Genomic DNA, 72,089 nt, shown 5'->3' with positions numbered 1-72,089 from the left:
GATCGTCCGCTTATAGTAATCTCTCAAAACTCTGGCATCTCTCTCTCCACATCCACCACTGCTGGCTGCTCACCTCCAACTGCCCAACACTACAACAGCAAATATTCCAAAAATGCAAACCAGCCACAGACTGCACACAGCACAGTCAGTGATTTTCATACAGAGCGCCACGTGGCGTTACCAACATAAAAACCTGAACAGCCTACTTACAGCGATACCTACAGCGGCAACGATGCGTTTCCGGAGACACGTTCGTAGAACCTTCTTTTCTCCATTTGCAGTCAGTAATCCGACTCCTCGATTTGTCGGATTTATTAATATTCACCCTGTAGAGTGACTTTTTTTGCTTAGTCGTCAGTTAATCGAGGCACTACACTCGTAACGCTAACGCTATTACAAGTCGTATGTTTTTCATATTTGTACATGTAATATTTTGGGAAATGTAGAGCTTTGGTAGGGAATGAGTCATTTGTAGTATCCTCGTACAACCGCACTCAGCTGCCGAGCGGCAGTGGACCGCTGCGAGTCCACCGCCGCCGCCCTGATGGGCGACGCTATGGAGGAATAATAAAGAAAAAAATTAGCATGCAAGGAGCCCCGCGCCGCTACGTTCCCTCCGGCACGTCGAGAATCCCGCGGCGGGAATTCGCCCTCGCCGGTGCCGGCGCGCGAGGGCCGTAAAAGCGGCGACCAATCTACGGAGGAAAACACACACACGCGCGCGAGCACGCACACACACTCAGCGCGCGGCGTTATGGCCCCCGGCGACGGCGGCGGCGATACGGCCCGTAAAAGCCGGCAGCGCGCCGGAATGCGGCGCCGGCCAATGGCAGCGCAGCGTCGCGACGCCGGCCTCGGCCGGCTGTTAGCCGCGTAACGACGCCGGGGGGAGGCGAGCCTGCCGCTGCCGACGCCACCGACGCCGCCGCCGGCGCTGCTCGCAATTTCCGACGCCTCCCTGCGTCACGGTTGTTCCCTGGCACCTGCTTTGTCGGAACCTGCCTCCTTTAGGCCGACATCTCACCTGACGTGAAAACGCACGTAAGCTAGGGAAGGCAGTTATCGCTGTAACAACCAGTTTTCAGTTTCTTTTTTCACGCCAGTGCAGCCTGAATGTTAATCCACTCAAAATGTCTGTTTTCTGCCAGCCGGGGCGACCGAACGGTTCTAGGCGCTACAGTCTAGAACCGCGTGAACACTATGGTCGCAGGTTCGAATCCTGCCTCGGGCATGGATGTTTGTGATGTCCTTAGGTTAGTTAGGTTTAAGTAGTTCTGTTCTAGACGGCTGATGACCTCAGATGTTAAGTCCCATAGTACTCAGAGCCACTTCAACCATTTGCCTGTTTTCTGAAATAACCTATTTTCAGTTTTTTTTCCTTCCTGCTACACTAAGGAGCCAAAGAAACTGGTACACCTGCCTAATATCGTGTAGGGCCCCTGGGAGCACGCAGAAGTGCCGCAACACGACGTGGCATGCACTCGACTAGTGTCGAAGTAGTGCTGGAGGGAACTGACACTATGAATCCTTCAGGGCTGTCCATAAATCCGTAAGAGTACAATTTGGGGGGGGGGGGGGGGGTCTCTTCTGAACATCACGTTGCAAGGCATCCCAGATATGCTCAATAATGTTCATGTCTGGGGAGTTTGGTCACCAGCGGAACTGTTTAAGCTCAGAAGAGCTTTCCTGAAGCCACTCTGCCCAAGTCCGTCGGAATGCACAATAAACATGAATGGATGCAGGTCATCAGCAGGATGCTTACATAAGTGACAGAGTTGTATCTAGACGTATCAATGGTCCCATGTCACTCCAAACGCAGACAGCCCACACCCTTACAGAGCCACCACCAGCTTTAACAGTCCCCTGCCGACATGCAGGGTCCGTGGATTCATGATTTGTCTCCATACCCATACACGTCCATCCACTAGATACAATTTGAAACGAGACTCGTCTAACCAGGTAACATGTTTCCAGTCATCAACAGTCCATTGTCGCTGATGACTGGCCCACGCGAGGTATAAGACTATGTATCGCGCAGACATCAAGGGTACACGAATGGCCTTCGGCTCCGAAAACCGTATCACGCATGGTTCGTATGCCGGCACTAGTGTTGGCCCAGCATTGAAATCTGCAGCAGTTTGAGGGAGGGTTGCATTGCTGTTACGTTGAACGATTCTCTTCCGTCGTCGTTGGTTCCTTTCGTGAAGTATCTTTTTCTGGCCACCGCGATGTCGGAGATTTGATGTGTTACCGGATTCCGGATATTCGCGGTACACTCGTGAAATGGTCGAACGGGAAAATCCCCACATCATCGCTACCTCAGAGATGCTGTCTTCCATCGCTCATGGGCCGACTGTAACACCACGTTCAAACTCACTTAAGTCTTGATAACCTGCCACTGTACTAGCAGTAACCGATCTAACAACTGCCCCGGCCACTTGTTGTTTTATATAGGCATTGCCGACCGCAGCGCCGTATTCTGCCTGTTTTCATATCTGTATTTGAATATTCACGCGTAAACTAGTTGGCGCTTCAGTGTATTTCCTGTTTACATAGAAATCGAACAAACATTGTAGAATATAGACTACACCAAATTCAAGCAACACCGTTAGCTGCTTTCCTCGAAAAGTAATAAGTGATTGAACAGCACAAAAGAAACAATACTTTCCTATTGACAACAGCGCCCATACGATAGACTTTAGGGTGGGAGAGGGGCTAGACGTGGAGGTTTGAGTACTTTTAATATTTTGGAAGACGAATGGCGACTTGGGTATGTAGCCACAAAAATGTTCCAGTTCCGCCTCTGTCACAAAAAACCTGCGTAGTACCGACTTTTAATTGATTTTACTGAAAGAAATAATTTCATTGAAACAAAAAGACGTGATAACTCTGCGTATTTTCCATTCCCTGAGAGCTATGGGGTGGAGTATGGACTTGGACGCCCTTGCGAATAATTCCAATTTTTTGAAAAACTTATCAACACTCGTCTTCTATTATTTCGTTGAAACGGTAGACAAATCTTTGTTCTTTTAAAGATAATAAAGCATTGTACTTCATTGCTACGTCACTTTGAAAAAACATTTGCAGATTATGGTTGGTGCCAAACTGTGGTACAACGAATATCCCACGACGATAGCGAGAAACTTCAGCACAGACTGCGTCGAGGCGAGCCTTGCACATTGCACGCACGCGAGTATCTTAAGACACGACACATGGCATCAGGAACACTATCGACTCAACAATGCTGTACCAGTTTTTATGCTATGTGTTTGTTGCCCATTTCTCTTATGAAAATAGCGCTGCTCGCTGTTTCTGTTTTCTGTAATAATGCAGATTTCAAACTAATGAAAATTTTAACAATAAAAATTACTCCTTTTTAAAAAAGATTTATATGGAAACGAGAAATTTCTACATTGCTGCTATTGCTAATTGATACTTGTTCTTTTACTTGGTTATTAGTAAAAAATAAAAATCACCTGTTATAACCGAGACCAAAGAAATACCGAAAAATGCCGGTTATTCAGTGTGGTGTCACCGCCAGACACCACACTTGCTAGGTGGTAGCCTTTAAATCGGCCGCGGTCCATTAGTACACTCCTGGAAATGGAAAAAAGAACACATTGACACCGGTGTGTCAGACCCACCATACTTGCTCCGGACACTGCGAGAGGGCTGTACAACCAATGATCACATGCACGGCACAGCGGGCACACCAGGAACCGCGGTGTTGGCCGTCGAATGGCGCTAGCTGCGCAGCATTTGTGCACCGCCGCCGTCAGTGTCAGCCAGTTTGCCGTGGCATACGGAGCTCCATCGCAGTCTTTAACGCTGGTAGCATGCCGCGACAGCGTGGACGTGAACCGTATGTGCAGTTGACGGACTTTGAGCGAGGGCGTATAGTGGGCATGCGGGAGGCCGGGTGGACGTACCGCCGAATTGCTCAACACGTGGGGCGTGAGGTCTCCACAGTACATCGATGTTGTCGCCAGTGGTCGGCGGAAGGTGCACGTGCCCGTCGACCTGGGACCGGACCGCGGCGACGCACGGATGCACGCCAAGACTGTAGGATCCTACGCAGTGCCGTAGGGTACCGCACCGCCACTTCCCAGCAAATTAGGGACACTGTTGCTCCTGGGGTATCGGCGAGTACCATTCGCAACCGTCTCCATGAAGCTGGGCTACGGTCCCGCACACCGTTAGGCCGTCTTCCGCTCACGCCCCAACACCGTGCAGCCCGCCTCCAGTGGTGTCGCGACAGGCGTGAATGGAGGGACGAATGGAGACGTGTCGTCTTCAGCGATGAGAGTCGCTTCTGCCTTGGTGCCAATGATGGTCGTATGCGTGTTTGGCGCCGTGCAGGTGAGCGCCACAATCAGGACTGCATACGACCGAGGCACACAGGGCCAACACCCGGCATCATGGTGTGGGGAGCGATCTCCTACACTGGCCGTACACCACTGGTGATCGTCGAGGGGACACTGAATAGTGCACGGTACATCCAAACCGTCATCGAACCCATCGTTCTACCATTCCTAGACCGGCAAGGGAACTTGCTGTTCCAACAGGACAATGCACGTCCGCATGTATCCCGTGCCACCCAACGTGCTCTAGAAGGTGTAAGTCAACTACCCTGGCCAGCAAGATCTCCGGATCTGTCCCCCATTGAGCATGTTTGGGACTGGATGAAGCGTCGTCTCACGCGGTCTGCACGTCCAGCACGAACGCTGGTCCAACTGAGGCGCCAGGTGGAAATGGCATGGCAAGCCGTTCCACAGGACTACATCCGGCATCTCTACGATCGTCTCCATGGGAGAATAGCAGCCTGCATTGCTGCGAAAGGTGGATATACACTGTACTAGTGCCGACATTGTGCATGCTCTGTAGCCTGTGTCTATGTGCCTGTGGTTCTGTCAGTGTGATCATGTGATGTATCTGACCCCAGGAATGTGTCAATAAAGTTTCCCCTTCCTGGGACAATGAATTCACGGTGTTCTTATTTCAATTTCCAGGAGTGTATACGTAGGACCCGCGTGTCGCCACTGTCAGTGATAGCAGACCGAGCGCCACCACACGGCAGGTCTAGAGAGACGTCCTGGCACTCGCCCCAGTTGTACAGCCGACTATGCTAGCGAAGCTACACTGACCGATACGCTCTCATTTGCCGAGACGATAGTTAGCATAGCCTTCAGCTACATTTGCTACGACCTAGCAAGGCGCCGTATTCAATTGATATTTATTATGTGAAGCATGTATCATCAAGAGAGATGTTCTACAATTGTGGATTAAAGTTAAGTATTACTCCATCTACGTACTTTATTTGCAGTTCTCAAGATATTGTCCTGTTCCAGACCTCACGCCAGTCAGAGTATAATTAAACGCGTGCATTTCGGCCTCCTCTAGAAACACAGTGTTGGCTCTTCTGCCAACATTACATTCAGAACTAAAATACCGGTATCGGTTTTAACCAGTCACTCTTTCACCATCCCTAATGTAGACGAGGAGCTGGTGACGTCACAACGCTGAATTCGACGCTACACTGTGCAATGTGGAATAAAGAATATAATTAAAAAACAGTCTTTATCGCAAATTTCTTTTACTCGGAGTGACCGGTTTCAATCCTTAAGGATCATCTTCTGACTCCAGAACGGCAGCAGGTGGGCTTCCATGGAGCAAGCTGCGCCGACCCACAACGCTGAACTGACTGCTCCAGCGTCGTGGGTCGGCGCAGCTTGCTCCATGGAAGCCCACCTGCTGCCGTTCTGGAGTCAGAAGATGATCCTTAAGGATTGAAACCGGTCACTCCGAGTAAAAGAAATTTGGGATCAAGACTGTTTTTTAATTATATATATTATATAAGATCGCTGATTAAGATTTCAAAAATTTTACGAAATAAAGAACCTGGGATGTCAGATTCTTACCTCGTGGAGAGGAACGTGACCATTGAGATGCGACATCGTTTTACGTCATAAGCAGAATTTGGCAGACGCCATATTGTATGGCGTCAAAGGTCATAATTCGCGGGTTCCCTTTATCGCAGAGTCTTTGGTTTGCAGGGCTCTTACCCGTGAACTTCCGTATGCTACAGTGCTGTCAGACGGTGCAGGATAACTGGACTTGGAATTCTGAGAGACGGCCAGTTTTATTGGCACCTAAAGCGAACGACACGGCTGCGGCAGCTAGGTTTTAATTTAAAAAATGTGCATTTCGCGCAAGGATCGTGAAGACAAGATAAAAGGAATTAAGGTTTGTGCAGAAGCGTACACTGAGGTGGCAAAAGTCATAGGATAATGATATGTACATATACAGCATGGTGATGGTACCGTGTGCACAAGATACGAGGTATAAAAGGGTTGTTCATTGGCACAGCTGTCATTTTCATTCAGACGATTCATGTGAAAATGTCTCCGACGTGATTACGGCAGCACTACGTTAATTAACAGACGTTGAACGCGGAATGGTAGTTTGAGGTAGATGCATGGGACATTCCAATTCAGAAACGAGTAGGGAATTCAAAGTTCCGAAATCCACAGTGTTTAGAATGTGCCGAGAATACCAAATTTGAGGCATTGCCTCCCACAATGGACAAAGCAGTGGCCGACGGTCTTCCAGACATCAGCGTTTGCGTAGAGCTGTCAGTGCAAACAGACGAGAGACACTGCGTGAAATAACCGCAGAAATCAGTGTCGTACGTTATACGAACGTGTCTGTTAGGACATTGCGGTGATGTTTGGCGTTGACGGCCTATAATAACGTTACAGTTCTAAATGGACCAACCAGGGACTGGAAACCGTACAACATCATGACGATGGTTTTTCTGAGTCACCAGGCCTCTGACAGGTTTGATGCACCCCGCCACGAATTCCTCTTCTGTGCCAACCTCTTCACCTCGGAGTAGCTATTGCACCCTACATCCTCAATTACTTGCTGGGTGCATTCCAATCTCTGTCTTCCACTACAGTTTTTACCCTCTACAGCTCCCTCTAGCATCACGGAAGTTATTCCCTGACGTCTTAACAGATATCCTGTCATTCCGTCCCTTCTTCTTGGCTGTGTTTTCCATACGTTCCTTGCTTCGCCGATTCTGAGGACAACCTCGTCATTGCTTAAGCCATTGTCACAAGGACCGTGGATTCGCATGTTGAGCGTTGGTCGTGCCGAGTTTCTGACCTCGTAGCACTCTGCAGCGCAGAGTCGCGAGACGCCATTTTGGCTTTCAGTTCAAGCCCACATCCATACACGCCGTTTCTAAGCACCAGCAAATTGCGGATCTCTGGAAAAGCGTATGATTTCTCGTGGTAAAATGACGGGAAACGTCATATTGCTGCTTAAAGAATTATTGTGACTTGCGTATTATGAAAGTATGCCACTTCAAGGTAATGGCATACTGAGGATCCATCAAAAACGCATTGCTCTTGGCTGCAGTTTGTTACAAGTAAATGTCAGTTAATAATGTATTGATGATTAAAGCTATCAGGGGATTGTAAGATGCAAAGTATGATGGTTTACCACGTAGGACCGGTGTAGTGTAATGAGTAGACACGCTGATTAGTAGTATAACACCTGATGCGTTGCTGGATCGGTTCCCACTGAATAGAAGTCGTCTTTCTTCACAAACCTTCGAGTTTTCTAACAGGATCATATACTACCTTATTACTTTAATAAATGTTTCAAATGGCTCCCAGCACTATGGGACTTAAAAGCTGAGGTCATCAGTCCCCTAGAACTTAGAACTACTTAAACCTAACTAACCTAAGGACATCACACACATCCATGCCCGAGCCAGGATTCGAACCTGCGACCGCAGCGGTCGCGCGGTTCCAGACTGAAGCGCCTAGAACCGCTCGGCCGCAAGGGCCGGCATTACTAATAAATAGATCAGTACTCTATAAAATACGATGCTATGTAAATAAAAGTGCGCTCTTTATGTTGAGTGAGTATGTTCATTTGGCTTTATCTACAAGTTAGCTTGCACTACCTGCAGTAAGACATTTTGCACTCTCTCGGTTCAAGTTTCGTACTTCATATGTTATTGTGGCCAAGATAGACACAAAGCCCATGCCTACTACAGTAGTACAAGTTTATATGCCAACTAGCTCTGCAGATGATGAAGAAATTGATGACATGTATGACGAGATAAAAGAAATTATTCAGGGAGTGAAGGGAGACGAAAATTTAATAGTCATGGGTGACTGGAATTCGTCAGTAGGAAAAGGGAGAGAAGGAAACATAGTAGGTGAATATGGATTGGGGGGAAGAAATGAAAGAGGAAGCCGCCTTGTAGAATTTTGCACAGAGCATAACTTAATCATAGCTAACACTTGGTTCAAGAATCATGAAAGAAGGTTGTATACCTGGAAGAATCCTGGAGATACTAAAAGGTTTCAGATAGATCATATAATGGTAAGACAGAGATTTAGGAACCAGGTTTTAAATTGTAAGACATTTCCAGGGGCAGATGTGGACTCTGACCACAATCTATTGGTTATGACCTGTAGATTAAAACTGAAGAAACTGCAAAAAGGTGGGAATTTAAGGAGATGGGACCTGGATAAACTAAAAGAAACAGAGGTTGTACAGAGATTCAGGGAGAGCATAAGGGAGCAATTGACAGGAATGGGGGAAATAAATACAGTAGAAGAAGAATGGGTAGCTTTGAGGGATGGAGTAGTGAAGGCAGCAGATGATCAAGTAGGTAAAAAGACGAGGGCTAGTAGAAATCCTTGGGTAACAGAAGAAATATTGAATTTAATTGATGAAAGGAGAAAATATAAAAATGCAGTAAATGAAGCAGGCAAAAAGGAATACAAACGTCTCAAAAATGAGATCGACAGGAAGTGCAAAATGGCTAAGCAGGGATGGCTAGAGGACAAATGTAAGGATGTAGAGGCTTGTCTCACTAGGGGTGAGATAGATACTGCCTACAGGAAAATTAAAGAGACCTTTGGAGAAAAGAGAACCACTTGTATGAATATCAAGAGCTCAGATGGCAACCCAGTTCTAAGCAAAGAAGGGAAGGCAGAAAGGTGGAAGGAGTATATAGAGGGTTTATACAATGGCGATGTACTTGAGGACAATATTATGGAAATGGAAGAGGATGTAGATGAAGATGAAATGGGAGATAAGATACTGCGTGAAGAGTTTGACAGAGCACTGAAAGACCTGAGTCGAAACAAGGCCCCGGGAGTAGACAACATTCCATTAAAACTACTGACAGCCTTGGGAGAGCCAGTCCTGACAAAACTCTACCATCTGGCGAGCAAAATGTATCAGACAGGCGACATACCCTCAGACTTCAAGAAGAATATAATAATTCCAATCCCAAAGAAAGCAGGTGTTGACAGATGTGAAAATTACCGAACTATCAGTTTAATAAGCCACAGCTGCAAAATACTAACGCGAATTCTTTACAGACGAATGGAAAAACTGGTAGAAGCCGACCGCGGGGAAGATCAGTTTGGATTCCGTAGAAATGTTGGAACACGTGAGGCAATACTAACCTTACGACTTATCTTAGAAGAAAGATTAAGAAAAGGCAAACCTACGTTTCTAGCATTTGTAGGCTTAGAGAAAGCTTTTGACAACGTTAACTGGAACACTCTCTTTCAAATTCTAAAGGTGGCAGGGGTAAAATACAGGGAGCGAAAGGCTATTTACAATTTGTACAGAAACCAGATGGCAGTTATAAGAGTCGAGGGGCATGAAAGGGAAGCAGTGGTTGGGAAAGGAGTGAGACAGGGTTGTAGCCTCTCCCCGATGTTATTCAATCTGTATATTGAGCAAGCAGTAAAGGAAACAAAAGAAAAATTAGGAGTAGGTATTAAAATTCATGGAGAAGAAGTAAAAACTTTGAGGTTCGCCGATGACATTGTAATTCTGTCAGAGACAGCAAAGGACTTGGAAGAGCAGTTGAACGGAATGGACAGTGTCTTGAAAGGAGGATATAAGATGAACATCAACAAAAGCAAAACGAGGATAATGGAATGTAGTCAAATTAAATCGGGTGATGCTGAGGGGATTAGATTAGGAAATGAGACACTTAAAGTAGTAAAGGAGTTTTGCTATTTAGGGAGTAAAATAACTGATGATGGTCGAAGTAGAGAGGACATAAAATGTAGACTGGCAATGGCAAGGAAAGCGTTTCTGACGAAGACAAATTTGTTAACATCGAGTTTAGATTTAAGTGTCAGGAAGTCATTTCTGAAAGTATTTGTATGGAGTGTAGTCATGTATGGAAGTGAAACATGGACGATAAATAATTTTGACAAGAAGAGAATAGAAGCTTTCGAAATGTGGTGCTGCAGAGGAATGCTGAAGATTAGATGGGTAGATCACATAACTAATGAGGAGGTATTGAATAGGATTGGGGAGAAAAGAAGTTTGTGGCACAACTTGACTAGAAGAAGGGATCGGTTGGTAGGACATGTTTTGAGGCATCAAGGGATCACAAATTTAGCATTGGAGGGCAGCGTGGAGGATAAAAACCGTAGAGGGAGACCAAGAGATCAATACACTAAGCAGATTCAGAAGGATGTAGGTTGCAGTAGGTACTGGGAGATGAAAAAGCTTGCACAGGATAGAGTAGCATGGAGAGCTGCATCAAACCAGTCTCAGGACTGAAGACCACAACAACAACAACATGTTGTAAGGATTCTGCTGCTGAATAGGAACAGTGATTAAGTAAGAATGACATTAGAGTTTTACTAAAAAGTGAGAATAATGAAATTATTTTTTTTATTATGTGGAGACCTTTTGTAAATTTGTAGCGTACTATTTGTAATGGAACTTTTGTAAGCCGATGTCCTTACTGACTGCACATGGTACTTCCTTTTGACCTTATCTCCTGCTACAGGGTACTGAAGTTTTTATTTATGTGTACTACAGACGGAACAACATGACTAGCGTATGGAGAGGGGAGGAAATGTGCGTTGTAATAGAGCTGCCATGGGAATTTTACGCCTGTAGATTTCGCAAACAGTGTGATTAACGTGCCAGACCAGCCGACTACTGCCTCTGGAGCGCGCTGCGGTCGCTCATACCACGTTGGGACGCGCGTGCCGTTTGCACAAGTCACATCGTTTCTGAGCGTTCAGCAGCACGTTGAACTCGACATGCACAATGTTGACCTTCGAAAGCACGGTCCGTGTGACGACGGCCTTACCTTATCAGTCCACCAAACTTGCGACATTCTTCTGCTGCGCCACATCTCAATTGCTCCGATTCTCTTCTGTTTCGATATTCCCACAGTCCATGTCTCCCTGCCACTCCTTGCTGTGCTCCAAAAGTACGTTCTCAGAAATTGCTCCCTCAAATTAAGGCCTATGTTTGACACCAGTAGACTTCTCTTGGCTAGGAATGCCCTTTTTGTCGTTGCTAGTCTGATTCTTATGATCTCCTACTTTTTGAACAGTTTTTACGTTAAGTTTCTCGCTATTTTCATTTCTGCTATTTCTCATTACTTTCCTCTTTGTTTCATCTTATCTTTCCTTGATCCAAACTGATCGTCATATAACAATTCCTCGATTTTCCTTCTCATTATTCTGTGTGTTATTCTTGTCAGCTACTTGGACACACAAGCTGTGAAGCTGATCATACAGGGTGTTTCAAAAATGACCGGTATATTTGAAACGGCAATACAAACTAAACGACCAGCGATAGAAATACACCGTTTGTTGCAATATGCTTGGGACAACAGTACATTTTCAGGCAGACAAACTTTCGAAATTACAGTAGTTACAATTTTCAACAACAGATGGCGCTGCGGTCTGGGAAACTCTATAGTACGATATTTTCCACATATCCACCATGCTTAGCAATAATATGGCGTAGTCTCTGAATGAAATTACCCGAAACCTTTGACAACGTGTCTGGCGGAATGGCTTCACATGCAGATGAGATGTACTGCTTCAGCTGTTTCTGGATTCTGGCGGTACACCTGGTCTTTCAAGTGTCCCCACAGAAAGAAGTCACAGGGGTTCATGTCTGGCGAATAGGGAGGCCAATCCACGCCGCCTCCTGTATGTTTCGGATAGCCCAAAGCAATCACACGATCATCGAAATATTCATTCAGGAAATTAAAGACGTCGGCCGTGCGATGTGGCCGGGCACCATCTTGCATAAACCACGAGGTGTTCGCAGTGTCGTCTAAGGCAGTTTGTACCGCCACAAATTCACGAAGAATGTCCAGATAGCGTGATGCAGTAATCGTTTCGGATCTGAAAAATGGGCCAATGATTCCTTTGGAAGAAATGGCGGCCCAGACCAGTACTTTTTGAGGATGCAGGGACGATGGGACTGCAACATGGGGCTTTTCGGTTCCCCATATGCGCCAGTTCTGTTTATTGACGAAGCCGTCCAGGTAAAAATAAGCTTCGTCAGTAAACCAAATGCTGCCCACATGCATATCGCCGTCATCAATCCTGTGCACTATATCGTTAGCGAATGTCTCTCGTGCAGCATTGGTAGCGGCGCTGAGGGGTTGCCGCGTTTGAATTTTGTATGGATAGCGGTGTAAACTCTGGCGCATGAGACGATACGTGGACGTTGGCGTCATTTGGACCGCAGCTGCAACACGGCGAACGGAAACCCGAGGCCGCTGTTGAATCACCTGCTGCACTAGCTGCGCGTTGCCCTCTGTGGTTGCCATACGCGGTCGCCCTACCTTTCCAGCACGTTCATCCGTCACGTTCCCAGTCCGTTGAAATTTTTCAAACAGATCCTTTATTGTATCGCTTTTCGGTCCTTTGGTTACATTAAACCTCCGTTGAAAACCTCGTCTTGTTGCAACAACACTGTGTTCTAGGCGGTGGAATTCCAACACCAGAAAAATCCTCTGTTCTAAGGAATAAACCATGTTGCCTACAGCACACTTGCATGTTGTGAACAGCACACGCTTACAGCAGAAAGACGACGTACAGAATGGCGCACCCACAGACTGCGTTGTCTTCTATATCTTTCACATCACTTGCAGCGCCATCTGTTGTTGAAAATTGTAACTACTGTAATTTCGAAAGTTTGTCCGCCTGAAAATGTACTGTTGTCCCGAGCATATTGCAACAAACAGTGTATTTCTATCGCTGCTCGTTTAGTTTTTATTGCCGTTTCAAATATACCGGTCATTTTTGAAACACCCTATACGATAGTTCTTCCCCACACCTGACCTTCCTGTGTTCGGCATTGAATGGATGATATTTTTGAGAAAGTCTGATGGCACATCGTCAGTCTCACAGACTCTACACACCAACCTGCATGGTTGTTTCTTGTCATTACCGATAGAATGTTACCTACTCCTTCTGCCTTACCTGATCTATAATTATCCAAAGCTCTTTTAAATTCTGACTGTAATAATGGACTCCTATCTCTTCCTTGTCATCCACTTTAATCTCTTCTCTGTCTCTCCTCACCGTTTAACACTGGAATTCTCATTGTACTCTTAGTGTTACTACCTTGCTTTTAATTTCACTATGAGTTTTTGTGACTTTTCTACATACTGAGTCACTCCTTCTGACGCTCATGTCTTTTTCGAATTCTTCACATTTTCCCTTCGCCCATTTCGCCATGGCTTCCCTGCTCTTCCTTAATATTGTTGTGTTCGTGTATTCACCTGAACATTTTTTTTTACTTCTTTCCTTCGTCCAATATGTTTGTCTTTCCAACATACGTGATGGCTCTGTTTATACATCTCTACTTCTCTTAACTGACCTTCCCACTGAGGCATTCCTTATCGGAATATCCACATCTTTAGCGAACTTCAAACTCATCTGAGCATTCGTCAGTACTTCAGCATCCCATTTCTTTCCTCATTGATCCTTCCATACAATTCTCAAGAACTTCAGTCCACTCTTCATCATTACTGAATTGTAATTTGAGTCTTTACCTGCGCCAGTGTCCAGTGTCTGGTTCAGGAATCTCTGTCTGACATTGATTTAATCCAGCTGGTATCATCCCGTGTCTCTGGGTCTGTTACAAAGAGCGAAAGCGCTGTAATAAAAATGTCTGAGAGGGTCACGCGCAGAATAGCAGTTTGAAGCGGGGAGGGGTCTTGGTCTTCGGTTGCTATTTGAGTTATGAACATGACTTAAAACGTTTTTGATTTAGCGCGGATCAGCGGCCATTTTTATAATGGTTCAAATGGCTCTGAGCACTATGGGACTCAACTGCTGAGGCCATTAGTCCCCTAGAACTTAGAACTAGTTAAACCTAACTAACCTAAGGACATCACAAACATCCATGCCCGAGGCAGGATTCGAACCTGCGACCGTAGCGGTCTTGCGGTTCCAGACTGCAGCGCCTTTAACCGCACGGCCACATAGGCCGGCGCCATTTTTATAGCCATTCGAAATTCTGTCTTACTGTGACAATGTTACAGTATCTTAAACAAGGTTTGAACGATGACCCAGAGCTGACGCCCAAGCAAATTGTGCCAAATTTTCTTTTGCTAAACATTTCATTGGGCTGAAATTAATGTCCAGCTAATGCCACCATTGGTATGTGCACTGTTCGAATTTTACGTACATAAAGATGCAAAAAATCACGTTTTTATGGGAGGTTTTTCAAGCGCGTCAGTTCTATATTTTAAACTTGTACGAATTGGCTCAAACTTTGCAGGAATGTAGATAAATAGGCAAAGTCAAAACAATTTTTTCATCCATTAATCTTTATCTGTTGTCGAGATACAATGGTTTAAATTCGAGCTAAATATAGCACGTAAAATTTGTCTAATACGTGAATAGAATTCCCGGAAACGGTTTAAAGTGAATCGAATAAATAAAAAACTCTTTCTTAGTATAAAAGTGAAAACTCGCTTTCAAAAATCTAGCATCATTCGGATTTTACAAGACAATAATGAAACCTATATACCGTATCAGTCGTCGCCCGAGTCAACAAAAATCTACATCGGTTCCAAGCTATGGCGTTATGATGTCAAAATTAGATAGAGTAAAAGTTGGGAGCCGGAATGAAAAATGCACATTTAAAAATAGAACAAAAACGGCGAATAAGTCCTGGACAGAGTTATGTGTGTAAAAGAAGCGAATTAACTTTTCGAGTTATTTGGCAGCTTCAAAGACATTCAAATCAAAACATTTTGATATATTCGCGCTTTTTTTCAAGTTAATCCTACTTTCCCAGCACAGTGACTTCTCATACGTCCAAGGTGTTGGCACACCTGCTCTTGCAATTTATTGATTAAAGTCCATGATCCTGTGCTCAAAATCCAGAAGATTCGCGAGCCATGGTACACAATATATAATATCATGTGTTTGAAGAGCGTACGTGTCATAGCAAAAACTGTTTTTATGGAGGGATGACATTTCTAGAGGTGGTTTTGTTCCTGGGGAAACCAAAACAATTGTTTGATTTCTTTCCCAAACCTATCGCTTGTTACATGCATGATGAGGGGTGAAAGAACAAATAGACTGAAAAATTATTGCATTCCATTATGGCAGGGTGATACAGCAACCAGTTTCGAATTATTTCGGAATATAAATCTTGTTTGCGAAATTATTTATTATGAATGACACATTTCATCCTTTTGGGGCTTCATCAGGTTGTGTAAAAGTAGCTAGATATGTAACCCGTCCGTCATATAGCCATATAAAATTGACGCAAAGGTAATTGGATATGACGGATGGATTAGGCATCGAATTACTGTTATGTCCATTTTCTACATTATAGTGCTTTATGAGGATGAGTTTCATATCTAGCTACTTTTATACAATATGACGATGTCCCAAAAGGGTAACACGCGTCATTGACGTTAAATAATTTCGCAACGTAGACTGTCTTTATTCTGAAATAGACACTAATTTATGTGCTTCTAGAAAGTGAGATGCATCTACAATAGAAAGTACCTGAGAGTGGGAGTGTATAATACAAAGTATCCTAACTTTAACGATACGTTGTGATACATTGCACGACATGACAAATGCCTTTCTGGATGACGTGTCATACGACACGACGTCATGTATCATGTTACTCTACTCCAAACGATGCGTTATATTACATGCCATGAGTCTAATACTAACAAGTAAAAAGGCGCGAATATGTCAAAATGTTTCGATTTACACGTCTCTGAAGCTTCTAGATAAATGGGAAAGCTAGTTCGCTTCTTTTACATCCCTAATTCTTTCCAGGACATATTCAGTTTTCTTCGTGCTATGATAAGAGCATTTTTCATTCTGGTTAGAATCCTCTCCGCTTACTGAATCTCCCTCTACATACTGAATTATTCTTTCAACATTATCATACATTTTCTCTTTCTCTTCATCTTGTGCTTGCGACCTCGCCATGTGTTCCTGAAGTATTGTTGTAGGTGTTCCTTAACGGCCGATCCTGATGAGAACAACTCTATCACTGAACTGTTCACAGTAACTCCGTCCATGCCCTACCTTCCTATACACTATGATGATAAGGGACTCCATAATTTTAGATTTTAGTAACCTGGATGATATAGAAAGAGTTAATTAAAATTTCCCCCATCATCCATACAACAGCTCGCAATAGCATTGTAAAGTCACAATCTGTATGTCAGAGAATTTCTTAATAATGAGCTGCCTCAACGATGAATCTCGCACTACACCATCTCCAAAGTCGCCACATCCCGTAGCATGTGGTTAATCCTTTCTTTAATGTTTTGTAGGGGTTCGTGAAGACTCTGTGCGACCCCACTCTAATTTTGGATGAACTGTGACGCTGCATAGCCAACTGCAGTAAGGTTTACAAAATATCCGAAACGTAACTGTAGAAAGTACTTAAAAGTTGTATGTGCATGAATTTTTGATGAAGCTTCAAATAAGTTTATAAGTTTTAGGAAGCCATTTAGAACACAATTAACACTGACTACTGCAGATCTTCTACTACGACGGCAGCAGTGAGAACGTCCCTTTTCAGACTTCCGTCTTTGCATACAGTCTGTTTCAAAAGTACTTTTACAAACTTTGTACACAGGTACCTTACAACAAAACAAGAAAAAAAGTGTAAAATGTATGTTTTACTGTCAGCTGCCTCTATTTTAAACCCAAATATCAACCGGTTCCAGTCATGGACCATCTTCACGAACAAGAATTAAAATGGTTTAAGCCACCACATAGCATTTGCCATTTGAGTACTGACATTTGTGGGTGAACTGTTGAGTCCACTCATTTGGAGATTGTAAGTGTACTGTCATGTCGCTGGCTTAGTTGTGGAGTATCTTTGCGGGCAGCCGCGTCTAGAGAGTCGAGCGCGGGACACGAAATTGATATGTTGTGTAGTGTGTAGCTCTGCATGTAAGAAGCATTGTTAGTATTCGGGTTGAAGTGTTGCTAGAAGTGCTATTACAGTAAAGTGATTAAATATGGAAGTAATTCAGAGGGAAGTGCGTCAAGATGTAATTAAAAATGAGCAGTGCCGCCGATAACGTATTTGTGTATCTTCTCGTTGCGTGTGCACGGTATCGATCATCCGCGCCGTGTTCGGTCTCCCAGAATGAACTGATGTGAGTCAGTAGAGATCAGTTACCATAAAAGAGTGCAGTCAAGTGCCAGTATCTTGTAGCGAGTGTGAGGACGTGCGTTCGGTCATCGCGTTACGCATTTATGAACAATCAGCCGCGCCGCGACGGTTACGCGCACGCTCGTACAAGTGAGAACTAAGAAACTGAAAAAATTAACTTTACGAACAGTGTTACATGATTACTGGTGTCAAGGAGGACTATTACCAGATATCTGTATGCGTGACGAGCGTAAGAACTTTCGTTCGATCATTCGGCTTCCGCATCATCAACAATCACCCGCGTCGTGTCGGTTACGCGTACGCTCGTCTTGAGTAATATTGTGGACAGATAGTCACCGAGGTTGTTAATTTGGATAAACATTTACGACTTAGAATGTAAACAGTGCAACCTGTGATTCCTTATCGTCTCAGAATATAGATGTTCATGCCAGACATAGGACAGTGTTGTGCTTGACGTTGAGTGGCTCCCCTAAACCCGCTTGCATATTTAGAGAGATAATTTCAGGCAAGCCAGCAGCAGTGTGGAGCAGAACAGTACGACCGCCGCGGGAGTATCAGGTACGTGGTGTGGACAGGGCGAACGGTCAAGAAGCGGCAACCAGTTTAAAGGGTCCCCCACCCCCAATAGTACTCCCGCACGTGTTACAAGATGATCTGAAAAACTGGCGTAAAGTGACACTTTTCTTTAAAAAATGCTAAAGCACGACCTTTATTGAATGCTAGACTTTCAGAGGTGCATAGTGATACCCTAGCCCCGCAGGATTAGCCGAGCGGTCTAAAGCGCTGCAGCCGTGGACTGCGAGGCTGGTCCCGGCGGAGGTTCGAGTCCTCCCTCGGGCATGGGTGTGTGTGTTTGTCCTTCGGATAGTTTAGGTTAAGTAGTGTGTAAGCTTAGGGACTGATAACCTTAGCAGTTAAGTCCCATAAGATTTCACACACATTTCATTTCAGTGATACCCTAAATTTGTGCCAAGCTGCTGGTTGTGCTACTTCTACATCGTGACCGTATTGCATTTACTTTGCCGATGAGTTTTTGAGTATGTTTCTTGATTTAATTTTACTGTTCGATTGTGGAGATGTTTATTCTTCGCGAATTGCTATGGCTCTTGTCCAACGGGTGAGTTTAAAATCTGACGCAAATCTGTTCCGGAGTCTCTGTAGGAGGTTTATTTTGGTTTTAGTAGCAGTTATCCAGGTGGAGCATCTATACAGCAGCATAGCTTGTCTTACTGGTTGGAACAATCGAACTTTTGCCCGTTGAGATCTCTACTTTTGAGGATTGAGTAGATTATGTAGTTTTGGTGCTCTCATTCTTCTTCTGTAGTTAATGACGTTTATAGAACAGGCTCCTGTCGGTACTTGCTCCAAGGTACTATGCGCTTTGAGGCAATTCAATTTCTTGCTTGAGAAACATCAGTTTTACCTCCAGTACATATCTTCGTTTGAAAGTGACAATGAGTGCTGCAATCTGATTGTCAAATTTAAACATAAACTTGTAGATTCATTGAGTATGTGCATATACATGTACTAATAGTAGAAACAACTAAGATATGGTGGCTGGAGACCGTTTTCTGGACGTTATTTCAGTGGTGGCGTAGTTTTGGAATAGGCGGCAGAAAATGGAGGGGGGAAGAAGAAGAAGAAGAAGACGAAGAATAAGCGGAAAGGTTACGTTGTAGGGCAGCAAAAGCAGAAGAGAGTAAAAAAGGAAATCTTGGGGACTGGGACTGGACCATGTTGACTTCTGTAAGACGTACATGTCTCTTGCTGGTACAGAGACAGTTGCGTCTCATTTTTGGTTACTAGATGTCGCTGCCGGCCGGGGTGGCCAAGCGGTTAAAGGCGCTACAGTCTGGAACCGCGCTACCGCTACGGTCGCAGGTTCGAATCTTGTCTCGGGCATGGATGTGTACGATGTCCTTAGGTTAGTTAGGGTTAAGTAGTTCTAAGTTCTAGGGGGCTGATGACCTTAGAAGTTAAGTCCCATAGTGCTCAGAGCCATTTGAACCATTTTGAACTAGATGTCGCTGTTCCCGTTATGTCAACTAAGTCAATGCCTTGGCAGTGTAAAGAATGTTTTTGTTATGGTGTACAGTCAGCGCCGGCACGCCAGTAGGGCACGACAGAGGAGGGAAGGCTGTGAGAAGACGTCAGCCAGTCGCACCTTCCAAGACGACAACGCGACAGCAGCGGCCCCTAGGTGAAGAGGAAATAAGCGCCACGCCCGACTGCTGGAGCCCGCTTGGATAGCAGCGTGAACGTTAGGTTCTTCGATAGCAGTTCAGGACAGACTTTTGTCAGTTAGAGAGCAGCATTCACAGCACTTCAGATTATTTTGTATGTCTCCCTTTGCCTGCGACACATCTAGCAAATTAATTTTCTTGTTGTAATGAAACTCATTAATACAAGTTGGTTGTTTGTCTAGCGAACCAAGTAGGCAGGATTCCTACACTACTGGCCATTAAAATTGCTACACCAAGAAGAAATGCAGATGATAAACGGGTATTCATTGGACGAATATATTATACTAGAACTGACATGTGATTACATTTTCACGCAATTTGGGTGCATAGATCGTGAGAAATCAGTACCCAGAACAACCTCCTCTGGCCGCAATAACGGCCTTGATACGCCTGGGCATTGAATCAAACAGAGCTTGGATGGCGTGTACAGGTACAGCTGCCCATGCAGCTTCAACACGATACCACAGTTCATCAAGAGTAGTGACTGGCGTATTGTGACGAGCCAGTTGCTCGGCCACCATTGACCAGACTTTTTCAGTTGGTGAGAGATCTGGAGAATGTGCTGGCCAGGGCAGCAGTCGAACATTTTCTGCATCCAGAAAGGCCCGTACGGGACCTGCAACATGCGGTCGTGCAACATCCTGCTGAAATGTAGGGTTTCGCAGGGATCGAATGAAGGGTAGAGCCACGGGTCGTTAACACATCTGAAATGTGACGTCCACTGTTCAAAGTGCCGTCAGTTCGAACAAGAGGTGACCGAGACGTGTAATCAATGGCACCCCATACCATCACGCCGGGTTATACGCCAGTATAGCGATGACGAATACACGCTTCGAATGTGCGTTCACCGCGATGTCAACAAACACAGATGTGACCATCCTGATACTGTAAACAGAACCTGGATTCATCAGAAAAAAAAATGAAGTTTTGCCATTCGTGCACCCAGGTTCGCCGTTGAGTACACCGTCGCAGACGCTCCTGTCTGTGATGCAGCGTCAAGGGTAACCGCAGCCATGGTCTCCGAGCTGATAGTCCATGCTGCTCCAAACGTCGTCGAACTGTTCGTGCAGATGGTTGTTGTCTTGCAAACGTCCCCATTTGCTGACTCAGGGATCGAGACGTGGCTGCACGATCCGTTACAGCCATGCAGATAAGATGCGTGTCATCTCGTCTGATAATGATACGAGGCCGTTGTGATCCAACACGGCGTTCCGTATTACCCTCCTGAACCCACCGATTCCATATTCTGCTAACAGTCATTGGATCTCGACCAACGCGAGCAGCAGAGTCGCGATACGATAAACCACAATCGCGATAGGCTATAATCCGACCTTTATCAAAGTCGGGAACGTGATGATACGCATTTCTCCTCCTTACACGAGGCATCACAAGAACGTTTCAGCAGGCAACGCCGGTCAACTGCTGTTTGTGTATGAGAAATCGGTTGGAAACTTCCTGTCGCTTAAATTTCGCGTCTGTAGCACGTCATCTTCGTGGTGTAGCAATTTTAATGGCCAGTAGTGTAGATAGAACAGTTTTTGTGTTTGACATTTTGTTTACTGCGGCTTTCTATCGATATGTATTGAAAGAATACGCAATATTATTGCCAGCAATATTACTTTTGCCTCTTTTTGCTGTTCCGTGTTTAGAATTATGTCACTGAGGAAACCATTATTGAAACCATTATTGATATATGTAGCCTTTAGTTAACTATTCCTGATTATTTATGGAATGGCTCATTACACTTTCGCAGTACAGTAAGAGTTTACACAAGATTGTGACAGTTTTGCAGAGTGAAGCTTGTGTGGGGGTGGAATTTGTTGATATACCTGTGGAGCCCAAGACTCTTCCGGTGGGTTTTTTGCTTTTTTATTCGTTAGCTTCGACAACTCCTAACCAAAGTGTCACTTTCAGAACTAGCCTAGACCTCGGGCTAAGCTACAGATGGGACAGTCACCACAATCAACTTGTTTCACATCAGTTGGCTTCGCCCGCTGCCAACTCGTCTATCAAATTCCAACTAAACCTAGATTTTAGGCTAAGCTATAGATCCGTCTGTCACCAAACCCAGATTCTTGCTTTCACATTTGTTGGCTTCACCAACTCACGAATTTTCGCATTCCAAACTAGCCTAGACTTCAGGCTAAGCTATAGGTGAGTCAGTTATAAATCATGTGTGCCCTTTGGACGTCAGATCTGGAACCTCGAAAGATCTGGAGAGATTGAATAAGAATCCCTAACGGTTTTTTCCACCAACCTGTCGTCTTCCAAAGCTGTGTTCCCAGCGCAGAAGACAGCTCGTCGGTCGTGGGAACTTCTTCGGCGGAGGCTGCTACGCTGTCATCTCGAACCTGTGATTGTGCTTTTCATGGGATGCTACTTGCCCAGATTAGTCTCCGTATCTACAGAGGGCAAGATCTGTAATACTGACACTTCTCATTACTGTATCCTCCGCAACGCCCGAAAAAAGTCTGACTGGCGCAGCCGAGGTACTTCGTCTTCCAGGCGCGCCAAAGCGACCCGAAGGTGTCCGAAGCACTTCGGCTGTAATATCGTTACTCTCACGTTCCTCAGAACTGGTGAAATTCAGTAAACAAAAACGATAGACTCGTAGGGTAACCATGAGAGAGTGTCATACTAGAGACTGGGTTAAATATAACGAAAATTAGGTAAATAATTAATAAGGGAAGTTAGGTGTTTTGGCGCCTAGCACCCGAATGTGCCGACCACTCAAAAGAAAGTTCAGTACAGTTGGCGACCTCTCCGCCGGACTGGTACATACTGTACCATCTGTCGCTTGTACTTCATACAAGGTGTTTCAAAAATGACCGGTATATTTGAAACGGCAATAAAAACTAAACGAGCAGCGATAGAAATACACCGTTTGTTGCAATATGCTTGGGACAACAGTACATTTTCAGGCGGACAAACTTTCGAAATTACAGTAGTTACAATTTTCAACAACAGATGGCGCTGCAAGTGACGTGAAAGATATAGAAGACAACGCAGTCTGTGGGTGCGCCATTCTGTACGTCGTCTTTCTGCTGTAAGCGCGTGCTTTTCACAACGTGCAAGTGTGCTGTACACAACGCGGTTTATTCCTTAGAACAGAGGATTTTTCTGGTGTTGGAATTCCACCGCCTAGAACACAGTGTTGTTGCAACAAGACGAATTTTTCAACGGAGGTTTAATGTAACCAAAGGACCGAAAAGCGATACAATAAAGGATCTGTTTGAAAAATTCCAACGGACTGGGAACGTGACAGATGAACGTGCTGGAAAGGTAGGGCGACCGCGTACGGCAACCACAGAGGGCAACGCGCAGCTAGTGCAGCAGGTGATCCAACAGCGGCCTCGGGTTTCCGTTCGCCGTGTTGCAGCTGCGGTCCAAATGACGCCAGCGTCGACGTATCGTCTCATGCGCCAGAGTTTACAACTCTATCCATACAAAATTCAAACGCGGCAACCCCTCAGCGCCGCTACCATTGCTGCACGAGAGACATTCGCTAACGATATAGTGCACAGGATTGATGACGGCGATATGCATGTGGGCAGCATTTGGTTTACTGACGAAGCTTATTTTTACCTGGACGGCTTCGTCAATAAACAGAACTGGCGCATATGGGGAACCGAAAAGCCCCATGTTGCAGTCCCATCGTCCCTGCATCCTCAAAAAGTACTGGTCTGGGCCGCCATTTCTTCCAAAGGAATCATTGGCCCATTATTCAGATCCGAAACGGTTACTGCATCACGCTATCTGGACATTCTTCGTGAATTTGTGGCGGTACAAACTGCCTTAGACGACACTGCGAACACCTCGTGGTTTATGCAAGATGGTGCCCGGCCACATCGCACGGCCGACGTCTTTAATTTCCTGAATGAATATTTCGATGATCGTGTGATTGCTTTGGGCTATCCGAAACATACAGGAGGCGGCGTGGATTGGCCTCCCTATTCGCCAGACATGAACCCCTGTGACTTCTTTCTGTGGGGACACTTGAAAGACCAGGTGTACCGCCAGAATCCAGAAACAATTGAACAGCTGAAGCAGTACATCTCATCTGCATGTGAAGCCATTCCGCCAGACACGTTGTCAAAGGTTTCGGGTAATTTCATTCAGAGACTACGCCATATTATTGCTACGCATGGTGGATATGTGGAAAATATCGTACTATAGAGTTTCCCAGACCGCAGCGCCATCTGTTGTTGAAAATTGTAACTACTGTAATTTCGAAAGTTTGTCTGCCTGAAAATGTACTGTTGTCCCAAGCATATTGCAACAAACGGTGTATTTCTATCGCTGCTCGTTTGGTTTTTATTGCCGTTTCAAATATACCGGTCATTTTTGAAACACCCTGTACGTATCAAGCTGCATCAAGGCGAGCTTCTTAGCAAAATAAAAAACTGACGGCCACGGCCGGGAATATCACATAGTCACCACAATCAGGTTTTAAGGTTTCACTTTCATTGCATTCGCCAGGTCGCAACCGAACTGCCATGTTCCAACCTAGCATCGACCTCTGGCTAAGCTACAGATAAGTGTCTCACGACAATCAACTTTTCTGTTTCATATCCGTTGGCTTCGCCAGTTGTCAACCAGTATATCGCCTTCCAACCTAACTAGACATCAGATTAAGGTATGGATCAGTCTTGTCACCACACGCAGATTTCTTGCTTTCACGGTTTTTGGCTTCATCGACCCACAACCGAACTATCGCATTCCAAACTAACTCAGACCTAGGGCTAAGCTACAGACGGGTCAGTCACCACAACAGATGTCTAGTTTTCACATTTGTTGGCTTCGCCAACTCGCAACCAAAGTGTGATATTCCGACCTAATACAGACGTCAGGCTAAGCTAAAGATTAGTTTGTCAACACACACTGATTCCTTGCTTTCTCATTTGTTGGCTCCACCAAATGCCCCGCGGGATTAGCCGAGCGGTCTCAAGGGCTGCAGTCCTGGACTGTACGGCTGATCCCGGCGGAGGTTCGAGTCCTCCCTCGGGCATGGGTGTGTGTGTTTGTCCTTAGGATAATTTAGATTAAGTAGTGTGTAAGGTTAGGGACTGATGACCTTAGCAGTTAAGTCCCATAAGATTTCACACACATTTGAACGTTTTTGCTTCACCAACTCACAACCAAACTGTTACATTCGAAGGTAACCTAGACATCAGGTGGAGCTACAGGTCAGCTGGTCACCACAATCGCTTACAAAGAGCCGCTTATCCCAGCAAACCAGCAAGGTTCCACAGAAAAATATCTCCCGCGGAAGCGTCACTCCACGCAAGTGATCAACCCCGTTTAGACAGTTCAGTTGGTTTGAACTTTGCAGCTGGAAACTTGGTAACATTTTGTCGAAACAGGTAACCAAAGAACATCGGATTCAAAATTACTTCTGCCCTGCAATTCTGCTTTATTTCTGCATTCAAATATAGAACACCAATAAGGGAGTATAGGAGTAGGCCTGAGGAGAGGAGATGTCAGCACGTCTGAGGGGTTGGGCCTGACCCAGGCGCCAGTTAATCCTGGCAGTAAGGGCAAGTCAAGCGTGTCGTCACACTCCGGAGAAGTACCGGATCCAGTCTCGCACGTAGTACTCGGCCAGGTTGACCAGCACGGTGTTGGTGTCGCACGAGTAGGGCGCCACCGAGACGATGCCGAACTGGACGCCGTCGATGACTGCCGGGCCGCCATCGTCGCCCTTGCAGATGCTGCCCTCGAGGGGCGCCACGCACAGCATGCGCTCCGTCAGGTTGCCGCCCTGGCCGTCCACGCACTCCGTGTTGTTCACCACCACCATCTGAGACAACTGCCGAACACCGCGCTATATGAGGCTAAATGGCGACTATTTTTTTCTAATTGAACTGTAATTTACACTGCCTGCCAAATAAGTGAAGCACATGGAACATACGCTATGTGATCAGAAGTATCCAGACACCCCCAAAAACATACGTTTCTCATATTAGGTGCATTGTGCTGCCACCTAATGCCAGGTACTCCATATCAGCGACCCCAGTAGTCATTAGACACCGTGAGAGAACAGAATGGGGCGCTCCCCGGAACTCACAAAAGTGGTCAGGTGATTGGGTGTCACTTGCGTCTTACGTCTGTTCGCGAGATTTACACACTCCTAAACATCCCTAGGTCCACTGTTTCCGATGTGATAGTGAAGTGGAAACGTGAAGGGACACGTACAGCACAAAAGCGTACAGGCCGACCTCGTCTCTTGACTGACAGAGACCGCCGACTGTTGAAGAGGGTCTATTCAGACCATCATACAGGAATTCCATACTGCATCAGGACTCACTGCAAATACTATGACAGTTAGGCGGGAGGTGAGAAAACTTGGACTTCATGGTCGTGCGGCTGCTCATAAGCCACACATCACGCTGGTAAATGTCGAACGACACCTCGCTTGGTGTAAGGAGCCTAAACATAGGACGACTGATCAGTGGAAAAACGTTGTTTAGAGTTGCGATTCACGGTACACAAAGTAGCGATCCGATGGCAGGGCGTGGGTATGGTGAATGCCCGGTGAACGTCATCTGACAGCGTGTGTAGTACCAACAGTAAAATAAGGAGGCAATGGTGTTATGGTGTAGTCGTGTTTTTCATGGAGGGTGCTTCCAACCCTTGTTGTTTTGCTGGGCACTATATCACAAGTCTACAATGATGTTTTAAGCACCATCTTGCTTCCCACTGTTGAAGAGCAATTCGAAGATGGCGATTGCATCTTTCCTCACGATCAAGCACCTGTTCATAATGCACGGCCCGTGGCGGAGTGCTTGCACGACAATAACATCCCTGTAATGGACTGGCCTGCTCAGAGTCCTGAATCCTATAGAACGCCTTTGGGATGTTTTGGAACGCTGACTGCGTGCCAGGCCTCACCGACGGATATCGATACTTCTCCTCAGTGCAGCACTCTGTAAAGAATGGGCTGCCGTTCCCCAAGAAACATTCCAGCACCTGATTGAACATATGCCCGCGATGGTGGAAGCTGTCATCAAGGCTAAGGGTGAGCCAAGACCATAATGAATTCCAGCATTACCGCTGGAGGGTGCCACGAACTTGTAACTCATTTTCAGACAGGTGTCCGTATACTTTTAATAACATAGTGTGTGAGGGGATATCAGTATAACTTCGTATGGATATCAATGTAACTTCGTACACCTACGAACACCATCGGCGCGTCTATAAATGATCTGAGCTTCAATTCTTTGTGACAGGTAGGATGGCCACGAGAGTGCATTGGGGTAGTGTTGTTACCAGGCCTGGCGGGGTACATGAGGGGCGTCAACAACGCCAGGTGTTGTGTGATCCCCTGGAAGGACGTGAAGGTACTGTGTACTCGTGTGAAACTGCGTTTTCATAACCTGACTGAGTTTGAATGGGGTCTCATTGTGGGTCTGTTTTCGGCCGGCTGGTTGAATCGTCCAGTACCCAAATGTGTGAGGCATTTGGATGTGACAGTGGTCTGATGTTGGACCAAATGGGAATGTGAGGGTAGGGAAACTCGTCGTCAAGGTTCCGGTCGACCACGTCTGATCACCACAATGTAGGATCGCCGCATGTTTCCCTAAGCACATATTAATCAGTCCACATGCGCATCTTCCATCCAAGGACTAATAATGAACTTCCTACAACATTCCGTGTTATCCCGCGCCACTGGCTGGAGATTGGCAGCAGCTGGACTAAGGAATTACCATCCCCTGTGTAGGCTGCTATTAACACCACAATACAAACGGATACGCGTGGTGTCGTGCCTTGACTGGCAAGCATGACAGCTGATGGATGGCGTCGAATCGTGTTCAGCGATCATCGTCAGCGAGTATGGAGTAGACTTGGTGAGAAGTCCTATTCTTCTATTGTTTTGGACACAGCTGTCTTATTGCTAGTGTCATGGTAAGGGGAGCCATCAGGTATTACTTTGGGTCACGGCTAGTAGTGAATGAGGAAACTCTGGCAGCCCAACACAGCTCATGTATTATTTCGCATATGACCGTAACAGGACAGAGCTCGTCCACAGATGGCATGCAACTCTACGAACTTTCTGCGTGATGTTGACGAACACACATGGCCAGCGAGATCCCCATATCTGCCCCATAGAGCACCAGTGGGACCAATTCGGATGTCAGGCTTCAACGGCCTTAAGATGCCCTACCCAGACGGATCAGTGTTTGCACCAAGGCCAGAAGGGGTGTAAGGCAGTACTGGTAAGTGGGCTCACAGTGTAAAATTCTCCGTTAATTTCACTCGGTTTTTTAATCACTAAAATAACATCGCATATCCCTTTGAGCCGTGATGTCTCATTTCATTTATGTCTGCAGGCTTCCGTGGCCGTTGCCAGTAAAGTTAAAATTCTCTGGAATGTCAAGCCGCGTTGCATTTCCTTCTAAAATATTCGACGTTTCGACCCCTCTGCTGGGATCTTCTGCAGGATGTTTCGGTGCCCACTGCTGCATAGCGTTCTAGGAATAGTGGACACTAAAACATCCTGAAGAAGATCCCAGCAGAGGAATCGAAAAATCTATTATTTTAGAAGGAAATATGACGCGGCTTAACATCCCAGAAGATTTTAACTTTGTCTCATTTCGTTTCCTCCTCCCCTCCATGCTTCACGTTCATTGTCAGGCACTGTACATTCCATATATTGCGGATAGGCTAACAACAGCCAGACTGCTGCTGTTCAACCTTTCGACAGGATAATTTTCCGGCCTGGTGCATGAACCTGATAACCCACATTAAAAGAAAATTGTTTAAATGACTGAGTGACTGCTAATGCCATCTGTTATCATTTGCCAAATAATGGCATTCATATCTGTTTGCACTTTCACTTCACAGTGGCCACTTGTGGTTGTTTGTATTTGTAACTAAGCATTCTCTTGTGCAAGAATCTGATAAACCTCAGGAAGTGGCTGAACAAAATAACAAGAGATTTTCTGCTGCAAGAAAGCTTGACTTTTCATTGTTAGCGCAGTCAGATGAACCAGGTAATGTACTCTGGTGCATGAACCTGATAACCCACACTAAAAAAAATTATTTAATATGAGTGACTGCTAATGCTATCTGTTATCATTTGCTAAATAATGGTATTCATATCTGTTTGCACTTTCACTCCACAAAGGCCACTTGTGGTTGTTTGTATTTGTAACTAAGCATTCTCTTGTGCAAGAATCTGATAAACCTCAGGAAATAGCTGAACAAAATAACAAGAGATTTTCTGCTGCAAGAAAGCTTGACTTTTCATTGTTAGATCAGTCAAATGAACCAGGCAATGTACTCTGGATTTAAAATATTGAAATATATTATTAACTGGGTAAACATATGAATTTATTTATTGTGAAATCGACTGATTCAATTAACGTAACGGAACGTGTGTACGTATCATCACTAGCAGCAAAGAGAATAAATTAGTGAAATGTAAGTATCAAAGTTGCTAACATTCTATTTTGCATATTAATTTGAGGTGAGACAACATCAAAAGAAAGAGGAAGAAAGCCAAAGCGTGATGAATCATCCTGGCACAGGAACAATCAAAGCGACGAATCATACAGAAGGAGAGAAGTACATCGACCACAAAAGAAGACATGTTGTGGAAATTAAAAGAGGTAAACCACGTAACTGCTCGAAGAAATGCTTCCAGAACCTTCAAGAACACTTGAGGTCCAATATCCGACCTCATATTACAACCTTCCCGATGCCACTGGTCAGAGATTATTTCTCTCTAAATGCGTTACTCTTGTGGCACCAAAGAGGCGTTATGCAGCTAGTCCACAAAAAAAAAAAGAAAAAAACCAGGGCTATCAGCCTACAACGCAGCCTACCTGTTAAGTTCAGAAAACATTATGATTTGTGAACAAGCACTCAGCCGCTGTTCTTGGAATTAAAATAGCAAAAATCTATTAACCACCGATATGAAGAAAATAAATGCAATACCGACAGAAGACAAGAAGGGAAAACACCAATCAAGACCACACAAGTTATCTGAAGAACGGAGACTATTATTCGAGATTTCATTGACAAAATAACCATATACGGGAGTCATTACACAAGGGGACAAAATGCTAATAGGAAATACCTGTCTCCAAAAGTCTCTGAAAGAAAGCTATGTGACATATATGGAGAGTTGTATTGGCAACACACAAGAATCAATAACATTCACCTTCTTCACTTATATTTTCAGAACAGAGTTTAATTTACATTTTAGCGAACGCAGTCTGAACACATGTAAGCAGTGTGATGTTGTAGAAATGATTGTAAGAAGTACTATAGCAGAAACAGAGAAAAGGATCATCCTAAGAGACAAAGAGCTGCACCTTCGGAAAGCTGAAAAAGCCCAAACACAGATAAAAATAATTTTTGAGAATGCTGCTGGAAGTGAAACACTTTCACAATAGTATTTGATATGCAGCAAAGCAACTCCACACATACATACCAGTGTCACATTTTGTTCCAGGCAGTTGTGGACACAAAATCTTGGAATGCATGGCTCTAAAGCAGAATCTCACATGCACATGTAGTCAGAGGATGTTGGTGGTCGGGGATTATAAGAAGTACTGTCATGTTTATGTGCATAGATAAAACAAGTAGAAGGGTCAACAGATGCCAAACACTTGATAGCTTGGTCAGACTGAATGAAGGCCAAAACAAAAAGGTGTTTGAAAATTATTCCATACAGTGGAAGACAAATTTCCTATATCTGGGTAAGTGTTATAGAAAATATGACTTAGGTGTTACAGAAAATATGAAAAAGAGACTCCTTGTTGTATATACACCATAGGTTGGTACAAATTGGTAGAAACATGCAAGGAGAAACAGCCTTTTCAAGTGAAACAAATGGTCCAGGAAGACAATGCATCAGCTGAAAATTTGAAGAAATACTTAATATTTAGGAAGGAAGACGCTGATAACAACTTTGTGAGAACACAAACGGCTAGACACATCATGATTACCCAACACTTACCAGGAAGATACTGCATTGCCTAATCACACAGTCCACAACTGGAAAAATACAAATAAGTAAACATTGCAAAGAAAGACAAGATACAACATGCCTAACACCTCTCCACTAATACCGCTTACCAATCAAACTAAACTGAAGGACCTCATGAAACTGTGCCAATTTACACCTGAAGAACACCGAGAAGTTATACTGGACTGAGGATCAAAGTGCCTACATCATGCAAACTACAGGATAGGTAAGCGACAGGGCAACAAATGCAAGAGCAGCAGCAACAACGACAGTACTCTCATACTGAATGTGAGTCAGAAAATTCATGGGATGACAAAGATAAGGAGTAAAAAAGTATTGTAGTTTACCAGGTTCATGCCGTGAAATAATTAAATTCTGTTTGCTGCACTTTCTAATTCTTATTTTTTCGTGGATAAAATAGTAAGGTATATTGTCAAAAATTTGTGAATAATTAGTTTATATTATTAACTTTGAAACGGTAAATACAAAAATATTCAATAATAACCTTTAAAATAATAAAAGGTTGCATTTTATTAAATATTTCAAAAATAACATGTGTGAGTTATCACGTTGATGCACCAGGCCATACAATTTTAAAATGCAATACAAAAAATTAGAAATTCTAGAGGATGAAGTGACTTACGATTTTTTATGACAGTATATGATGCGATTTACACTATCTTTTCATTATGAGGATGATGTGATGGTGGCCCCTGGTGGCTGTGGATACGCATTTTGATGTGTGAAATACTGGAGAGGATGTTAAAGGAAAAGGACCGGAAGGAACTGATACGTGGGCTTTAGGTGTTAGGTGATGGAGATACCAGTACGGGAGAGTCAAGGTCAGTATTGTGTTTTGTTTCTTTTTAACGTCATTTTTGCGTGAGTGATACGCTCTGATACGTTTTTGAACGGATCTTGAGGAGAGAAAATGGACTGCCAAGTACAAAATATAGAATGCAATTTAAAAGATGTACGGCTGTTAATATTAGGCTGGTGCATAAATTCGTACCGTTTTTGGTTCAAATGGCTCTGAGCACTATGGGACTTAACATTTGTGGTCATCAGTCCCCTAGAACTTAGAACTACTTAAACGTCACACACATCCATACCCGAGGCAGGATTCGAACCTGCGACCGTAGCGGTCACGCGGTTCCAGACTGAAGCGCCTAGAACCGCACGGCCACAGCGGCCGGCGTACCGTTTTTGTTTTGAATGTTGGTATTCCGGTTGCTAGAGGTTTCTTTATCGATTGTCACTTTTATCTATAATTCACTGTAGCTAGTTGAGTTTACGTATTGTCATTTTGTCATTTGGAGGTAGCGAGTGGAGCTACCAATACTAGAAAACGAAGTCTCAAGTGGAGAAATCAGAACATTTCCGACGTATAATACAGTACGTCGGAAATGATCCGATTTTTCCACCTGGCACTGGTATTGGAAAACGAAGTACCAGGTGGAGAAATCGGGGCACTTCCGCCGGACAATATTATACGTCGGAAATGTTCCGATTTCTCCACTTGAGACTTCGTTTTCTAGTGTTGGTTCCTCCACTCGCTACCTCCAAATGAGAAAATGACAATACGTAAACTCAAACAACAGTGAAACAGAGACGCACCTATGACCACCCGCTGATTTGTGTGATTTTGGTTTAGAGCCTGCGGCACCCGTACACCCTATTTTTGAACCTTCCCCATTTCATGCAAATGTAACACGACATCTACATCTACATCTACATTTATACTCCGCAAGCCACCCAACGGTGTGTGGCGGAGGACACTGGAATGATCACAGTTTATCACATTTGCAAGTTCTCTAGTACACGGAAGTAGATCATTGTGGATAAATGCATTTAAATGATCTACATCAAACACAAATATCTTCTTGGACGTGGGGAGTGTCTTATGTCAAGACGGCTCTGCTTAAAACGAGAAAAGATTGTAGAGCACTTGCCCGCGAAAGGCAAAGGTCCCGAGTTCGAGTCTCGGTCCGGCACACAGTTTTAATCTGCCAGGAAGTTTCATATCAGCGTACACTCCGCTGCAGAGTGAAAATCTCATTCTGGAAACATCCCCCAGGCTGTGGCTATGCCATGTCTCCGCAATATCCTTTCTTTCAGGAGCGCTAGTCCTGCAACGTTCGCAGGAGAGCTTCTGTAAAGTTTGGAAGGCAGGAGGCGAGGTACTGACGGAAGTAAAGCTGTGACGACGGGGCGTGAGTCGTACTTCGGTAGCTCAGATGGTAGAGCACTTGCCCGCGAAAGGCAATGGTCCCGAGTTCGAGTCTCGATCCGGCACACAGTTTTAATCTGCCAAGAAGTTTCATATCAGCGCACACTCCGCTGCAGAGTGAAAATCTCATTCGAGAAAACCATTTTCTTGCCGTGCTCTGTCCAGTGGCATTATCCGCATACACAGCCCAAATGTTGCTGGCTACCTCCGCTGCTGTCCGCCGTCTATGAACTCAAACACAATTGAAGATATGCGCTGGAAAACGGGATAACCCTCAAATGTAAAAGCTTAGGGATAAGTGTTGCCATCTGGTGCTGGGTGCGGACAGCAGTAGAGGCAGCCAGAAACATTTGTGCTGTGTATGCGGATAATGCCACTGGACAGAGAACGGCAAGAAAATGGTCTTCTCGTTTTAAGGAAGGTCGTTTTGACATTAGAGACTTTTCGAGTTCAGGAAGATGTTCGGGGTTTGAGGTAGATTATTTAAATGCATTATTCCACAATGATCCACTCCAGTTTCAAAAAATGGTTCAGATAGCTCTGAGCACTACGGGACTTAACATCTGAGGTCATCAGTCCCCTAGAACTTAGAACTACTTAAACCTAACTGACCTAAGGACATCACACACATCCATGCCCGAGGCAGGATTCCAACCTGCGACTGTAGCGGTCGCGTGGTTCCAGACTGAAGCGCCTAGTACCTCTCGGCCGCTGCGGCACGGAACTTCAGTTTACCGAAGAACTAGCAAATGTGATAAACTGTATTCATTCCACCATCGTGCGAAATTGCATGAAATGGGGATGGCTCAAAAATTTAGTTTATGGATACCGCCTGCTCTAAGCCAAAATCACAAAAATCAACGGGTGGCCATATCTGCGTCTCTGCTTGGCCGTTGTCAATTGGCTCGTGAACAACACCGACCATTCGTATCCTGTACCGTTACTGGTGACAAGAAATGGCGCCTTTATGCTGACGTAAAAAAAAGAAAGGAACGATTGAGCCCAAACAAAGCAACAACTCCCTGTTACAAATACGCGAGCACATCCACGAAAGATAATGTTTTGCATATGGTGGAACAACGACGGTGTGGTGTACTACGAATTCCTTCCCCGAGGTGTATACATCACTGCTAACATTTATTGTCAACAACTGACACGTCTTGCAGATGCAGTCCAAGAACAACGGCTTAGAAGACTGTGTGGAGCGATGCTACTCCACAATAACGCCCGCCCTCATTCTGCAAGACTAACGAAAGACACTATAAAGCAGTTAGGTTGGAAAACCAGTCCCGACCCAGCTTGCTCGCCTGACCTTGCGCCCTCAGATTTCTACCTTTTCCGCTGTCTATCGAACAACCTTCAAGGAAGTTCCTTACCGGACGAAAATGTGCTCCGAACAAGGCTGGACGAGTTCTTCAGCTGAAAGCCACGTGTTTCCTGCAGTCCCTGAATCGAAAAGATACCCAAGCGCTAGCACAGTGTTGTAAAATAGTGAAGGAGAATACGTGTGTGTTACTGACGAGTAAAGTCTGCGTTATTTGTATCTGTTGTATATACTACGAACTTATGCACCAACCTAATAGCCTCGTAAAGAAATAAGGTGCAAGAAAAGTAATACACGATGTTTAATGTCCCCCTGTCGGCTAAACAACTTTTGCTTCTGGGCAAAAAGTTATATGGAATGGTCAAGATGACTGGGCATAGCGCCATAGATTTTAAATTACGTCAGTGACGGAAGAGGAGGCGCTCAGCCATCAGTCGCAATCCCGTTAGTTTTTATTACTCTTCCAGATCTAGATTTCGGCTGCAAATAGCCATCTTCAGTGTACAGGCCGTATCAAAAACAATCATCCGATTTGAAAAAAAAGTTTAATTATTATGTTATTTGAGATATGTGCGTGAACAGCGTACTGTTGTAAAGAACAAACTCACGAGGTGTGCGCCCAATTCAGTTCTAGTAAAAATGGTATCGGGACAACAGGAAGCGTTTTGTGTTCTACGTTTTGCACAGTGCGGGTCAGTAATGACGGTTCAACGTGACTTTCTCACTAGGTATGGTGTGGATGCCAGCGGCCTTGCCGCAGTGGTAATGCCGGTTCCCGTCAGATCACCGAAGTTAATCGCTGTCGGGCTGGGCTAGCACTTGGATGGGTGACCATCCGGTATGCCGAGCGTTGCTGGCAAGCGGGGTGCACTCAGCCCTTGTGAGGCAAATTGAAGAGCCCCTTGATTGAGAAGTAGCGGCTCCGGTGTCGCAAACTGACATACGGCCGGGAGAGCGGTGTGCTGACCACATGCCCCTCCATGTCCGCATCCAGTGACGCCTGTGGGCTGAGGATGACACGGCGGCCGGTCGGTACCGTTGGGCCTTCACGGCCTGCTCGGGCGGAGAGAGTTATGGTGTGGATCCTTCTGTAGCACAGAGCCTTAGACGTTGGCGTGAGCAATGCCGAGAAACAGGTTAAATCGCCGGGCCGTCCACGAGTGTCTGACACAGACGCCGAACGCATCCATCATATTTTCACAAGGAGTCCACAGAAATCCGCTCGCCGTGCAGCTCGACATCTCAATAGGCTCCCGACGTCCGTCTGTGTGTTGCGTCGATGCTTAGACACGAGACCCTACAAAATTCAGCTTCTGCAAGCTCTTCGTGAAGGTGACAAACAACAACGTGTGCAGTTCTGTAATTTCGTTCTTGGCAATATGGAGGATGACAGTTTTCTTCCACGCTTAGCGTTTAGTGACGAGGCAACAATCCACTTAAATGGAAAGGTGAACCGTCATAATGTGACAATATGGGGTCGGAACAACCACACGAAGTTGTACAACATGAGATGGACACTCCAAAATTTAATGTGTTTTGTGCTATTTCACGGAAAAGGTGTACGGTCCATTTTTCATTGCCAAGAACATTGGTACAGGAAGCTCATACCTCGATATGCTTGACAACATTATTTTCCCACGGTTGGAGACTGATTCAAAACGACTTGGTTTACCAACAGGTTGGTCCACCGTCACACTGGCGTCTGGAAGTGCGGGAATTTTTAAATCGAAGGATTACTGAACGACGGATCTGTTGCACTGGACCAAATGATTCAGCTTACATTACTGTCCTGCAAGGACACCGAACCTGACTGTATGTGGTTATTTCTTGTGGGGTTCATAAAAGACTGTTTATGTGCCTCGATTACCAACAACAACGAAGGAATTGCGACATCGCATAACAGCAGCTGTTGAAGCTATAATTCAAGACATGCTCGCTGCAGTGTAGAAATAATTTGAATACCGCAGTGACATATGCCGTGCCTCTCAAGGGGGGCATATTGAACACTTACGAAAAGGTATGAAAAAAAACTTTATTAGTTTGCCGTTCATCAAAGAATAAAATTCATTGTACGTGTTTATTAGTTTCATAAATACAGACGTGCTAAATCGGACGATTCTTTTTGATGCATCCTGTACAGTATTTGAGCTACAGTTCAACAGACTCGCGGCAGTACACGTCACCATATGCTCTCACTTTCCTTCTGCCTTATACACCAGTTGCCATGTCCGCGGACCTAACCGAAACACGCGCTCCCTGCCATCGCTCAGCCCGGCCGCACATGCGCGTTGGTCGGCCTTAGCTTTTCGTCGCGGCCGCCGGAGGTTCATAGTGTTACCTCCGCCTGAAGACGTCGCGCCATTTAATAGTTCTTGCCTGCAGCTCCCTCTGTGGCCACAAGATATAACGGGACCACAGACCTGACGCCAGGATCTCCGCTCCCCCTACCTTTTACAAATCCCTTCAGATCCTGGAACGCCATGCTCTTCGCCTCGCCTATCGCATCCGTCTCCCCGCCCCCACGCGGATCCTGTACGACTTTATTCCCCTCCCCCTCCTCCTCCTTTTCCTCGAACGGATACGGATCCTCTACACCTCCCGTAAACTCGATCCTCCTCACCCGCTGGTCTCTGCCATCCTCTCCCGCCCCTGTCCGCTGCCGCGCCTGTATTTCCACGTCCCACCTGCTCTCGATCTCTCCACTCTCCACACCCTCTCCCAAGGTGGCTTCCGCCAGCTCCCCCTCCCTGATGATGCCCTCCTCCCCTCCATCTACCCCTCCTACCAACTTTGGTCCTCCCTCCCTCTCCGTGTTGCTATGGGCACCCTCTCTCCCTTCTCTCCCCCTTCCCTCCCTCCTCCCTTTTTCTCGACCACTCCTCCCCCGGGTTTCCCCTACACCCATTCCTCCACTCCTCCAACCATCTCCTCTGCCATTGGCGTTTTTGCTCCCCCTCTCCCTCCCCCTCCCCCTTCTTCCCCTCTTGGCAGGTCCCCGGACTCGCACGCGCTAAGTGGACATTCGCGCGCCGGAGATCATCGCCATCAGTTTCTCGTGTGTGTGCCATCGTGTTTGTGTTTAGTGTTCACCTGTGCCGTCGAAGTCGCCAGTGTTTGTGCGCCGTGCCGACAGTTTTTTGGTGTGTTTCTCGTCGAGTGTGAACGGCTTCGTGTTTTTTGTATTCTGTGTCTACTGTTTTTGCCCACCATTTTGTTCAGTCTATGTGTCTTCTTCATATTTTTTCACTGTCAATACTGAGGCTGAAGAGCAGCGTAGGATGCTGCTGCCAGCCCGGTTGATGTACAGGTGTTTAAAATAAAAATAAAGGAAAAAAAACACTGACGCCATGCCCACTCGCTCTTGCTCGCTAGCTGTGTTAACGTCGAAGTGTTATTGTACAGATTTTGTATGACAACCTAGGGCTTAGAACTTAGTTACGTTTTGGATTGCACTGTGGATTCGTGAATTGTATTGTGAACTTAATTACGTAGCTACTTGCTATGAGAGCAATAGACGGTCCCTGCTTCAATGTGAAGAATAAAGATAAGTAATCTTCCTGATCGGTGGCGCCTCACTTTGAGACTAATCTTTTCTCGGCCATCACATCTTGCGTCACACCCCGGCCACGCCCTGCTACCAATTCCAACTCATGTTTGCCACTCCAGGCAGACATAAAACCAATAAGAGCATGTGACGACATGTACTGCCGCGAGTCTGATGAATTGTAACTGTGATACACTGAAGATGGCTATTTATAGCCGAAATCTAGATTTGCAAGAGTAATAAAATCTGATGGGATTCTGACTAATGGCTGTGTGCCTCTCCTTCGTTATACACAACAGTTCGTTACGGAATCAAAATTGTTTAATGTTGAAACTTCCTGGCAGATTAAAACTGTGTGCCCGACCGAGACTCGAACTCGGGACTTTTGCCTTTCGCGGGCAGAGTGAAAATCTCATTCTGGAAACATCCCCCAGGCTGTGGCTAAGCCATGTCTCCGCTGTATTCTTTCTTTCAGGAGTACTAGTTCTGCTAGGTTCGCAGGAGAGCTTCTGTAAAGTTTGGAAGGTAGGAGACGAGATACTGGCAGAAGTAAAGCTGTGAGTCGTGCTTCGGTAGCTCAGATGGTAGAGCGCTTGCCCGCGAAAGGCAAAGATCCCGAGTTCGAGTCTCGGTCGGGCACACAGTTTTAATCGGCCAGGAAGTTTCATATCAGCGCACACTCCGCTGCAGAGTGAAAATCTCATTCTTGTTTGATGTTGGTGACGGTGGGCAGGCTGGCGAGACGTACCTGCAGGGTGTCGGCAGAGGTGCCGTTCTCAGTGCTCCAGCCGGTCACGTTGAGGACGGCCCCCAGCTCCGGCGGCAGCGTCTCGTTGCCGGGCAGCGGGATCACCTCGACGCGGCCCTCCTCCAGCGCGATCTCGCTCGTCAGCGGCAGCAGCGACACGTCGTAGTCCTCGCTGAACATCTTGTAGTTCTGGTGGATGTAGATGGCGTCCGCTTGGTACACGTCGCCGCCACTGTTGAGCGTCGACGTCCCCACGCGCACCGTGATGTACTGCGCGATCCCGTCTGTCCTCGCAACACAACATGTTTCATCTACTCAACAGCAGCAACCCGTGGGAGAAAACTCCACTGCAATATTAAGTCTGTTGACTTAAGGGAGTGTTAAAATGCCTCATAACCTACTCATTAAGAGGCGGTAGTCTTGCACTAATGGTTTAATACAGTAAGGCAAATTTTAAAGTGAGAGACTGTGTACATGTCCGGGTGGTGAGCAATTTTATTCAGTGGAAAAACGGTTTTTCCAAATCTTTTAGAATTTTCTGTTTCGAATGTCTTTTACATGACATACACTACCCTCCGTAAGTTTGGAAACACCGAGTGATTATGGACAATGGAGAGGAGATCCATCCGAGGTGAGCATTAATAAAACCAGAATGAGATTTTCACTCTGCAACGGAGTGTGCGCTGATATGAAACTTCCTGGCAGATTAAAACTGTGTGCCCGACCGAGACTCGAACTCCGGACTTTTGCCTTTCGCGGGCAAGTGCTCTACCATCTGAGCTACCCAAGCACGACTCACGCCCGGTCCTCACAGCTTTACTTCTGCCAGTATCTCGTCTCCAACCTTCCAAACTTTACAGAAGCTCTCCTGCGAACCCGGAGTTCGAGTCTCGGTCGGGCACACAGTTTTAATCTCCCAGGAAGTTTCATTAATAAAACCGACACACTGCAAGGACGGACTGCTCACTGGAATTGGAGGAAAAAATGTCCTGCGAACAAGTGCCACAAAATGGACGGTGTGCGTGCAATGACAAAAAAAGTCGTCCCGGAACACCACAGTACGGAGCTGCATCGCATCCACACCACAACATATGTTCGGAGTGGCTTCCGTCGGAGCAAGTGTTCAGACGTCACGCCATGCACTGCTGTAGCCTTTCGCACGTTCCGTCCCCTCTCCGAACACCGTCACAGGCGTCGTGAACACGCTGTTGAAGGGTCTGCACATCAGAAACTGATTCAACATACGCAGCACTTCTCAGATGTCCCCAGAGGTAAAAATACAAGAAGTTTCAGTTCGGTGATCTAGTAGGCCATGCGACAGGGGTTCCGTATCTCATCCAGAGTTGAAGTGTCGGCAAACTGTAAGGCGGAAGAAGGGTGATGCTTCATCATGTAGAAGCCACATAACATACCATACGGCCAAAGGCACATTCCCAAGTTGCCCGGTGAGAGTATTCCGGAGGATGGCTCTGAGCACTATGAGACTTACCATCTGAGGTCATCAGTCCCCTAGAACTTCGAACTACTTAAACCTAACTAACCAAAGGACATCACACACACACACCCATGCCCGAGGCAGGATTCGAACCTGCGACCGTAGCGGTCGCGCAGTTCCAGACTGAAGCGAGTAGAACCTCTCGGCCACACCGGCCGGCCCGTAGGATGTCCAGGTACCTTTCTCTGTCGAAGCATTGTCGAGTAATAACCAATGGAAGAGTGTGGTCGCCAAGAATCCCTGCCCACACATTGATGTAGTGTACCGAAACTACCGAATTCCGAGAATCAGAGCACTTGGCGGCTTCCAATGGACTTTACACTTATTCAGAACCCACCTCCCCCACAAAATCATTAAAGGAAAAACGTTTTATCGCTTCCCACATTTCCCCTGTTCCTGTAGTAAAACTTCAGCATCAGGAACTTCTTTACAACTAACTCCATTCGCAGTACGGTGCTGTGATAGACTGTTGTTTAACGCCCCCACGAAGAGGTTATATCAGTACCTCCACTAACAGTTAATTAGTTCAAAAATTATCACGTTGCGCACTCAAAGTATGACCTTTTTATTGCGCAACTAAAAGGTCTTTAATGTGGCAGGTATTGCTACATCAATTGATTACAGTCACCGAAGAAAATTAACAATAATATCACCTATCTTGTATTTGCAATCCAACGACGATCTCGCTCTGGCTTTGGCTCGTAATTAAAAATGTTGTCTAGATAGCATGACTGTCGCTGTTGGTGCGAAAGACACTCGGATGTTAATTCCGCCGACTTGAAGAACTTACGAAGACAATCTTCCAGGATTAATTTGATGATTTATGTTTTTCATTGCAATGTGCTTCATACTTTTTTAAACAATGGTCACTTGAAAATAATTCTTGACACTCACTTTTCACAAAAATTCACTTTTATTAAACTTTTTACACTTTCGCATGTTCAAAACATTACTTCATCATACAATTTCGCAGCCGTTACTGCTCTTAATAAAACTCACAACATTTTTCATTGTCCACAACTCAGACTCACTTTTCATTTCCAGCACAAAGTCAAGACTGTTCATATTCAACACAAAAACTTGAGTACTCTGCACGCTTCCGCCCCATAAGACACAAGTCAGCATCAAAGATATCAATAAGTCCAAAGATATTCACACTAGATATTATATCGATTTCAACATCTCGAAATATCGACGTACATACATAAAAATATGAAACCAAATTTGAATAGAGTGAAAGATATGAGACATTACGTAGAAAAAGATTCATTAATCTAAGGTATCGAAAAATAGGGTTGGCGGGTGGTAATGGTTTCGCAAATAAAGAACCATTACAAGGTGACGGTCTGTTGCAAAAGAATTTAAGTTCTTGACAGAAAGATGCAAACGTATGGAATTTTTCTGCTGCCAATTGCCACATGGTGGATCTATGTTTTGTGCGGGGGTTTAGGCACGTTCATGCTATTCACAGATTGTTCACCAATTCTTTTACACCAAGAAATTAAGCCTAGATCATAAACTGGCTAACAATAGCTGCTGTTACAATAATCAGCAGTGCGTGGATAGTCTCTGAAAATCCCAGAGCCGTCTTTCTATTCGTGCCATCTCATTGCACCTACACAACTCTGTTATTTTACTATTTAAGAATCTTCAAACTTCTTTGTAGTAAAAAAAATTATTATGATATGATGGGATTTACGCAGAATGAAGACTCCTCAAGCCGCTCTAGCTGCGATGCAGTAACAAAATATTTGATCAGATGAACATCCGGAACTGAGGCACGTATTTACAGAATAAAAATCCGCTTCTGTTACCATTAATTTTCTTAATTTATCTCACGACTGGTTACGAAGCTTAAAACTTCAGGTGCCGCCAACTGTGAACAAGAGGAAGGCCAACTAAAGTATAAGTACTGGGGGGTTTTTATTCCATAAATATTTAAGCAGTTCTTTATTGGGAACACTACGTGTTTTGAACCGTAACAAGTACACCCTGAGGTGAAGCACTGTTAATTAAAATGCCGTTTTTATTAGAATAGGATTTCATAAAAAACTATTGGACCTCGTAGCTTCCCGATTCTTTGAAGGCTAATCACGTGAAAACTGATTTTTTTTAAAAAAATTTCACAGTTTTGTTTGACAAATACTTTTAAGAATTTTTATTAAAAAATTTTCCTTTTATCTAATGAAAGGACAATGAGAGGAATGGACAGTAGTGGTACAAAATACCCTCCACCATGCACCATGTGGTGTGTTGCGGAGTATACATGTGAATGTACATGTAGGGAAATGGATAAGTCGTAATGCAGAAGGGTGATACTTAGCCAAATCAAGAGTGAATGCTAATGTTCTCTTAGGCGATAGGTCAACCGTCATCCTCAGATGGGCATGTGGTTGATTGTATAATGTAGTGAGGGAGATCATTCCAACGTCGTTACTGGTCTCGCTTGGAAAGGACCGTTGGAGAAGAAGCGACAGACCTCACGTTTGTGCTGTTTGCTAGGGGCCAGTGGCATGTCATTCCTTCCGTCCAGTGTCTGGGTCAAGGCTGTTAGTGATACGCTAGCGCACTTCAGAGTTCACTGATTTCGCCTACCACGAGCAGCACGTCTCAGATAACCTGCTATCTCAGACGAGTCGGGCGATAATACCAGAACTACGAGAGCAGCTCCTTCACTGGTACTGTGCGTGGCGGTTGTCACTAACCACGCGCATCCATTGGTCTGCCTGTGGTGACGTTTTCAGTAATTTCTACAAAAATCAGTACAAAAGTACCTAGTTTGACACAGCGACACATTTTCAAACTACGAGTGCTATTCCAGTCGTGGAGCCACTTGACAGAGCCGTATGATACTTCAAGATTAAGGTACTTGGAATTTATCTCCTTCTTCTCTTGAGACAGATTGCTTTTCATTAACTGATAAGAAACAGCTGTCGATTTAATCGACACACACCTGGCAATTCTGGCTCAAGGGCCAGCTTCCACTGTTCTCATAAATCGAAGAACTTAATGTGACACTGTCGATTTTATATGTAAGTTAGGAATCCAAATTTCTCACAGATTAATATGAACTATGATCTTTGTTTGTATACATAATATTGAAAGTATTGGAAGATGATGTAAATTCATCAAATGGAAGCATTATACTTTAGTTATTTATAATATCAAGTTTCGCGTCAAATAATACGAGTAGCGTAGTGGAATTCTGTCTAAGTTCCGTTTTCGTAAGTTTTGTTTTAATAAAGTTTTCATTGTTGTTAAAATACTTGTATTGTATTGTTCCATACGATATTTTGTATTAAGAATGCGCGCATTATCGCACTCTGAGCGCTCTCATATTTTCACAAAAATTTGTAAGTCCTGGCTCTACCGTTATTGTCTGAAGACAGTTTCAAATAAATGACACTGAATATGCAGTAGATCTAAACCGCACAAAAAATGTTTACTGCCACCATCTTGAATTGCACAGTTCGTTCTTTTCTATCAGAAATATCTTTTTCCTCAATACTGCACAGCCTGATAAAAATGTGAATCATTAAGAAGTGTAACGCGGCTTCCTTTAGACGAAAAATTAACAACATAAAAATAGTACCGCAAAGCCCAGAAGTCCCAAATAATCAAGCTCCAAATTTCATAAACGAAAAAAAGACAAAAAGGTCCCTTTTGGAATAATGTTGCTTGAATAGTAGCACGTAGATAGAAAAGAAATTCAGTACCAAGTAGCTTAATGTTTTGAAAAAGAAAGAAAGAAAAAAGATAGAATCCCATTAGTTTCAAAATAAAATCATAGTAGATCGCAAAGTATCGTAATTAGAAATCACGGAGTAGGACGAACGATCTCAAAGAATATTCCTTATGAGTACTCTTTGAGAATCGTATGTAATACCTAAGAAAGAGCCATGCATTGTTACTGAGTTACGAGAGTTTGCCGGATCAAGTCGTACTTCAGCGTTTGCTGCTCGTATACGTGGGCACGACGAGATTGTTTTTTGAACGCTAAAGATCTGTGATCTACTACGACGCACTGAACTTGTAAGAAGTAAATCAGTAACTTCAAATAGGATATCACGTAGAATCCAGATGGTGAAAGAATTGTCTTAAATTGAATATTTTCAATAAAAGACTGGGCATTACCCAAAGCTAGAAACTATTAATGATGGACCGATATAGAGACTAAACTTTGAAACCGAATTGTGAGTAAAGAATTAACTTTCGTGTAATCAGTTAATGGACTCTGGAACTTGCATAATATCTTGGACTGAAGTATACGTAATTAATTCCACCCAGATAGGAAAAGCTACTTCCTTACGGCAATGTTAGGATGTGAAAATAGTGCCATAAACCAGCATTCAGTGTTATTACTGCGTTGATAATATCTTTCAATCCATTCAATATTGTGTACTCAGTAAATAATTATCTTTGCGACGACACTGATTGTACAAGGAACGCGGCGTGCATAAGAACTCTTTGCTGCATCAACAAATTATCGCTCTGTTACGAACTATTAGGCTCTAGTAAACTGAAAAACTTCAGTGGAGGTATTGGTGTTGTGTATGTACTGAAGCTATGATTAATACCGGAATAGGAACTGATATATCCCTACGTGTAGCTGTGTTTAAATACGCCGGGGAACACATAATTGCTTGACCTGATCGAGACAAATAATACGCACTCGGTGTGATTTCAGCGCAGCCCAAATAGATATTTTATATAACGTCAATATATGCAGCTCTACCGCTAGTTAGCCAGACTGAAACGTTATAGAAGGGATCTTCAAAGGAAAAGAAAATCTGGTGGCTGCGTGGCCATGTGATGCTATTTCAGTGATTACAACATCGCATCAAATTTACGAAGAGGTTGGTAACATTTTGGCTCCTCTGCCACTGGACGAAGTTTCTGGGGAATCGCGTTATGGCACTTACTGTGTTCCCCTCGTTAGTGGTCTTCAGTCCGAAAACGTTTTTGATGCAGCTCCCCGTGGCAGTCTACCATGCACAAGCCTTTCATCTCTTCATCACTTGAACCTGCTCACTGTAATCAAACATTGGTTTCTCTCTACTATTTTTACCCTCTTCACCTCCCTCTATTACCAAATTCACGATTCCTCATAATCTGTTTTATCTAAGGATGCCTTTTTATTGGGCTACATATTTCTATTTTTGCTGCATTCGATTTAATGCATCGTTAGTTATTCGACCTACCTATCAAATATTCATCACCCTCCTGTCGCACCACATTTCAAAAGCGTCTACACTGACGTTACTGAAGACATAGGATAGCGATATGCACATATACAGATGGTAGTAGTCTCACGTATACAAGGTGTAAACGGGCAGTACATTGGCGGAGCTGTCATTTGTATTCAGATGGTTCATGTGAAGAGGCTTCCGGCGTGATTATGGCCACACGGCGGCAATAAACAGACTTGAAAGTGGGATGGTTGTTGGAGTAGACACATGGCACATTCCTTTTCGTAAGTCGTTAGCAAAATCGATATTCCGAGATGGACCGTGTCAACAGCGTGCCATGCCAAATGTCCAACACTATCTCTCACCATGGACATCGCAGTGGCCGACTTATCGACCGAGATCAGTGACATTTGCGTACAGCTATCAGTGCTACCAGACAAGCAACAGTACCTGAAATAACCACAGAAATCAATGTGTGACGTACGACGAACATGAGGGACAGTGCGGGGAAATTTGGCGTTAATGGGCTATGGTAGCAGATCACCTACGTGAGCGCCTCTCATAGGTCGTGACCATATCGGTTGAACCCTAAGACCGTCGCCCGGTCATGTGTGTCCCGATTCCAACTGGTGAAAGCTGATGGTAGGGTTCGAGTTTGGAGTAGACCCCATGAAGCCAAGGACCCAAGTTGGCAACACGGCACTGGGCAAGCTGGTGGCGTGAGCTGTGTTTACATGGAATAGACTGGATCCTCTAGGTCTTCGACTACTTGTTGACCATTTGCAGCCATTCATTGACGTCATGGTCCAAAACAACGGCGTAACTTCAAGGGATGACACTGCGTCTTTCACCAGGCCACAGATGTTCGCGATTTATCTGAAGAACATTCTGGATATATCGAGCCAATGATGCGGCTGACCAGATCCTCCAACATGAATCGCATCGAACATTTATGGGACATAATAGACAGGTCAGTTCGTGTCCAAAATCCTGCACCGGCAATATTTACGCAGTCCGCAGCGTCCGCAGATGCAGCATGGCTGCAGGGAGCTTCCAACGACTTGTTGAGTCGCTGTTGTCGTGATGCGGAAACGGAGCAATTTATCTGAAGTCCGAAAGGGCAAGGATGGAAATATTTCTGAAGCGGCTAAGTTTGCAAACTGTTCGTGTGCCGCTGTCGTTAAAGTATACCGTGCATGGCAAAATTGCAACATCCAAAATCGACGCCGAGGCAACTGTAGTGCACCATGGCCCATATACGACAGGGTGAACGACGACTGCAGAGATGTGTGCGGCCGAATAGACGTGCAACAGTTTGAGCAACTGACCGCCAGGATGAGTCAAGAGAGTACCAACAGTGTCTCCTCAATGACCATTCAGTGAACGTTGCCGCGCATGGGCCTCCACAGCAGGTGCCTGCTGGTTCGTGCACCCATGCTGACTGCTGTATATTGGGGACGAAGGCTGGAATTTTCACGCCAGAATCACAACTGGACATTCACAGGTGGCTTTTCCAGCACAAATAGTTTTGTGCTCCATCGATCAGATGGCTGTTGGCGTGTATAGTGGGAAATGTCTGGAAGCAAACACCTTGTAACAAACTTCGGAAGGCTCCAGGCCAGAAGATGGAGCGTTATGGCCTGGGGGAATGTTTTCGTGGCAATTTCTGGGTGAGCTCGTCATTATGGAATGCACAATGGAGCAACACAAGTATGCATCTACCCTCCAGGAGCATGTCTGGTGTTGGCAGGTGGACTTTCCTCAGCACAATGGGATGTAACAGCTGAACAATGCTACATGCCTCACAGCTCACAGTGTGGTTCAAAGAGCACCAAGATAAGTTTACCGTACTCCCCTGGCCATGAAACTCGCCGCATTTAAACCCAATCGATAATCCGTGGGACCACATCGATCGGGCTGTTCGCACGATGGATCTTCGTCTGAGAAACCTAGTGCAGCTGGCCATTGCACTGGGGTCGGCGTCGCTCCACATCCCTGTCGGTACCTTCCAGAACGCCACTGACACTCTTCCTGCACGTCTCTGCAAAAGCTGGTCGTTCAGGCTCTTAAGAGGTGGCCACAGTAATGAAACTGGATAGTGTCTCTTCTGTTCTGTTGACGGGCCAGACTGTTTTTCCAAATTGTTTCTCTGGGGCATTACAAGTATACGTTTTACATATCTTGAAAGGATTAGAGCTTGATTATCACTACTTCAAGGGGTGGTCCTTACTTGTAAACCACACACACACACACACACACACACACACACACACACACACACACACACACACACACACCCAAAACACACACACATAGATACACAGACCTTTCAAACTGAACCCCTATCAGGCTAGTTGGATATTATCGAGCTAGATGGATATTAAATACACTACCGGCCATTACAATTGCTACACCACGAAGATGACGTGCTACAGACGCGAAACTTAACCGACAGGAAGAAGATGCTGTGATATGCAAATGATTAGCTTTTCAGAGCATTCACACAAGATTGGTGCCGGTGACGACACCTACAACGTGCTGACATGAGGAAAGTTTCCAACCGATTTCTCATACACAAACAGCAGTTGATCGGCGTTGCCTGGTGAAACGTTGTTGTGATGCCTCGTGTAAGGAGGAGAAATGCGTACCATCACGTTTCCGACTTTGGTAAAGGTCGGATTGTAGTCTATCGCGATTGCGGTTTATCGTATCGCGACATTGCTGCTCGTGTTGGTCGAGATCCAATGACTGTTAGCAGAATATGGAATCTGTGGGTTCAGGAGGGTAATGCGGAACGCCGTGCTGGATCCCAACGGCCTCGTATCACTAGCAGTCGATATGACAGGCATCTTATCCGCATGGCTGTAACCGATCGTGCGGCCACGTCTCGATCCCTGAGTCAACAGATGGGGACGTTTGCAAGACAACAACCATCTGCACGAACAGTTCGACGACGTTTGCAGCAGCATGGACTATCAGCTCGGAGACCGTGGCTGCGGTTACCCTTGACGCTGCATCACAGACAGAAGCGCCTGTGATGGTGTACTCAACGACGAACCTAGGTGCAGGAATGGCAAAACGTCATTTTTTCCGACGAATCCAGGTTCTGTTTGCAACATCAAGGTGGTCGCATCCGTGTTTGGCGACATCGCGGTGAACGCATATCGGAAGCGTGTATTCGTCATCGCCATACTGGCGTATCTCCTGGCGTGATGGTATGGAGTGCCATTGGTTACACGTCTCGGTCACCTCTTGTTCGCATTGATGGCACTCTGAACAGTGGACGGTACACTTCAGATGTGTCAATACCCGTGGCTCTACCCTTCATTGGATCCCTGCGAAACCCTACATTTCAGCAGGATAATGCACGACCGCATGTTGCAGGACCTGTACGGGCCTTTCTGGATACAGAAATTGTTCGACTGCTGCCCTGGCCAGCACATTCTCCAGATCTCTCACCAACTCAAAAAGTCTGGTCAATGGTGGCCGAGCAACTGGCTCGTCACAATACGCCAGTCACTACTCTTGATGAACTGTGGTATCGTGTTGAAGCTGCATGGGCAGCTGTACCTGTACACACCATTCAAGCTCTGTTTGACTCAATGCCCTGGCGTATCAAGGCCGTTATTACGGCCAGAGGTGGTTGTTCTGGGCACTGATTTCGCATGTTCTATGCACACAAATTGCGTGAAAATGTAATCACATGTCAGTTCTAGTATAATATATTCGTCCCATAAATACCCGTTTATCATCTGCATTTCTTCTTGCCGTAGCAATTTTAATGGCCAGTAGTGTAAAATAACGGTGTTGGAAGGAGGTTGAGCGGCAGGGAGCCGGGCCTGGCGGCGGCGGCTGAGCTCACCGATGGTGCAGTGTGCGGCGGTGAGCACCATGGTGGGCGTCAGGATGGAGCCGCTGCAGCGCGGCGAGCCGCTGAACTCGACCGTCGCCTGCCACGGGAACGAAGACAGCGACGCGTTCTGCCCCAGCACGCGGTCCTCCTCCACGTCCTCTGAAACACGGCAACGCAACAGCATCGCTGAAAACAACCGGTCTTGTGGCACGGGTGGCTGGGAGACCCCGAGGGGTAGGTTCAGCCACCTGAGCGGAAAGGGTTTCATTCGTCTGTACAAAGTCACCCCTCTCTGCAAGGGTATGCGACGCTGTCTCACTATACACTGATGAAAAAAAAATCTCAGAACCATGAAGGAGTTGTGGCACGTACACGAAAGTTGTTAGGTGTGTTTCTACATCTGAAACTTGATGGGTATTCAGATTTTGCGCCAACAGCTAGTAGCGCCACTATGATGAGGGAAATCAGGTTTGCTTTAAAGACACGCTGTAGCAGTTGTGAGTTTTAGTTACACTATGTGATCAAAAGTACCGGGACTCCCCCCAAAACATACGTTTTTCGTATTAGGTGCATTGTGCTGCCACCTACTGCCAGGTGCTCCATATCAGCGACCTCACCGGCGCACAGAACGAACATCAAGTGTGAAGTACCAGCAAGGACGTTTCTCTATGTATATTAATTGCTTATTGAACGACCCTCGTAAATCTAAGAAACATGACATAGATCATTGTAAAAATATCACCAAATACACGCAGTTGTGTTAGCGCAATAACTGAATTATAAGTAAAGTTGTGGGTTGCACTCTAATTTTTTGTCTTAATGTTTACCAAAATGATATTCTGTCTTACACATTTGAGAGTAAACCGAGTCTGCGGAGGAAAATGATACATTGTACGTGACAATACTCAGTTCCTAAGTTCCTGTGCAGGAGTGTTCAATACGTCATTCTGCAGAAGGAGGGAGCAGAGAATCTCTCCCGTTGCGAGTACTGAAGGAAACAGCGGGAAGTTTCCCCTCCCCAACCGCTTCGCAACAATCACGCTGGCAGTCATTGTGGTGCTTTACATTCTTTCATGTATGGTAAAAATGACTGAAACTGCGTCACGGTCTTTTGTGAAACATAGAAGAAGAACACCGTTATAATGGAATGAAAAATTGGTAGTTCTCAATGTTTCTGTGAAGTTATCGGTGAAGCATCCGTCGCTAATGGTAAAGGAACTAGCGGCAATGACAAAAATGTAATATGTTCGCATAAGCTGTCACTTCCAGAAAAGACAAGAACACGTCCATCATATGTAGGAAAATGTGACTATTTCGATAAGAATGATGTGCGGTCAGAGTTGCATGCATTTTTCTTCAGGAACAAATCGCCTCCAACAAACAATATACTTGCCTGCTTTTAAAATAATGAATTTTTAAACTGATAAAAGATATTGGTTTTCAGTTCGAAAGCAAGAAACGAAATGGCATAATTACAGATATAGAGAGTATTGGTATGTGGAGGAGACGTTAGGTCCAGCAGAGTCAACATTTCAGACGTGAGAATCGGAAGATTTATTACCCTGACAAAACAATGGATAATGCAGGGCATGTGGCACAAAATGCGTGGACTGACAAAACAGTGACCGATAAGAGACAAACTTCTGTTGAAGGTTTATCAGAAAGGTTATAACATCCGACGGGTAAAGGAAAAAGGCTACTTACAGCGCATATAAAAAACTACTGTGGTTTTGTGGAAGATGCTGAATTGATTGGATTAAAAAAGAGTGGAGACTATCATGAAGATAGGAACAGTGAAGGGTTTCTAACATGGTTCAAAGATATTTTACCAAAATTAGAGCTCAACAGTGTTATAGCTATGGTCAGTGCTTAGTGTCATAGTTCTAAGGTAGAGCGGAGGCCATAAAAATCTTGGAGGAAGGAAGACACTGCAGACAGCCTGAAGGGAAAGGGAGCACATGTCGATCCTAATGAGAATAAGTCTGAATTACTGAAACAGGTTGAAGCTTACGTTGCAGATCAGTAAACTGATGAAGCAGCATAGTCTGCAGGTCACATTGTTGTTAGGTTACCACCATAGCAAACCGGCCGGAGTGGCCGAGCGGTTCTAGGCCCTACAGTCTGGAACCGCGCGACCCTACGGTCGCAGGTTCGAATCCTGCTTCGGGCATGGATGTGAGTTATGTCCATAGGTTAGTTAGGTTTAAGTAGTTCTAAGTCTAGGGGACTGATGACCTCAGATGTTAAGTCGCATAGTGCTCAGAGCCATTTGAACCATTTTTTGTTACCGCCATAACACAGCAATCTGAACCTCTCTAAACGTATTAGGAGCCAAGTTGAAGGATATATCACAGGGAATATACGACATTTAAGCTTCCAGATGTGCATAAATTAATGCACAAAGCTCTGCTGCACTTCACTGCCGAACGCTGGTGGAATGCAGAACAACTTGTACTAAAGAAGAAGAAAAAATGTGGCACTTAGATGGCTTCATAGATTGTGTTGTTGATCGGCCACATATCAGTGTTGAAGATGGCAGTTCCACTGATGAAATGTCTTGCTTAGATTCAGAGATGGAAGAAGTTCAGAGGTTACAACAACACTGAGGTGAGTAATACCGTAGGTGGCTTCAATATTTCATTATATAGCAAATTCTCTGCAATACGCTCTTAAAATCGTCCATTACTCTCACAGGCGAATTATACTGTGTTCACGCAAGTATTTTTTGATCTCCATTTTCTAAGCTAAAATTTGATTTCTGCCTGGTCCCTTTAGAAGCCTATTACCAGAGTACTACTGTATATTAATTTATCCTTATTAGAATTTAAATGGCAGTTTCAGTTTTACTATGTGTCTGCTGTTTATCGATTTTATTAATTATCTGCAGGTGTAACATTTGGTCTAATATGCTTCCGAATGTTTTATTTTAATACTTGTGATGCGACTGGTTTCAGCGTTCCAGCATTTTTAAATACTACCTGTTAGTATTAAAATAAAGCAACTGGAAACAAATTAAGCCAAACATTATTAACATTCCATTGTGGAATGTCAAACAGTAACAAATAACCTTCCACACGGATCACTGCGGACTTGATGGACCGGCTCTCCATTTTGAATGCGCCGCTAAAGCGTTGTGCATTGGGTTATTTAAGCTGAATAGTGCGAGGAAGCTACGCTGCCACATAAAACGTTAAGTTTATTATTGTACCCACCTATACATAGCTGACGCTCCGCTAAAAATAAAATCCAATGAGGTAATAGTAAATGCAGAAGAATATGCAACATAATATCTACATCAGGATTGTTCTCACAATGAAATGACTATAGACATTGGAGGCCATCTGATAAGGGAAGGTCCCCAGCGGTGGAATGTACTTTTTGAAAATCTATATAATTTTTTAAATTAAGGTCCCAGGTATTACATGCAGCAACCATTCGCCCTAGTGGGCCCACATTAGGGAGTAATCGAGGGAAAATAATTCTGAAATTTGCCTGATACTCTACAGCATCAAAAATATCCTTTGCACCTACTAGTTGCGTAGCGTAAACGTCAAAGAAATTGGTATAGGCACGCACATTCAAATACAGAGATATGTAAACAGGCAGAATACGGCGCTGCGGTCGGCAACGCCTATATATGACAACAAGTGTCTGGTTACTGCTGCTACAATGGCAGGTTGTCAACATCTAGGTGTGTTTGAACGTCGTGTTATAGTCAGCGCCCGAGCGATGGGACACAGCATCTCCGAGGTAACGGTGAAGTGGGGATTTTCCCTTACGACCATTTTACGAGTGTACGTGAATATCTGGAATCCGGTGAAACATCAAATCTCTGACATCGCTGCAGCCGGTAAAAGATCTGCAAGAACGGGACCAACAACGACTGACGAGACTCGTTCACCGTCACAGAAGTGCAACATTTCCGCAAAGTGCTGCAGGTTTCAATGTTGGGCCATCAATGAGTGTACCCTTGATGACAGCATGACACAAAGCTTTACACCTCCCCTGGGCCCGACAACACCAACAGTAGATTGTTGGTGGCTGGAAACATGTTGCCCGGTCGGACGAGTCTCGTTTCAAAGTTAATCGAGCCGATGGACATGTACGGGTGTGGAGACAACCTCATCAATCCATGGACCCTGCACGTCATCCGGGGACTGTTCAAGCTGGTGGAGGCTCTGTAGTGGTTTGAGGCGTCTGCAGTTGGAGTGATATGGTACCCCTGACACGTCTAGGTACGACTGACAGGTGACACGTACGCAAGCATCCTGCATCTGCATCCATTCTTGTCCATTGTGCATTCCGCCGGACTTCGGCAATTCCAGTAGGACAATACGGCACCCCTCACGTCCAGAATTGCTGCAGAGTGGCTCCAGAAACACTCTTCTGAGTTTAAACACTTCCGTTGGCCATCAAACTCACCGAACATGAACGTTATTGACCGTATATGGGATACGTGGCAACGTGCTGTTCGGAAGAGAACTCCAGCCCCCCCTCCCCCCCCCCCCCCCCCCCCCGTACTCTAACGGATTGATGGACAGCCCTGGGGGATTCATGGTGTCAGTTACCTCCAGCACTACTTCAGACATCAGTCTAGTCCAATCCACCTCGAGTTGCGGCACTTCTGCGTGCTCGCGGGGGCCCTGCACGATAATAGCAAGGTGTATCATTTTCTTCGGCTCTTCAGTGTTTTTGTTGTTGTCTTCAGTCCTGAGACTGGTTTGATGCAGCTCTCCATGCTACTCTATCCTGTGCAAGCCTCTTCATCTCCCAGTACTTACTGCAGCTTACATCCTTCTGAATCTGCTTAGTGTATTCATCTCTTGGTCTCCCTCTACGATTTTTACCCTCCACGCTGCCCTCCAATGATAAATTTGTGATCCCTTGATCCCTCAGAACATGTCCTACCAACCGGTCCCCTCTTCCTGTCAAGTTGTGCCACAAACACCTCTTCTCCCCAATTCTATTCAATACCTCCTCATTAGTTATGTGATCTACCCATCTAATCTTCAGCATTCTTCTGTAACACCACATTACGAAAGCTTCTATTCTCTTCTTGTCTATATTATTTATCGTCCACGTTTCGCCTCCATACATAGCTACATCGATACAAATACTTTCAGAAACGACTTCCTGACACTTAAATCTATACTCGATGTTAACAAACCTCTCTTCTTCAGAAACGCTTTCCTTGCCATTGGCAGTCTACATTTTATATCCTCTCCACTTCGACAATCATCAGTTATTTTGCTCCCCAAATAGCAAAACTCCTTTACTACTTTAAGTGTCTCATTTCCTAATCTAATCCCCTCAGCATCACCCGATTTAATTTGACTACATTCCATTATCCTTGTTTTGCTTTTGTTGATGTTCATCTTATATCCTCCTTTCAAGACACTGTCCATTCCGTTCAACTGCTCTTCCAAGTCCTTTGCTGTCCCTGACAGAATTACAAAGTCATCGGCGAACCTCAACGTTTTTATTTCTTCTCCATGGATTTTAATACCTACTCCGAATTTTTCTTTTGTTTCCTTTACTGCTTGCTCAATATACAGATTGAATAACATCGGGGACAGGCTACAACCCTCTCTCACTCCCTTCCCAACCGCTGCTTCCCTTTCATGCCCTTCGACTCTTATAACTGCCGTCTGGTTTCTGTACAAATTGTAAATAGCCTTTCGCTCCCTGTATTTTACCCCTGCCACCTTTAGAATTTGGAAGAGAGTATTCCAGTCAACACTGTCAGAAGCTTTCTTTAAGTCTACAAATGCTAGAAATGTGGGTTTGCCTTTCCTTAATCTATTTTCTAAGATAAGTCTAGGGTCAGTATTGCCTCACGTGTTCCAATATTTCTGCGGAATCCAAACTGATCTTCGCCGAGGTCGGCTTCTACTAGTTTTTCCATTCGTCTGTAAAGAATTCGCGTTATTATTTTGCAGCTGTGACGTATTAAACCGATAGTTCGGTAATTTTCACATCTGTCAGCACCTGCTTTCTTTGGGATTGGAACTATTATATTCTTCTTGAAGTCTGAGGGTATTTCGTCTGTCTCATACATCTTGCTCACCAGATGGTAGAGTTTTGTTAGGACTGGCTCTCCCAAGGCCATCAGTAGTTCCAATGGAATGTTGTCTACTCCCTGGGCCTTGTTTCGACTCAGGTCTTTCAGTGCTCTGTCAAACTCTTCACGCAGTATCATATCTCCTACTTCATCTTTATCTACGTCTTCTTCCATTTCCATAATATTGTCCTGAAGTACATCGCCCTTGTATAGACCCTCTATATACTCCTTCCACCTTTCTGCTTTCCCTTCTTTGCTTAGAACTGGGTTTCCATCAACGCTCTTGATATTCATACAAGTGGCTCTCTTTTCTCCAAAGGTCTCTTTAATTTTCCTGTAGTAAGTATCTATCTTACCCCTAGTGAGATAAGCCTCTACATCCTTACATTTGTACTCTAGCGATCCCTGCTTAGCCATTTTGCACTTCCAGTCGATCTCATTTTTGAGACGTTTGTATTCCTTTTTGCCTGCTTCATTTACTACATTTTTATATTTTCTCCATTCATCAATTAAATTCAATATTTCTTCTGTCACCCAAGGATTTCTACTAGCCCTCGTCTTTTTACCTACTTGATCCTCTGCTGCCTTCACTACTTCATGCCTCAGAGCTACCCATTCCTCTTCTACTGTATTTCTTTCCCCCATTCCTGTCAATTGTTGCCTTATGCTCTCCCTGAAATTCTGTACAACCTCTGGTTTAGTCAGTTTATCCAGGCCCCATCTCCTTAAATTCCCACCTTTTTGCAGTTTCTTCAGTTTTAATCTACAGTTCATAACCAATAGATTGTGGTCAGAGTCCACATCTGCCCCTGGAAATGTCTTACAATTTAAAATCTGGTTCCTAAATCTCTGTCTTACCATTATATAATCTAACCCAAGCCACAGAGAAATGAGTGGCTTGATGTGGTGTCAAAAGCGACGCCACTGGACAGTGGATGACTGAAAACGAATGAGTTAGAGTGATAAATCACGGCGCATCCTGTGACAATCCGATGGAAGGGTTTCTGTTTGACGTTACCTGCCATCGGGTGTAGAGCCAACAGTGAAGTAGGCAGGAGGTTGTGTTACGGTATTGGGTTGTTTCAAGTGGTTAGGCTGTGGTCCTGTCACTGCGATTAAGAAAGGGCTAAATGCGGAAGGATAGCTGTGTAATCAGGCCCACTCGTGAAAGGGTGCCATTTAGAATTGATGAGTAAGGGAACTGTGTCTGGTCTTTCCGTATTAAGCTTGGGTTGATGCGTTGATGGACATGTGTTTATCAATTTCCGTAATTTGGTTGGTTGGTTGGTTGGTGAAGGAGACCAGACAGGTCTCATCGGATTAGGGAAGGAAGTCGGCCGTGCCCTTTCAGAGGAACCATCCCGGCATTTGCCTGGAATGATTTAGGGAAATCACGGAAAACCTAAATCAGGATGGCCGGACGCGGTATTGAACCGTCGTCCTCCCGAATGCGAGTCCAGTGTCTAACCACTGCGCCACCTCGCTCGGTTTTCCGTAATTTCTACACAGTTAATCTGCCTTCCTTTGTGGGTGTGATGTAATTCTTCACCTTGTAACTATGGCCTCCTTTCAGCAGATGCTTTCTAAGTTTCCAACTTCTGTGGCGTTCCTTCATGCGGGTATACACTGAAGAGCCAAAGAAACTGGTACACCTGTCTAACACCGTGAAGGACTCCGGCGAGCACGCACCAGTGTTGCAACACGACTTCGTATGGATAGTGACTGAAGTAGTGCTGGAGGGAACTGACACCATGACTCCTGCAGGACAGCCCATAAATCGATAAGAGAACGAGGGGGTGGAGCTCTCTTCTGAACACCACGCTGCAAGCCATGCCAGATATGCTCAATGATGTTAATGTCTGGGGAGTCTGGTGGCTAGCGGAAGCGTTTAAACTAACAAGAGTGTTCCTGGAGTCACTCTGTAGAAATTATGAAAGTGGGGGGTGTCTCATTGTCCTGCTGGGATTGCCCACGTCTGGTGGAATGCTCAGTGGACATGAATGGATGCAGGTGATCAGGCAGGATACTCACGTATGTGTCACTTGTCAGAGTAGTATCTAGACGTATCAGGGGTCCCATATCACTCCAACTGCACAAGCCCCCACCATTACAGAGCCTCCACCAGCTTGAACAGTGTACTGCTGACATGCAGGGTCAGTGGATTCATGAGGTCGTCTCCACACCCGTAGACTCCGATCCGCTCGATACAATTTGAAACGAGACTCGTTCGACAAGGCAAAATGTTCCCAGTCATCAACAGTCCAATGTCTGTGTTGACAGGCACAGGCGAGCCGTAAAGCTCTGTGTTGTGCAGTCATCAAGGGTACACGAGTGGGCCTTCGGTTCCAAAACTCCATATCAATGATGTTTCGTTGAATAGTTTGCACGCTGACACTTGTTGATGGCCCAGCACTGAAAATCTGCTGCAATCTGCGGAAGGATTGCGCTACCGTCACGTTGAACGATTCTCTTCAGTCGTCCTTGGTCCCATTCTTGTAGGATCTTTTCCCGGCCGCAGCGATGTCGGATATTTGATGTTTTAAGAGATTCCTGATATTCACTGTACACTCGTGAAATGAAATGAAATGTCGTGTGACGAGGGCCTCCCGTCGGGTAGACCGTTCGCCTGGTGCATGTCTTTCGATTTGACGCCACTTCGGCGACTTGCGCGTCGATGGGTGAAATGGTCGTACCGGAAAATCGTCACTTCATTGCTACCTCGGAGATGCTGTGTTCCATCGCTAATGCCCCGACCATAACACCACGTTCATATTCACTTAATCTTGATAACCTGCCATTGTAGCGGCAGTGACCGATCTAACAACTGCGCCAAACACTTCTTGTCTTATGCAGACGTTGCCGACCGCAGCACCGTATTCTGCCTGTTTACATATCCCTCTATTTGAATACGCATGCCTGTAAAAATGCGAGGTTTTGGATATGACTCTCGTCTCGCTGAATTTTATTTCATGTTTACCTTCCTGGTAAACATGTTCTGCTACGGTCAATTTATCCGTGTGACCCAGGAGGCAATTCCTCTTTCGGACCCACCAACAAAATGAAAGAGTACACGACATCCTTTGGCTACACCGGAGGTATATAAAATTCCTTGTAGTTGTGGGTAGGTGTATATCGGTAGCGCAAAGAGAAGTGTTAACGCCCGTCTTGTTGAACATAAGAGGAACATGTTTACTAGGAAGGTAATTCAACGAGACGAGCGTCATATATAAAACCTCACATTTTTATGCGTACATGTATAGAGAGGCTATCGACATTAATAAACACCGTAATAATTTTAAGAGGAAAGAGGAAGGTGTTAAACTGGATAAAATTTGGGAGTCAGCGTTGCACCGGAAGAGAGATGATCGATTACTTTCAATCTAGAATGTTGGCATTACCAGAGACAGTCTCATAGCCGGCGTTTCGTGATGGACAGTGGCGCCCTCTGCACTGCCTATATAATCAGCGCTTCCTCGAGTTCTCTTTGCAGTTCGCCGTTTTATCTCGGAGGATGCCTCCCGTAGTCGGAGACTAAACGTCAGGGGAGAGTTTTATACAGCGAGCACGGCCTATCAGCCCGGAAGTTTTCAGTGAAGAACTGGGATTATCAGCACTTGGCGACTTATTTGCTTTCAACTGTTCCAGATGTTTCTGTACTCCAGGTATGCTTATTATTATGTACTCCATACGGGAATCTGTCCAACGGTCAGACGACACCGTTTGTACGATCCTCCTTGGCGAGTAATTTCTTAAACGCGAAATTTAAAACTTCGGCTTTCGTTTTGCTATCTTCTACTGCCGCATCAGACTGGTCAACGAGTGACTGGATATAAGCCTCCGAAGCGCTTAGTGATTTTACGTAGGACCAGAATTTAGTCTTCTAGATCTTTTGTTAAAGTATCGCGTAGGCATTTGTTGTATGTCTCGCGCATAGATCTTTTCAAGGTCGCACAGTCGGCTGTCGTCATTTGCTCGTTCTCTTTTGAACCGAGAGTGCAACAGCCTTTGCTTCCTCAGAAATTTCCTAATTTCGTTGTCAAACTGCAGCGGCTCTTTTTCGCCCTCAACCCACTAAACTCCGCATATACTTCTCTAAAGCATGAGTTACAAAGTTTAAACAACTTTATCCATAATTTCTCTACGTCCGTCAAATTGAAACAAAATGATGTCCATTCATTTTCTGAATGGGATGCCACAAGCAGCTTATCTGCTTCTTCTGGCATAAATAGTCTCCTAGCCTTCTTCGCGTATTTATTAACTTTAGTAACCACAGTCACTACGGCAAGGTGATGACGACTAATCCCTGTTCCTATACTGACGCCTTCGGTAAGGTCAGACCTGTATGTAGCTACAAAATCTGAAATATTTCAAAATGATTCAAATGGCTCTAAGCACTATGGGAGGTCATCAGTCCCCTAGACTTAGAACTACTTAAACCTAACTAACCTAAGAACATCACACACATCCACGCCCGAGGCAGGATTCGAACCTGCGACCGTAGCAGCAGCGCTGTACCGGACTGAAGCGTCTAAAACCGCTCGGTCACAACGGCCGGCTTTAAAATATTTCCATTGTGTGTGGGTTGTCGAAGTAGCTGCCCAAGATAGTTTTCAGAAAACGTGTTCAAAAGCACATCTACATCCTGTAGGTCCGTAGGTACATACTGTAGGTGGCGGAAGGTACCCTGTACCATTACTAGTAATTTCCTATCTTGTTGCCCTTGCAAACAGAGCGAGGAAAAAACGACTTTCTATAAGCCTTCATATGAGCCCTGATTTATCTCACCTTATCGTCGTGGTACTTACGCGAAACGTACGTTGGTGGCAGCAGAATCGTTCCGCAGTCGACTTCAGCTGCCGGTTTCCTAAATTTCTGTAATACAGCCTTGCGCCGTCTCCAGGGATTCCTGTCTGAGTTCCCAATGCAATTACGTAATACCTGCACGCTGACCGAACCTACCGGTGACAAATCTAGTAGCACACCTCTGAATTGCTCCGATATCTTCGTTCAGTCTTACCTGGTGGAGATCACAAACACTAGAGCAGTACTCAAGAATGATATACAGCTATAAAGCGTCTCCTTTATGGACGAACTACACTTTCCCAGAATTCTCCCAAAAAACCGAAGTCGAGCATTCACCTCTCTACTACCAACGTGACATGCTCATTCCATTTCACATCGCTTTGCAGCGTTACAGTGTCACGCTGCACCCTACTAATGCTGTATTCGAACGTTACAATAATGTTTTTCCTACCCATCCGCATTAGTTTACATTTTTCTATTATCAGAGTAAGCTGCCACTCATCACATCAACTAGAAATTCTGTCCAAGTCGTATGCTCCTACAGCCACTCAACTTCCATTCTCTCCCGTACACCACAGCGTCATCAGCAAACAACAGCAGATTGCTGCCCATCCTTTCCTTCAGAATATTTTTGTATAAAGACAATAAAATCGGTCGTATCACGCTTCCCTGGGACACTACTGACTGCACCCTTGTCTCTGATCAACACTGCTCGTCGAGGACCACGTACTGGATTCTATTACTTTAAAAGTCTTCTATCCGCTCACATAAATGGGATCCTAAACTGCATTGTCGGACCTCCGTCAACATTCTACCGTGGGATACCATGTCTAATGCTTTCCTAAAATCTAGAAATATGAAATCTGCCTGTTGCCTTCTATCCATAATGTATGCGATATACCTCGTGAGACTGTCTATCTGTACCCACTGCAATGAATCTCATAGACGTCCCAGTCTACACTCGGCAATCAAAGTCGCATCCAATTAACAAATGGTTCAAATGGCTCTGAGCACTATGGGACTTAACTTCTGAGGTCATCAGTCCCCTAGAACTTAGAACTACTGAAACCTAACTAACCTAAGGACATCACACACATCCATGCCCGAGGCAGGATTCGAACCTGCAACCGTAGCGGTTGCGCGGTTCCAGACTGTAGCGCCTAGAACCGCTCGGCCACTCCGGCCGACTCCAATTAACAGACTACTACGTGACCTGCGTACATTCGCTTGAAAGTTGCCTAGGCCGTCGGTACAGGATCCCAGAATTCGTTCACCTACACCCATTTCCTGACAATGGGGCTGCTTTAACGTATTGTAAGGCTAAAATACACGAAGATCGTACTACTGACGCTGTGCTTTAACTTTTAGACACGAAGTGCTATCAACTGGGTAAGTCAAATCGATTCCACGTTTTTGGATTTCCTGAAGGCTTTTGACACCGTCCCTTACGAGTGACTTGTAATTAAATTACTTGCCTGCGAACTCTTGTCTCAGCCGTGCGATTGTATTCGTAATTTCCTATCAGAAAGGTCATAGTTCGTAATCACTGACGGAAAGTCACCGAGTAAAACAGAAGTTATACCACGCATGGCGTTCCCCAAGAAAGTGTTACGGGCTTTCTGTTGTTCCTGATCTACACAAACGGTTTAGGAGACCATCTGAAGAATCCTCTTAGATTGTTCGCAGATGATTCTGTCATTTACCGTCATGTAAAGTCATCAGATGATGAAAACGAATTGCAAAATGATTTATACCAGATATCCGTATGGTGTAAAAAGTGACACTTGACTCTAAATCACGAACAGTGTGAAGTCATCCACACGAGCACTAAAGAGAATCCGCTAAATTTCAGTTACGCGTTAAATCACACAAATCTAAAAGCTGTAAATTTAACTCAATACTCAGGGATTATAATTACGAATAACTTAAATTGGGACGATCACGTACACGATGTTGAGGGGAAAGCAGACCAAAGACAGCGATTTATCGGACGAACAGGCAGAAAATGTAAAAGGTCTACAGAAGACACTGCTTACATTACACTCTTCTAGAGTATTGTTGTGCGATGTGGGAGCGGTATCAGATAGGATTGACGGAGGACATCGAGAAAGTTCAAAGAAGGGCGGGTGGGGGGGGGGGGGGGTTGTTTTGTATTACCACGTAATAGGGAACAGAGTGCTACTGACATGATATACGAAATGGGGTGGCAGTCATTAAAATAAAGGGGTTTGTCACTGCGCGGGACCTTCCTGTGATATTTCAGTCAACTACTTTCTCCTCAGAGAGTCATTCAAATGGTTCAAATGGCTCTGAGCACTATGGGACTTAACATCTGAGGTCATCAGTCCCCTAGAACTTAGAACTACTTAAACCTAGCTAACCTAATGACATCACACACATCCATGCCCGAGGCAGGATTCGAACCTGCGACCGTAGCGGTCACGCGGTTCCAGACTGAAGAGTCTAGAACCGCTCGGCCAAACAGACCGGCAACCTCAGAGAGTGAAAATGTTTTATTGGTGCCCACATACGTAGGGAGCAAGAATCATCATAACAAAATAATTCTCAGAGCTCGCAATGACAGATTTAAATGTTCGTTTTTCCCGTACTGTGTTCGAGAGTGTAACGGTAGAGAATTAGCTTAAAGGTGGCACTTAATTGTGAATTACAGAGTCATCATGTATATGTGTATGTAGTGATGTAACTGTTATTTCGGATATACCCGCCGATATCCGCACGTGTAGATCCTTGCTATAGTCACCACCAGCATTCAGCGGACCGTACCAGGAGCACAACACAAGGCGACGTAGGGAGAAGTGGTGAGGTAGCTGCGTACCTGGTTCGTAAGCTGCCGTAGCGGCCACCGTACAGAGCAGCAGCAACAGCAGCGGCGGCAGCGAGCCGCAGAGAGCGGCCAGCCTGAGGGACGTCATGGTGGGGACTGGGCGACCGCAGCTGCGTCCAGTTCCCTGTGGCAGAGCACGCTTATCTGGCGCCGTGCAGCCGGACTTGGTACTCGTCTCGAGTGTTCTGTTGCCCTCCAGACACGCACACACTGCAGTAACACTGAAAACATCCGTTATTATGAACTCCACTTCTCTCATATCACATCCTATTCTTAGGACCACAACTAACGAGCGTTTTGGCAAAACTCACTTCATGCATCTTTTTTTCGCAAAAAATAATTTTTTCCTTAACATACACTGTTCAGCTTTCTCTAAAAAACTGTGCAGCCGCCTTTAGCAAAACTGGCTTTATTCCACACTTATATCACAGGGAATACAGCCCGTTCTTGCAAAACTCGTCTCACGTGTATGGAGGGGAGGGGAGGGGGGGGGGAGGGGGGGCGGGTTATTTTCAAAACTCGCTCAATGCTACCTAGTTCGCGAAAGATGTTAGCGGTATTGCTGGGTTTTCTCGGTAGAGGCCGGTCTCATAAACTGACATACGGCAAGGAGAGCAATTTGCTGACCACATGCCCCTCCGTATTCGCATGTGGGCTGAGGATGACACAGTGGCCGGTTGGTACTGTCGGGCCTTCCAAGGCATATTCGGAAGGAGTTAAGCTTTTCTGTTTTGTTTGGCAGTAGAGGGCAGTGCATACTACTGTGCGCACCAACTAAGGCTGCGTTCACAGTGGCACCGACAACGGTCGTCACACAACGCTGCCAGAGGTGGCCTGATAACATCAGCTGACAGCGTGGTCATGGTGTGTCTGATCTCTTCCATCAGGTTTTGGCAGGGTCAAGGAGGTTAGGTTGGGGTGGAATCTGTTCTGTGTATTAAGTAGGGTGGGCTGCATACCACGACATCTCTGTGTTTGAATAAGAGTGCTGCATAGCAGCTTCTGCTATTAATGAGACTCCAAATGAGTGTGAATGACCTTTCATCTCTCCTAAAGAACGTTTCATGTACTATACACTCTGTCCTCAGTTATCAGAGTAACCAGACAAACTTTACAAATATATGAGATGATGTGGAAATGTTCTGTTACATACTCGAGATAATTCATGGTGACCCTGAAAAGCAAGTACGACGCTGATATCCGGCAGAACACTCGACAACCCAAGATGTCAAGTTATAAACACTCTGTTTCGCTGTATTTATTTAAAGTTGTGCTGACATAAAAAGATCCAGCACAGTAGCCATAAGCATGTACACTGAAGTGCCAAACAAACTGGCACAGGTGTGGGTATTCAAAAACAGAGATATGTAAACAGGCAGAATATGCTGCAGCAGTCGGCAATGCCTATATAAGAGAACAAGTGTCTGGCACAATTGTTAGATCGGTAACTGCTGCTACAAAGGCAGGTTATCACGATTTAAGTGAATCTGAACTTGGTGTTATAGTCGGCGCAACAGCCGTGGGGAAACAGCATCCTCGAGGTAGCGATGAAGTGGGGATTTTCCCAGTCATTGGCTCAAATGACTGATTATTAGAGATAGAGGGTGTGCAGTTTTATCATAGACAAATTTAATTACTTTAGTATGTACTTGGTCCCATCTTGTAGAGTTTTTGTTTAAGGACAAAATAGCATTCTTTACATCTTCAGCTGAGACTTTACTAAATGCCACAAGGGGGTCACCATTGTGGATGGCTGGTTGGTTGATTTGGTTCAAAAATGGTTCAAATGGCTCTGAGCGCAATGCGACTTAACTTCTGAGGTCATCAGTCGCCTAGAACTTAGAATTAATTAAACCTAGCTAACCTAAGGACATCACACACATCCATGCCCGAGGCAGGATTCGAACCTGTGACCGTAGCGGTCGCTCGGCTCCAGACTGTACCGCCCAGAACCGCACAGCCACTCCGGCCGGCGGTTGATTTGGGGAAAGGGACCAAACAACGAGGTGATTAGTCCTGTCAGATTGTGGGAGGATGAGGAAGGAAGTCGGTTATGCCCTTTCAAAGGAACCATCCTGGCATTTGCCTGAAGTGATTTAGGGAAATCACGGAAAACCAAATTCAAGATGCCCGTACACAGGTTTGAACCATCGTCCTCCCCAATGTAGTCCCACTATTCTGGTCTGGGCCAAAGACACGTACACTGTTTTGGTAAATAACCACATTAGCATTAGCTTTTTCTGCATTTATGAGAGATTTATTAAAGCATCAAGATATTTGAACAGGACTGAAAAAAGTTTTATTTTGTTTAATTTTGAAATTTCCTGGTGATTCCAGAATGAGATTTTCACTCTGCAGCAGAATGTGCACTGATATGAAACTTTCTGGCAGATTAAAACTGTGTGCCCGACCGAGACTCGAACTCGGGACCTTTGCCTTTCTCGGGCAAGTGCTCTACCATCTGAGCTACTGAAGCACAACTCACGCCCGGTACTCACAGCTTTACTTCTGCCAGTATCTCGCCTACTACCTTCCAAACTTCACAGAAGTTCTCCTGCGAACCTTGCAGAACTAGCACTCCTGAAAGAAAGGATATAGCGGAGACATGGCTTAGCCACAGCCTGGGGGATGTTTCCAGAATGAGAGTGAAAATGCATGTGGGAAGTGGAAGGGGGGGGGGGGGGGGAGATGCTGAAGGGGGCATCAGCTGGGACCATTAGCCACCTGCTGGAATATGGAGTGCAGGTTTTGTGTCTGTGATACTTGATAACTTAATCTCTATATCCATTATTACAAAGACAGCACTACCACATTGTTCAACGGGACAGTCTAATACCGTCAGTTCAGAGTTTCTCTTTAGTTGTTTACCTTTCTGTGCCTTTCTTGCAAAGCTAAAATGTCCCATGAATGTTGTTTGCACTTGTCTGATAGTAAAAAAAAAAATTCTCTTTTGACCATCCTTCGATATTTAATGAAGTCACCATAACTTTGGTTTTCAGTGTACCAATTGTGTGTGTTTACCATCTGTCTCTGATGTTTCTTAGGTGACACTGTATTATAACATGAGCAGTTGTGAATTTAATTGAGGGTGTTGAGAAAACATTAAGCTATTCAGCTACTAAACTTGAAAATCTTATTTAAACGTTGTTTCTCACAATGAGTGTATGATTTACACAATAGACATCGTGATCAACTGGAAGTTTTGCAAAGTTTGAGTAATACAATTCATAAAGCTATACATCTGGTACTGCTGAAAGATTATGATTTCCAAGTAGATGATTATGACATTTTTCAGTTATTTCGATAGTTAAAAACCAAGAAATGTATGTAAAAACACTGTTTAGAATTTATCAATTGGTAGATGACCCTCAAAATTTAAATTCTTTAAATTATTTTATGTTTCCTGTGCAACTGTTACCTGTGTTAATATCTATGTCATAGGTTTTTAAATCCTTGCCATCATCTTTGCAAAATGATCCATACTTAAAACACTATAAGCATAGTAACAACCTTGTACTAATAACGAATATAATGGTGTAATAGATAATCATAAACAATTAAAGAATGTAATGATATTTATCTTCTGGGGACTGCATGTTGTGTTGTCCATATCATCATCACCGGCACGCAAGTCGCCCAATGTGGCATAAGACTTGCAACCCGGCAGCTGAAGAGGGCTCCTGGCCAATAATGCCGTATGATAATTGCATTTCATTTTTCTTCTGTAAATAAAAAACAGTACAAATCAAAAAGATTTGTTATTTTATCCACCTTTAATATAATTATACATACATCACATGTTTCAATTTTCCATGGTTGTATGGGTAATGGACACAGCAGCTGAATTTTTTTTCTGTCCTTTGATGTCTCAGTGCTAAAGTATTTATACAGTTTTCTTCCACTTATTATTTGTCATCGTCATATGACAATACTAATTTTCTTTGCCTTATTGTATGGGCTATGCAAAAATTTGAGTGGATAGTGAACAATGTAGTAATATTACACACCTCATCCAAATGTAGTAATATTACACACCTTATCCAATAACCACTTACAATAGTCATTAATATTCATAGATCTTTAGAGATGCATGGTTCACACCTTTTGCCTTTTGAAATATCCAGTGAGAATCTGTTTCTGCTGCATGCAGCTTTGCTTCTAAACCAATAAATTTTGTTGCAATGTCTCCACCAAACTTAAATTTCACAGGTCCTATTACTCACTTGTTACATACTGAGTGAGGTATTGTAGTTATTATCAAACTTACATCCATATGTATCAAACATGACACTTATATCAAATTTAAATACATCACATTTAAATTGTTATATAGATCTCTAGTAGGTATATAGTATAAACTACAAAACTACCTGCACCATTTAAACATAAAACTTTTCCACCTTTTCTGCTAAGTACTGCCTTAACATATAATTATAATGAAAATTGAAAACAGAACTGTATGATGTAATGGCAAATGGCTGAGAACTGTGGAATGCAAGAACACTTAATTTAGCCCATGAGCTGCACTTTGATGACCACTGGCTTGGAGTATCCTTGACTCTGAGTAGATCTTGAATGGAATTATAGGAGGAGGAAGAGATTAGTGTTTAACGTCCCATCGACAACGATGTCATTAGAGACGGTGGAATTATAGTATAAATTGCATAATAACATAGCCATGACATAAAGGTCATGAAGGAGGCATGCAACCATGTTGAAAAATATATGTAGTCTGCAAAATGCTGACTAGGTCACCAACCTGACATGTAAGAGCTAAACCACTTTAAAGCAATGTTCCCGATTCCATACACCTGTAATTTGTGGAGGAGTAGTGCATGGTTCACTGAATCAAAAGCTTTAGTTAGATCACAGAATATTCCTGTTACCTTTCTACCCTTGTCTAACATGGAGCATAGTTTTTGGATAGACTCATTTATAGCATTCACAGTGATTTTACCCTATTGGAATCCAAACTGGTTTTTAAAAATAATATCATTTACAGTAAGAAATTTATTAATTTGTTTTGCTGCAATCTTTTCAAACACTTTAGAGAAGACTGGCAAAAGAAAGATAGGGTGGTAATTCCCCATACCTTCTGTTGATCCTTTTTGAATAGAGGTATGATCTCAGCTTATTTCAATACATTTGGGAAGCATCCCTGTTCAAAAGATTGATTTATAATACCAGTAATTGACAGTGATTGAGAAAAAATATTGTACACACACTTGATTACAGATGTGGTTATTCCAACCCACCCATGTGAGGTTTTGTTTCTTAGAGACAACATTTCCTTTTCCACATCCCTTTGGGTGATTTTCTTTTTTTTTTTTTTTTTTTTTTTTTTTTTTTTTTTTTTTTTTTTTTTTTCAAATTGTTTAAAATATGTGTTCTGGCCATTTTCCAAATTTGTGATGCCTTGATAGAATGTCATATCCACATCTGATCTTACTACATTTAGGAAGAATGCATTGAAACAACTTGACATCTGAACGAGGTTTACTATAATTTCATTTGCACATCTAATTTTCAAAATCTCATGAATTTTTACTTTGGTTCCTAATTCAGAATGAACAACTGACCACACTGCTTTTGTCTTATTTCTGTGTTCTCCAATTAATTTATTATTTGCCATTTTTTAGTTGTCACTACAACTTTCCCAAATACAGCTTTATACTGTTTGACACAAGAAACAAAATCCAGATTTCTGTTTAATTTTAACTTATTGTCGAGCTCTATCTTTCTGACACTAGAAATTTTTATTCCTGTTGTAATCCATTTGCATTCACCATTTACTTTCTTTTGCTTAGATCTACAAGGAAATGATTCATTAAATATCTCTAAGGAACAATTTAAGAATTTGTCATAGTTGATTGAGCTTGAATTATTGTGGTCTACAGGCCAGCTTATTATACTTAATTTACTGTGTAATAAATCCATTTCACTTTTAATGAGATCCCTTTTTATATGCAGTTCTGGAGGCTTTAGGTTGTTTGCTTTTGGGATCTCAACAAACAGAGCTGAGTGATCTGAAATACCCAAGTCTAAGCAGTATTTGTGCTTATTTCTATTGTCAAATTTGTAGTTGGTAATAATATTATCAAAGCAGGTCACTGATCTGCTGTTTTCCCTAATTTTGTCAGAAAATAAGAATAAAATAGACTTTGAGGTTGTGATGACCTTACACAATCTGACATCAGTAATAAACTTCCCAACAAGAATTACATCCGAGTGCCAAACTATGATAGACAACATTTTTTTAGATGTAAATAGACATCAGAATTATATTGTCAGGCAGGTTATAAGTGGGCTTTCAGATCATGATGGACAAATTCTCACTATTTATGACATTATTCTGTTCAAAAAAGAATTTCCTCGATGGAAATTCATAAGAGTAATTAATGAAAAGGCGAAAGGAACTTTCAACCACAGTTGCAGCAAATGGATTGGTCTTTAGTATATAGCCATGATGATGTTGACACTAAATTTAACTGTTTTATAAATGAATTCTGTGCTCTTTTTGAAGAAATATTTACCAAGAAATGGGTCAGAAACAGTGCTTCCAATTCTGTAAGCAAGCCTTGGATTACAAAAGGTATAAAACAGTCATGTAAAACCAAAAGGGAAACTTATGCTGTAATAAGATTCTGTAAAGATCTAGAAAAATGGGAACACTATAGAATATACTGTAAAATTTTGAAAAAACTGATAGAGAAATCAAAAGCCCTTTATTATGAGAAGAAAATAGATAATTCTAATAATAAAATAAAAGCAATTTGGAGCATTGTAAAAAAAAAAAAAAAAAAAAAAATAACAGGAAGAAATACAACAAGTAAAGAAGATATAAACAATATCAGATATGAAGGTATCCTAGTAGATAACCCCAAAACGGTGGCTGAGATTTTTAATAAATACTTCCTATCAGTAACTCAACAGATTGGTTGCAAGCCCAATGTTGATGAAGCTGTAACTCTTTGTCAAGCCGTATATTCAAACACAATTTCAGAAATGCACCTTAATCCTGTCACTGTAGAAGAAAGTCAAAAAATCATCATGTCTCTGAAAAGTACGAATTCTGCAGGGGTTGATAATATATCTAGTAATTTATTGAAATATTCTTGTGTGTGGATAAGGGACATTCTCTGTCATATTTTCAATGCTTCCCTTCAGAAAGGTGTTGTTCCCAGTAGACTTAAGTATGCCATTGTGAAGCCCCTGTACAAAAAGGGTGATAAAGCTGAACTAACTAACTATCGACCTATCTCTTTGCTGACAGCTTTCTCCAAAATTCTAGAAAAGCTAATACATGTAAGAATTACTGATCATCTCATGAAGAATGGAGTTCTCAGCAAGAGCCAATTTGGCTTTCAAAAGGGCCGTTCAACAGAAGACGCAGTCTACGCACTTGCAAATGAAGTCCTAGAAACCCTTAATGAAAAAATGCTAGCACTTGGTGTCTTCCGTGATTTATCCAAAGCGTTTGACTGTGTTGATCACCAGATTCTCTTGCAAAAAGCAAAATTAGTAGGAATAAGTGGTGTTGCAGGCAATTGGCTACTGTCGTACCTCCAAGACAGAAAACAAAAACTTGTGTTGAATAGCACGGGTGGAGTATATGACACTTCCTCAGATTCTGAATGGAGTTCCATTACATGTGGAGTGCCCCAGGGCTCAATTCTTGGGCCACTATTATTCCTGATTTTTATAAATGATCTACCATCATGTACAAGCCTGCCGTGTAATTTTACATTATTTGCTGATGATATCACAATTTTTATGAGCAGTAGAACAGACAACAATCTTGAGGAACTCATTAATCACATACTCTCAGATATGGTTCATTGGTTCAAGGTGAATGGTCTCTTATTAAATTCCAGTAAGACCAGCTTTATTCAATTCTGTACAAAAACAGAAAAAAAGAGAGAGATAAGTGTGACATGTGGTAATCAACCAATAGTTAGAATGGAAACAACAAAATTTCTTGGAGTGCACATTGACAAGAAAATGAACTGGTCTTCACATATTATTGATCTCTGTAAGAGGCTTAGCTCTGCCACCTATGCTTTACAGGTTGTCACTACATGTGTTGAACCTAACACTGCAAAAGTGGCATATTATGGCTATTTTCATTGTCTCATTGAGTACGGAATTATTTTTTGGGCAACCAGCCATTAGCAAGGAAAGTGTTCATTGCACAGAAGCGAGCTTTAAGAATTATATGTGGATTGCGCCCAAGAGACTCTTGTAGAAACAGTTTTCGTAATCTTAAAATATACACAACTACATGCCAATATATTTTTGTTTTGTTTGTAAGAATATAGATATATTTCAACCAAACAGTAATTATCATGAGCATAACACACGGAGGAAGAATGACATACACAGTGAACTCAAAAATTTGAGCTTGGCACAAAAGGGTGTCCACTACACTGGAGCAAAACTCTTCAATGCTCTTCCTCCCGAAATAAAGACAAAGATTCATAACAAGAGTGAGTTTAAGAAAGCACTAAAAATATTTCTGCTAGAAAAAGCTTTTTACAGTCTAGATGAATTTTTAACTAAATAAATTGTAATATTTTAATATTATATAATACAAGTTGACATAATGCCACTAAGAATTTTATTTAACCTGAGCTCTGTATCTGTGTGTGCTCCGTATCTGGTTTCTGTAGTGTTTTAATGATTCTAAGAAAATATGTATTTTCTTTTTCTGTATTTCTGCCCAAAGAATTCACTTTATAAATTTTTATATAATTATGTACTCAATTTTCTGTATATGCTATAAGATTATCAGATTGTATTTGTAAAAAACTGACTCGTTCCACGTCCTTGTGTATCCAACACAGTTGGACCTATGGAACACGAAATAAATCAAATCAATCAATCAAATCCTTCAGAAAAGTTTAGCTTGAAACCAGATTTCTGAATTAAGATTATCCAAAACAGTTATCACATTCATCAAGGAGGCAAGAAGGCTGTAAACCAAATCACACATCCCATACACACCAGAGGGCTACTAGGAAATGTCACGGTGAGGTAAGAGGGCTGGCAACCACCAAACCTAAGTATTTGACAGTATAAGAGACAAAATAACATGAAAGCAAATCACAATGCTGCAACATTATACTGTCAACAGTTATCAGTTTTTGGCACTTAACATCAATGCAAACTATGTATGCATTAGCAACATCATCCAGAGTTACAAACCTGTGATTTCAACAAAAATAATGTCATTCAATGAAGAGATATCAGTACTGTTATCACAAGTTGTCATCTGGTGACTTCACTAATA

General features: G+C 44.0%; 1 protein-coding gene and 1 pseudogene across 1 annotated transcript; one reads left to right on the top strand and one right to left on the bottom strand.

The window, feature by feature from the left end:
- Positions 1-25,266: 25,266 nt before the first annotated feature.
- LOC124552291 (trypsin alpha-like) lies at positions 25,267-62,888 on the bottom strand. The gene is made up of 4 exons (XM_047126568.1): positions 62,792-62,888; positions 49,101-49,250; positions 38,555-38,838; positions 25,267-25,542 (listed from the first exon to the last, which is right to left on the bottom strand). Exons 1-4 carry the CDS (start codon positions 62,886-62,888, stop codon positions 25,288-25,290), a joined length of 786 nt encoding a protein of 261 aa, XP_046982524.1. The 3' UTR covers positions 25,267-25,287.
- Positions 35,004-35,121, top strand: LOC124552881 (annotated as a pseudogene).
- Positions 62,889-72,089: the final 9,201 nt, after the last annotated feature.

This window comes from Schistocerca americana, chromosome 10 (assembly GCF_021461395.2).
Source record: "Schistocerca americana isolate TAMUIC-IGC-003095 chromosome 10, iqSchAmer2.1, whole genome shotgun sequence".
NCBI lineage: Eukaryota > Metazoa > Arthropoda > Insecta > Orthoptera > Acrididae > Schistocerca > Schistocerca americana.
This window is presented reverse-complemented; position numbering and strand designations above follow the sequence as displayed.

What these genes read in the sequence shown, in the direction of transcription:
- LOC124552291 (XM_047126568.1), bottom strand. Translation starts at nt 62,888, where the DNA reads ATGACGTCCCTCAGGCTGGCCGCTCTCTGCGGCTCGCTGCCGCCGCTG. An exon ending in TACGGCAGCTTACGAACCAG is followed by an intron (nt 49,251 to 62,791) that starts GTACGCAGCTAC and finishes GCCGTGTTTCAG; the next exon opens with AGGACGTGGAGGAGGACCGC. An exon ending in CGCCGCACACTGCACCATCG is followed by an intron (nt 38,839 to 49,100) that starts GTGAGCTCAGCC and finishes TTGCGAGGACAG; the next exon opens with ACGGGATCGCGCAGTACATC.